The 72,089-nt window shown below is 38.3% G+C and overlaps 2 protein-coding genes across 4 annotated transcripts in view; both read left to right on the forward strand.

Moving 5' to 3' along the window:
• Nucleotides 1–668: 668 nt before the first annotated feature.
• LOC141518863 (phospholipase A and acyltransferase 3-like) lies at nt 669–33,010 on the forward strand. 2 transcript variants are annotated; one of them, XM_074231231.1, is made up of 5 exons: nt 669–855; nt 21,005–21,070; nt 26,992–27,094; nt 27,388–27,650; nt 29,019–33,010. In XM_074231231.1, exons 2-5 carry the CDS (start codon nt 21,065–21,067, stop codon nt 29,097–29,099), a joined length of 453 nt encoding a protein of 150 aa, XP_074087332.1. In that variant the 5' UTR covers nt 669–855; nt 21,005–21,064; the 3' UTR covers nt 29,100–33,010. The 2 variants fall into 2 exon arrangements, with proteins under 2 accessions (XP_074087332.1, XP_074087331.1); XM_074231230.1 differs by lacking the exon at nt 669–855 and having other exon boundaries at nt 20,871–21,070.
• Nucleotides 33,011–52,333: 19,323 nt separating this feature from the next.
• The window catches only part of LOC141516637 (lecithin retinol acyltransferase-like), a 23,686-nt gene continuing 3,930 nt past the window's right edge, over nt 52,334–72,089 (forward strand). The window contains exons 1-6 of one of the 2 annotated variants that reach the window (XM_074227643.1): nt 52,334–52,443; nt 56,749–57,007; nt 65,873–65,975; nt 67,104–67,357; nt 70,911–71,013; nt 71,985–72,089. The exon at nt 71,985–72,089 is cut by the window's right edge and continues 125 nt beyond it. In XM_074227643.1, coding sequence (XP_074083744.1) covers nt 56,783–57,007; nt 65,873–65,975; nt 67,104–67,357; nt 70,911–71,013; nt 71,985–72,089 — 790 coding nt within the window. In that variant the 5' untranslated portion in view covers nt 52,334–52,443; nt 56,749–56,782. Of the gene's footprint in view, nt 52,444–56,748; nt 57,008–61,514; nt 61,934–65,872; nt 65,976–67,103; nt 67,358–70,910; nt 71,014–71,984 lie in introns of those variants that run through there. The other variant, XM_074227644.1, reaches the window with a different exon arrangement.

The raw sequence follows: 72,089 nt of genomic DNA on the forward strand, positions 1-72,089 counted from the left end.
ATCCACTGCACCACCTAGCCGCCCCCAATTCTGATTTTTAAAGAATTTTTCTCCTCAAAAACTTTTGAACTGTTTTATCCATTTGACCTAAGCTGGTTTTTAACATGTTATTTTCTTCAGCATTTTTTTGGTTCTTCTTGACTAAGCTGCTGACTCCTTTTTCATGTTTTTCCTGCGTCTCTCTCTTTCTTTTCCCAATTTTTCTTCTATCTCCCTCACTTGATTTTCAAATCTTTTTTGAGCACTGTCATAGCCTGAGCCCAATTTCTGTTTTTCTTGGAGTCTTTAGATGCAGGAGCTTGTACTTCCCCACCTTCTGACTGAGTATTTTGATCCTTCTTGGGATCATAGACAATGTATTTCTCAATGGTGTTCCTATTTTTTCTCTGTTTATTCATTTCCCCAGCCTGTGCCTGGTTTGGGGTGCTTCCTGAGCTTTTGAGTATTACTAGGACCCCCCCCCCCCCACAAGGATCTCAGTGTATGTGAGGCTCTGTCCTCCCTCCTGGTCTGTGAATGACCACAAGCACACCCCTCTGCCACAGGGCTGAGGTGGGGGGGGGGCTGCTGTTTTATGAGGGACTTAGACTGTGATCAGGATCTGAATGTGGTCAGAGCCCCAGCATCCTGTTCCAGGGACAGATCTCAGAAGTCTCTCTCCACTCCCCTATCTAGGCTGAGCACTCAAGCCTGGGGGTTCCTGCTTACTGGCTCTGCCTGCTTCTGATTCCTGGATCTGGGCTGCCGTGGCCAGGCTGCTCGCTGAGTGCCCTGAGGGCTGGGCTTCATGCACTAGCTCTGGCAGTGGTTCCCACACTGATCCCCCAAGTTCTGCCTGGTGCTCCCTGAGTGTAGGTAAGGAAACTCTTCTCCCCCCCCCCCCCCCACACACACTGTGAGCCATGACTCTCAGTACCCTGGGGCTGCCTCCCAGAGGTTGAAGTTCCTTGGCTCTGGCAGGCCACTCCTCTAACCCCATGGAGCGGAGCCTTTCTGCTATTTTCTAGGTTATCTTGGGCTGGAGAATTGCCTCACTGGATGCCTCTGTGGATTCTGTCTCTCTAAAATTTAGTTATAGTCATTATTTTATAAGTTTTGAGAGAGAACACCTAAGAGAGGCTCTTCTCCTGTCACCATCTTGGCTCCACCCTGTTTTTTTTTTTTTGTATTGTATTGTAACTTGTATTGATGTGTTTTATTTTTGCTTTACAAATATTTATAGAATACATTTGTTGTATGTGTAATTTAACAAAGTGAAACAACAGAGTAGTGATTACATCTGAAAGTACATGTGACATTTCATCTCTATAAAACCCTTCAACCTCTTAATTTAAAAAAAATGAACAGAAATCTATTTTCTCTCTTTCCCACCCTCCACCTCATTAAAAGAAAAGAAAAAATTATTTTTTAACAAATATTAATAGTCAAGCAAAACAGATTTCCTCAATGGCTGTAGACAAAGAGAGATGAATATGGATACGGAAAGTTAGAGATACATACAAAGATATATAATCTGCATATATATATATAGGATATGTTGTGCATATTTTCTTCTGAACCCTAACTCTGTCATGTTTTTGAAGTGTAGAGCATGTTTCACATTTAGTCCTCTGGAATCATGAACAGCCACAGTCTCATAATTGTTACAGGTTTCAGAGCTGTCTGTTTCTACAGTATTATCACTATTGCATAAATTGCTATCCTATTTCTGCTCATTTCATTCTTTATCAGTTTATCAAAATCCTCAAATCTGCAGGATAGACCATGGCCACGCCATATCAGTATGGCCAAGACAGAACTCATTTTCATCAACCCCAAACCACACTCGTTATGAATTTCCTCATTTCTGTTGAAACTATCCCTATCCTCTTTTCTTCCCCAGTTTCCCCAGTCATGCAAACCAGGCTAAAAGCCAAATAACAGCTAGGTGGTACAGTGGATAGAACACCAGCCCTGGAGTCAGGATACCTTAGTTCAAATCTGGCCTCAGACATTTAATAATTGCCTAGTTGTGTGACCTTAAGCAAGTCACTTAACCCCATTGCCTTAAATAAACATAAAAAAATAAAAAAAAGATACTCCTTTAAAAACCAAATAAACTAGTCTTCAGAATACTAGGCAGGCCTCTTAGATCTGTGGGGTGGGGAAAGCTAATAGAGAAAACTGCTTTTCTCTACATTTCTTTAAGTGTTCTATTGGAACACTTAGTTCTAGCAAGACTGCATTTGTCTCTTGGCTCCCACATCCATTGAAGGGACTCAACAGATCTGGGTAAATCTGGGGACATGGGGCAGCCACTCATGGAGAGAAGGAGTTAACTAACATTGAGGAAGCACCTACTAAGCCAGACCCTGTGCTTTGGACTGAGGAGATCAAGAAAGACAAACAATCCCTGCCCTCAAGGAGCTTATGGTCCAAATGGAGATGAAGGAGATGAAAGAAATCATAAGAACTCAGGCAAATTAAAATGGAAACCAGGGAAAGGAAGAAAAATGATGCTTGTGTAGGTATGTAATGCTTCCTCAGTAGGGGAAAGACATGGCTTGAGGTTACATAGACTGATGAGTTTTGGAAATACCCTTCATTTCAAAGTAAGGCAATATCACATGGGTTGGGGAGTAGGACAGGACTTTGAAAGAGCTCATGAAAAGAGGAAGGGGCAGGGGTCAACCAATCAGAAAACATTGGTAAAGCACCCAAAAAGGCTAAAAGCAGTTCCTGTCTTCAGGAAGTTTATAATCTAATGGAGGAAACAACAAACAAATAAACACCTGTAAGCTATATGATGGATAATTAGGAAATGAATTTTTTTTTTTTAAGAAACCAATGTTTATTTTCCATCTGCATTTTTCCAACACTATTAGAGCATCTGGGTAAAACTTAGGACCACTCTGTGGTAGTTCCTCCCATTCAGTGGCCTGAGCAGTAGGAGCTGCAGACCAGTCCTCAGTAGTCGGCTAAGCACTCCAATCTTCAGTAGGGAACTGCTGAATGGGCACAGATGGCACCTGGACGCCCTCAGACCAATCAGCCACCTCTGGCTGAGCAGCAGTGAATTCTGGGGCAGGTGAGGTCCATTGACCCTGAAATTTCTCCTTTGTCACTGCCTTCTCAGCTGCAGCCTGCTCTTCCTTTTCAATCTCCTCTGGATCTCTGTAGAAGTAAAGATCAGGCATGACCTCCCATGGGTGCTCATGGGAGATTGTACCACGCATCCACAGGACTTCTCGGGCCAGCATCCACCACATCAGACCCACTGAGTGAGCTCCCTTGTTGTTACATGGAATGGCAATGTCCACATAGCGAAGTGGGGAGTCTTTGTTGCACAGTGCAATGGTTGGAAGGTTAACATATGATGCTTCAGTCAAAGGCTGATGATCTGCACGAGGGTCAGTGACCACCAAGAGGCGAGGCTCCCTGAAAGCTGCCTGGATCTGGTTAGTGAAGGTGCCCGGGGTGAAGGGTCCAGCAATAGGTATGGCGCCAGTGGCAGCAGCAAATTTCAGAACAGCTCTCTGGCCAGTGTTCCTAGATGAGATGACACTAACATCAGCTGGATTTTCAATGGCAACAATGGCACGAGCTGCCAGCAGAAGCTTTTCCCAAGTTCTCTTCAAATTAATGATATAGATGCCGTCACTCTTCCTTTTGTAGATATACTGTTCCATCTGGAAGTCCAAATTGGTGCCACCCAAATGGGTGCCCACAGCGAGGAATTTGAGGACATCCTCCTCCTTCATCTGCAAGACACCCAGGGCTCTGGACATTGTGAAAGTTTCCCTTGAAAGTTACAATGGAAACCTTGAACAACGCCATATGGACCCCTCTTCTGGGCAGCGCAGAAAGCTAGGAAATGAATTGAGTGGGATGAAGTCTGAGATTTCTTCAGTAGAATATTATAGTTTAGAAAATAGTTGAACTGCGTGCTCCTCCTCCCTTAACAAAGCAACTTCTGGGATACTGGTGAAGAGTCAACTGAGGCCATCTTATCTGTTGAAATCCAGATATCCATTCAATTCCTGGGACTGAAGAGATAATCCTGTTTCAGTTTGAATTATATGCTCTCTTCCTTAGATTAACTTCCACATCTAGATTGTGAAGACCACATTCTTCATTAATGAGGGTGGGGGTATCAAGTTACCATAAATGTGATTCTTGGGTCTTTTGCTTTTGCCTCAGTCTCTCTCTCTAATTGACTGGGGTCCATTCCTGAAGAAATGAATAAAACTTTCTCTTCATACCTTGAGAGATCTCTGAAATTTATTTAAGTGGCATTTGTCCCACACAGAATTAAGAGAGGGAAGACACTAGAATTAATAGACCTGGAAAAGCCTTCCTGTGGAGGATAGGATTTTAGCTGTGAGTTAATGTCAGATCCTGGCATGGGGGCCAGGTAGAGAAATGCCCAAAGCCAAGAGATGGAGTGCCTTGTTTATAGAAGACCCAAAAGGCCCTGTCACTGCCTCAAAGGTTGGAAGGCACAAAAAGACTAGAAAGAAAGGAGGAGAGCGCTTACAAAGGGCTTTGAATATAATCAGAATTTTGAATTTGATCCTGGAGACAACAGGAAGCTATTGGAGTTTATTTGGGGGAAGGGAAAGAGTCAGGAGGACATTGTAGGACCTGTGAATTTTCTTTTAGTAAAATCACTTTAGTGACTGTATGGAGCATGAACAAGAATGGGGAAAGATCTGAGTCAGGAAGACCACCCCCAACCCCAGCAGCTACTGCAGTAGTCTAGGCTCAAGGTAGTGAGGACCTGCACTGGTGGGGTGGCACCATCAGGGAAAAGGGGGGGGGTTGAGATATACTGTAGAAATAACACTGGCAAGCCATGGCAACAGTTCAGACATGGGGTGAGAGAGAGGGAAGAGTCCAGGATGACTCCTAGATTATGAGACTGGGAGACTGGAAGAAGGTAGGGCCATCTACAATAATAGAAAGACAGGAGGGATGAGGGATTGGGGAAAAGATACTGAATTCTGCTTGGAATATATTGAGTTTGAGATTTAATTCTATCAGACCTTCAGTTCAAGATGACTGAAATCAGTGGGAGATACAAGGTTAGAGGTCATAGAGAAATTGGGGCTGGATAAGTAGTTTTGGGAACCAACAGCATAGAGATGATCATTGTGAGGAATGTAGGGTGTGGAGGGGAGCACTTAGGGAATCCATTACAAAGGGGGGAATGGCCCAGCCAATCACAAGCCTGGAAGAGTTTTCCTAATCCCATTCCAGGCATAGCAAGCCCCAAACCAGTTCTCAACTGGTCAAGAGTGACCTAGAGATCTTGACCTAATGCAACTGAGTTTGTGCAGTTAGGTAATTGAATATTAACCCACACACCCCTGTGAAGATTGGGGTTCATTAGTATATCATGCGTCAATCATGGAATGGGTGGATCTCTTAGATTGTAACTCAAACTCTGAGAGCCTATGAACATCCAAGAGGGAGGGGAAAGAGTTTCTGAAGTCCATAAATTACCTGAGATTCCAAGACTAATTCGTGCCTCACACCTAGGTGTGAGGTACCCGTACCTTGTAAGGTGTATCTTGCAAGGTTCGTTAATAAAATGTATAATTTTCTCTCACTCTAGCAGGTTTTTCTTTTCATTCATTTATAACATCATTAAATTCATGGGAGTAGAGAAGGTCACCAAGTGAAGTAATATAGAGGGAAAGAAAAGAGGGGCATCACCTATAGTTGGAGAGCATGATCTAGATGAGGATCCAGCAAAGGAGACTGAGGAGGAGTGGCCAGAGGCATATTGGAAATAACTCAAGATTGGCCACCTGGGGGCAGACAAAGACAGAGGGGATTGACTGTAGCAGTAGAGCCCTCTCTCTGAGTCCACAGGAAAAGTAAGACCTAAAGAGGAAGATGTTCACTCAGGTGCCTGGAACCCCAGTAAAAAGTACAGGTTTTGTGGGGGATGTGGAAGGACTGACCTCCTTGATCCCCCTGTCCTATTTCATCTGGTTGTGACTGGAACCTGTGTCTGAGATTCATTCTGCTAAGTGATCAATGTTACTGCCTTAATCCTGCTTTTCATAAACTCCTGTAGGTCAACCTCAGACATTTTCTTGTGTCCATTGGTTCTTTGCACCAGGGGTCAAGAATATCTCTAGAAAAGACTCAGGAGGAGAAAGGAGAATGAGTTTGCATAGGGAAAAGAAAAACAAACTAAAGGAAAAGACTCAGGAGATAGTGACTTATCCTAGCATAGGGCTAGGATCCCAACTCCCAAACTCTTACTAGAGTATTGTGCTCATTGAGGCCACAATCACAAGATATTTCTATTCTTCATAACTAATAGCAGAATTAATATGATCCTGGGCCCTTCTTTCAATCTTCCTCATCAGACTAGAAGCCTAACTCTTGTGCATTGGGTGACTAGCTCACCAAGGAAGCAGAACAGGGGCACCATAGCAACATCTCAAATTACATATGAAAATCTGATAACCAATGAGAAACAGGGCTAGGAAAATTTAGATCAGTTGTCCAATATACTCTATGCTATCTATAATTCCACAATTCTATATTCTATATTATATATAAGTATGGTCCATAGAATTATCAACAGGAAGGGTGCTGATCGAAAACAATGACCTTTCAGATGCCTAAAAGCCTATTATGCCTTTGGGACTTGGGAATACTCCAGTTAATCAGCATTCTAACCATACTAATAAACAAATTAGGAATTAATTTAAGGAAATTATATATTGCCTAACAACCCTAAGAATGAATTAACACAAGGGTAAGACTCAAAATTTTAATTCAAACTAGAGCAGATATCGTTCATGGACACACATGGGTTGGCCCTACGAGGTGCTGGTGGGAGCCTTTATTGTCACTAAAGCATTCTTCTTCTTCTTCTTCTTCTTCTTCTTCTTCTTCTTCTTCTTCTTCTTCTTCTTCTTCTTCTTCTAATAGGTGGCTTGCCCAAAGCCACACAGCTAGGTAATTAATAAGTGTCTAATGCCACATTTGAACTCAGGTACTCCTGACTCCAGGGTCAGTGCTCTATCCACTGCGCCACCTAGCTGCCCCCTAAAGCATTATTCTTGACCAGTTAAGTACAGGGGCCTTCTTTGAACTTGAACAAGTCTTATTCCATCCCTCATTTCGGAAAACCAAGTCTAAAATGAAGGTGTCTGGGCCCAGGTTCTGGTGGAACAACTGGTTCTTAACTTATTTCTTAGGCAACAGCTCAGTTTGGTTCCAACCCTTGCAAGTATCCTTGGTTTTCATGCCAGCCCCACAAGCCTGCTAAAATCCATTCCTTTATGTCAGCTATCATTTATGCAGGAACCAACTAGTACTCTTATTTTCCAATTATATGTAACAATAGCTTCCAACATTTACTTTTTGAAAGATTTGAATCCCACCTTTTTCTTCCTCCTCTCCTCCCCCACTCTTTTACAGTGAGTAACCAGATAAGGTTATAGATGTACGACTAGGTTGGACATTTAATGTCCAATATACTCTTGACCCACCTGAACGCCACCAGGGATCCCATTTCTTGAGGAGTTCATGAAGTAGACTTCCATCAGCTTGGTTTTTCAGGTTTTTTTTTTCAGGTTTTTTTTTTTCAAGGTTTTTCAGGGTCTGCTGAACAGGGACTAGCTTCTACCTGTCATCATTTTTGTTAATGGTCTGGAGCTTGTTTACACCAATCACCCTGGATAGTCTCTAATCTGATATTCTTTAATTTAGAATTAAATATTTCTGATCAAAATTAAATTAAATTAATTAAATATTTATCAAAATAAACTTATTAAATTATTTATTAAATTAAATTAATTAAATTAAATATTAATTAAATATTTCTGATCAACCTCTAATTGAGGTCTGTAAGTTCGGAATGTTCACCTTTGCCCCTCCACAAGGTCTGTGTCTCTAGTTATAAATCTGAAGGGAGGCTCTTTCTGGGTGAAACAGCCTAATGCCCTTCTAATTGCATGTTCAAAAAGGACCCTCCTGAAAAGGCAGGAATCTGCTCTGGTTATCTAAATGAGAACCTGAATAAATTCTTGTACTTACGACATTTTGGAAAGGAAGAAACTCCAATGTTGTCTATATCATATCTAATAACAACATAAACTATCATGTCAGAAGAGGAGACAGTAGTCCTGGGCGAATTGGATCTAGTTCTGCCATAGAACACACCTCATGGATGGGTTAGAGAATTTTGTGAGATGAATCTACCCACTTAAATAAAATTCAGAGATTTCTCAAGGTATGAAGAGAAAAGTTTTATTCAATTCTCAAGAATCATAACCCCCCCCCACTCTATCTTAAACAAGGGGAGAGAGAGAGAGAGAGAGAGAGAGAGAGAGAGAGAGAGAGAGAGAGAGAGAGAGAGAGATACAGAGCAAGAAATCCAAAATCTATTTATCCTAACAGGATCCCCTGCCTCCCCCCAAAGACCCATCCTCATTAGTGAGGAATTCGGTCTTCACAATCTAGATACATAAATTACTCTAATGAAAAAGCATACAATTCAAACAGAGACAGGTTCTCCTCCCCCAGGACAAGGAATGTAGAAACATCTGGACTTCAGTCCAGATAAGACAGGGTCAGTTTACTCTTTATATTCTGGTCACGGTAACATTCAGTTGCTTGTTAGGGGAGGAGGAGCAGAAGAGACAAAACACAAAGCTCAACTATTTCTAATCTATAATGTTCTACTGAAGAAATATAAGACTTTATCCCATTCAGAATCATAAAGTAAACAATGATGTCTTTATGTACAAATGTATGATCTGATTGGTTGGCTGCCAGAATTTTGTGATCCTTTGTCAAAATTCTATAAATATTGATTATTCATTTCTTTCAGTTTTTGGCATTTGCAGGATGCCATCCTCCCATGGGCTTTGGTAAGATCTTAAAGGATGAAACTTCATTTATAAACTAACTTTGTCATTTCATTTTTAGCCTAAGGAAATTATGGCTAGCAACAGCAATTCCATCTTCACCAGAGCTTTGTCCTTTACAGCTGACATCTCGATAGATATTTATCAGAACCAGCATATATTATTGACCTTTTAGTACCAAAAAAATAGGACATTTAACACTGAGTTATTTCTTAACCTTCCCTGATTCAGACCCAACAGACCTGAGGATCAATCTCATATTTCATATAGTATTACAAATGGGTAAATTGTGGGAGAACCTGGCTGCCTCCCCCCCGCCCATTTAAATCTGTTGGGAGACTCTGATAGTTTCAATGATCCAATATGATTCTGTTATTCACAAACTTATCCAAAATCTTCTTGAAGATAAATGCAAAAATTCTGTGGTCTAGGGGACCTCAAGCAGCCCCAGGCAGAGCAATCCAAAGGCCAGGGAGGAGGGGGCTTGGTTTATAGCAGCAGGACTGATCTAACCAAGCAGTTAGACTACAGTAGTTCTTTCTCCCATTGCTGGTATGGACATAGGTGCAAACCATTGATTTTAATGATAAGAGGACATCCCATCAGCCCAAAGCAGTGATGCTCACCTACACACCCATCCCATACTTTTTTTTTAATTTAAAAAGGAGAGAGATGCTCAGAAATGTGTGGACAATAGCAGGTTTTGGGTTTTCATGGTTAGTCAGAGTATTGACCTTGCTTCCCATGGTGCATGAAAGTTCCAAGCTATTCTTTATTGTTCTGTAATACCTTAGATGTAAAATGACTGCCATTATCTGAATCTATATTTTCCACTAAACCATATCAAGGGATAATTTGTTCAAGGATTATTTTAGAAACCCCATTAGCTGTGACTGTAACCATGGGGTAAACTTCTACCCACCCTATTAAATGGTCCACTTTAACTAAACTATATCTTGGTTTATTATTTATTATTTGTTATTTGACATTTTGGTAAAATCAATCTGAATACTCTGAAAAGGATGGAGGCTGGGCTCTCTTCCTCCAGGAATTTGTTTTCTTAATACCTTCTTATTTATTTTCTGCACACTATATAGCCTTCACATACCTGCTTAACCACAGTAGAAATTCCTATAATCCATACTTTCTTAATACCAGATCACACATTGCTTGCACTCCCCCATGACTTCCTTGATGTAGGAGGGACAAGATTTCCCTCATGATTAGCTTATTTAACATTTCTCTGAAACTGGAAAGGACTACTGGTCTAACTTGGGGTGGGATTGCTTGGAAAAGACCACCTGGGGCTACAATCATTCTTTCTTTCTGTCCAAATCATGAAGAGGAAGTGAGTGGAACTGAGACATTTCCAGCCACAGTGAAGAAAGATCAGTTCCATGAGGTGGTAGGGAGTGAGAAATCCTGGGTAAATAACAAACATGACAAGAAGTGCAAGCTGAGGTTACCCAGAGAGATTGTCCAGTAGGCTTTGAAGGAGGTGGGGAAGGAGGTTGAGTCCAATCTGGTTAGTAACAACTGCGAGCACTTTGTGAATGAACTGAGATATGGAGTACATTGAAGTGATCAGGTATGTCCACCCCCAGCCCCCATGAATGTTTGCATGTGGGGAGGACCATCTGGGGCATTTAACATGGTATAATGGTAATAACCATTGATCTTCCTCAGTTTTAATTGCCCCAAATTTAATCAGATTCTTTTTCTCCTGTTCACTAAAAATTGAACTGGTTTTAGTTTGGAAGTCCTTGAGGGATATTAGGACATGCCTTGTTAAAGGCTCTGATGTTAGGAGAGCTTCTTCTTTTTTATTTATTTATTTATTTTTTTGCAAGGCAAATGGGGTTCAGTGGCTTGCCCAAGGCCACACAGCTAGGTAATTATGTGTCTGAGGCCGGATTTGAACTCAGGTCCTCCTGACTCCAGGGCTGGTGCTCTATCCACTGTGCCACCTAGCTGCCCCATAAGGGAGCTTCTTTAGACAAGTTATCAGCTAATCTGTTACCCCTAACATCAAATGAGTTTCCCTTCTGGTGTCCATTTATGTGTGCTATTGCAATCTCATGGAGTAACAAGATTTATTAAAACACTTCCTTTATAAGTTCTCTATGACTAATTCTTTCCCTTTGCTATTAAGTAATCCTTTCTTCCGCCAAATTTTCCCAAATGTATGTATCACTCCATAGGCATATTTGGAGTCCATATACATGGTTCCCTCTTTTTTTGTAAGCATTTTTAGAGTTTGATTCAAAGCATATAGTTCACAGGTTTGAGCAGACCAATTTTTTGGTAACCTACCAGTTGCCTAAAGAGAGTTCTTATCCCCATCTACTACAGCATATCCATTATATCTTTTTCCTTCTATTACCCTAGAGGATCCATCGATAAACAGATGATACCCTTCACGGAGTGGGATATCCCTCAAATCAGAATGCATCTTGGTCTGATATTCCATTATATCCAGACAATTATGTTCTGGTTCTTTAAGCCATTTCCCATAGAAAGGTAGTTGGATTTTTAACAAGAATCTGTGATAAGCACTAAATCATCTCTTTTTAGTAAGATACTCTCATAATTTGGAATTTGGGAATCAATTCACCATTTCTCAGTTCTTTGATTTAAAATTGTCTTGACCCAATGGGGAGTGTTTGCCACTAAAACTCCTCCAAATGTTAATTTTCTACTCTTCCTCAAGGGCTGCAGTAGCCCCTATACTTGTCTAAATTCTGGTCACTCCCTTGAAACTGGACCTAATAATTTTGACAAAAAGGGTTACCAGTTTCTGTTTCTCTCCTCAAACCTGAGTCAGGACCCCAAGAGCAGTTCCAGAATTCACAGTAATAAATAGATGAAATGTTTTGTCCAATGATGGTAGTGCTAACAATAGCGCATGTCTCAGAACTTGTTTTAACTCTGCCACTATATTTCTTTCTTCTGGAGTCCATTATAGGACATTGGGTTCTTTGTCTAACAATTTGAGTTATAATTCCTTACTTTTCTGTTCATAGGACTCAATCTATAACCTACAATATCCAATCAGACCCAGAAATTTCCCGAGCTCCCTTTTATTCTTTGGAAGGGGAAATTCAACAATATCCTCGATTCTTTCAGGATTAATTTTCTGTTGTCCTTCACTAATTAGGTGGTCTAAAGGTTGTATTTCCTTTTTTTATCATACTATAATTTACCCTTGGATACCCTCAATCCTTGTTCTCCTAAGAAATTCAGCAACTGATCCAATTGTTTGGCTAATCCTATTGGATCCCTATAAGGGATTTCATTTCCTTCTTAAAATTTCTTACCTTAGTACTAGTAAGAGGTGCATTTGTAAAACCAACTTCTCTTGGTCCCAAAGGGACTTCTCCGAGGAGACCTTGCATTGGGTGCAATATATTCCTTTCCAGGAGGTAAGGGAAATTTTGAACATTTTGTTTACATTGCTCTCACTGCTGTTAATTTAGAATGTGGGGGAGCACTTGGGATCACATTGGAAGCAAATGTATCCATCTATTTTCCACCTCTACCACCTTTGACTCTATGAGTCTTACTAACTCTCCTAATCTGTTAAATTTTGTCCCAGCAATTTACAGGGTACATAAGGAGGAGGTAAGGACAGTAATGGATCCCAGATTTAATTATTTCTGATCTTTTTCTTTAGTATCTTCTGTTATTGTCTTAAGCAGGTATCCATTTGTATCCATCTTAACATTTCAGCAGGAAGCATAAATCTGATCCTTCCTGGAAAAATGGCATCTTCTCTTAACATAAACATTAATGGCCTGACACAACCAATTCTCATATGCTCCATACTTAGGTCACAAAACAACTGATGGTATTATATTATATTTAGGTCAAACAAAACAGTAATATTTTAGTATCTTTTTCTTATCCTTCTGCTTGGTACATATTGTAGTTTTCCACTTATCTAACATCCTCCCTAATGGGCGATCTAGAGGAATCTCAATAAGGATTTCCTCAATTTCCCCCTACCTTCCCTGGGTCTCTATAAACTCCCCAACCTTCCCAGTTATCTTTGAATTCCTATTCCCCATCTTATTTGTCTGAGACTGTTTTTTGTTTTCTAATTAACTCTAGCTTCATCCCTCTCCAGTTGTGTGGGGTGGGGGGTTTGGGGGGGAGAGGATTTCTCAAACCTCGAATTGCAACTCCACACTAGCTTCACACAAAGGTAGTACATTCAGTCTCAGAACCCTACCAAGATTTCTAATTACCAAGGCAATATTTTAATAGCTCTAATATCTGCTGACAATCCATGAGACTGTTAAAAATTCAAGGGGATGCATCTTCCTGCATTTTGACAGCTACTGCCCCCTCACCCCTGATGCTTGATCCCACATAAGCCCCCAACTATTAGAAATAATCAATACAAGAAGTTACTTCTTTCCAAAATGACCATGTGCTTTCCAGTGAAATCAGGAAGGTTTTATTGTTGCAGTCTCTGCTTAAGTTTGTTTCCCAGAATTTTCTATCAATAGAACCTTCTTCCTGATTTCACTGATCCTGTCAAGGCCAAGGGTTACCTACATAACTTCCTGTTGGTTCCCTCCACAACCACTGCAAGGATGGGATAGAAGAACTCAGGTTAGGATCCTGCCCAAGTCTTTCATCTCACTCATGAATTCCAGGAAACACATTTAAGCAAGGACACCTGTTGAGGACAGTCTTTTGCAGAGCTTTCTTCTCACTCCCATAATTAAACAGAATTTCAACTGAGGTCATCTGTTGAGGATAATCTTTGTGGGGCTTTGCTTTCATTTCTAGAATTCCAGGAATTCTAGGAAACAGAATCCAAAGCCAGGACACCTGGTGAGGACAGTCTTTGTGGGACTTTCCTTTCATTCCCAGAATTCTGATTGGTAGGGCACTAAATAAGTAGTTTAATTTGGTAGAATTGTCATTTTTATTATATTAGCTTGGCCTATTCATGAGCAGTTGCTATTTGCCCAGTTACTTAAATCTGATTTTATGTGTATAAGAAGTGTTTTGAAATTGTTTTCATAAAATTTCTGAGTCTGCCTTGGCAGGTAGACTCCCAAATATTTTATATTGTCTGAGGTTACTTTGAATGGGATTTCTCTTTCTAGCTCTTTTTGCTGGATCTTGCTAGTCATATATAGAAATGTTGAGGATTTATGAGGGTTTATTTTATGCCCTGTGACTTTGCTAAAGCTGCTAATTGTTTCTAGTAGATTTTTAGATGATTCTTTGGGATTCTCTAGGTATACCATCATGTCATCTGCCAAGAGTGAGAGTTTTGTCTCTTCCTTTCCAGTTCTAATTCCATCAATTTCTCTTTCTTCTCTTATTGCTGAAGCTAACATTTCTAATATGATATTGAATAGTAGTGGTGATAATGGGCCCCCTTGTTTCACCCCTGATCTTATTGGGAATGCCTCTAGCCTCTCCCCATTGCATATAATGCTTGTTGACGGTTTCAGCTAGATACTGCTTATCATTTTAAGGAACAATCTATTTATTCCTACTTTCTCTAGTGTTTTTTAATATGAATGGGTGCTGTATTTTGTCCAAAGCTTTTTCAGCATCTATTGAGACAATCATTTGATTTCTTGTAGATTTGTGTTTGATATAGTCAATTATACTGATAGTTTTCCTATTATTGAACCAACCCTTCATTCCTGAAAGAAATTCTACTTGGTCATAGTTATTATCCTAGTGATAACCTGATGTTATCACTTTGATAAAATTTTATTTAAAATTTTTGCATTCATATTCATTAGGGAAATTGGTCTATAAATTTCTTTCTCTGATTTGACTCTTCCTGGTCTAGGTATCAGAACCATATTGATGTCATAGAAAAAATTAGGCAGAATTCCATCTTCACCTATTTTTCTAAATAGTTTATATAGATTTGGAATCAATTGTTCCTTGAATGTTTGCTAGAATTCACTTGTGATTCCATTTGGCCCTGGAGATTTTTGCTTAGGGAGTTCACCGATGGCTTGTTGAATTTTTTTCTGAGATAGGATTTTTTAGGTACTTAATTTCCTCTTCTTTTCACTTGGACAATTTATATTTTTGTAAATATTCACCTATTGCACTTAGATTATCAAATTTATTGGCATATATTTGGGCAAAATAGTTCCAAATTATTTCTTTAATTTCCCCCTCCTTGGTGGTGAATTCACCTTTTTTCATTTTTGATTCTAGTAATTTGGTTTTCTTATTTCTTTTTTTAAAATCAGATTAACCAAAGACTTATCTATTCTACTTTTTTTCATAACACCAATTCCTGGTTTTATTTATTAGTCCAATAATTTTCTTGCTTTCAATACTATTCATTTCCTCCTTTAATTTTCAGAATTTCTAATTTGGTATTTCATTGGAGATTTTTACCTTTCACACTCATTCATTGCATGCAGTTCATTGATTTCCTCTTTTTCTATTTTGTTCATATAAGCATTTAGAAGATATAAAATCCCCTAATAACTGCTTTGACTGCATCCCATAAGTTTTGATTTGTTGTGTCATTATTCTCATTGTAGGTAGCACATAGGTAGCAAGCAGATGAACTGGCATTTACCCCTGACCCTAATTCTAAATCCAGTATTTTCACTCTGAAAGGATCCCAAAACAACTAGAAAGCTGGACCAAATCTCATTAGATGAGAATAATTAGGGGTAAATTAACATTTTCCTCCTAAGTTAAAAAAATCAACTTCCCAAGAACAAGGAGGGGGAGTTGTGTTTAGTCACCAGTTTTCTTGAAAAAGATCCAGGGGTAAACAAGAAGGAAGTTGAGAAGGTAAATGAAATCTTAGAAAATTAAGACATGATAGACCTGTGGAGAAAACTGAATGGTGATAGAAAAGAATATACCTTTTTTCCTCTGCAGTACTTGGCATTTATACCAAAATTGAATATATACTGGGGTATAAAAACATTAAAATAAATGCAAAAAGGCAGACATAATAAATGCATATTTTTTTCAGATCATGATGCAATAAAATCAAGAGCTATGGAAAGATAAATCAAAAATTAATTAGAAACTAAATAACTTAATTTTAAAGAATTGAGTGGATCAAACAATACTAAATCATAGAAATCATCAATCATTTCATCCAAGAAAAGGAAACAATGTGACCTTATACCAAAATTTATGGGATGCAGCCAAAGCAATTATTAAGGAAATTTTATATTTCTAAATGCTTATATGAATAAAATAGAGAAAGAGAACAATTAATTGGGTTTACAACTAAAAATGCTTGAAAAAAACAAATTGAAGATCCCTAATTAAATAGAAATTAGAAATTCTAAAAAATCAAATAAGAGTTCAATAAAATTGAAAGCAAGAAAATCATTGATTTAGTAAATAAAATTTGATAACCTGAGTGAAATGGCTGAATAGTTACATAAATACAAGCTACTCAGATTAACAGAAAGAAAATAAAATTAATAAAGAACCCCATTTCAGAGAGAAAGTCTCCAGATCTAGATGGATTTAAAAGTTATTTCTCCCAAACATTTAAGAACCAATTAATTACAATTCTACATAAACTATTTTAAAAAAAAATAGGAGTTCTGCCAAATTCCTTTTATGACACCTATACTAAACCAAGAAGAGTCAAACAAACAAATTATAGACCATCCCCCTAATGAACATTGATGCAAAAGTCTTAAATGAAATTTTAGCAAAGAGATTATAGCAATTAATTACTAGCATAATATGCCATGATTAGATGGCATTTATGTCAGGTGGGTAGAGATGATTCAATATTTGGAAAACATTCAACATAATTTAACAGATCAGTAACAAACCCCACAGAAATCAAATGATTATCTCACTAGATGCTGAAAAAACCTTTGACAAAATGCAAAACCCATTCCTATTAAAAACAGTACAGAGTATAGGAATAAATGGAATTTTCCTTAACATAATAAGCAGCATTTATCTAAAACCATCAACAAATACTCTATGTAATGGGGATAAACTAGGAGCATTTCCATTAAGATCAGGGGTAAAACAAGGATGCCCATTATCCCCATTACTATTCAATATGGGATTAGAAATATTAGTTTTAGCAATAAGAGAAGAAAAAGAAATTGAAGGAATTTGAATTGGCAATGAGGAAGCAAAACTTTCACTCTTTACAAATAATGATTGTAAACTTAGAGAACTGGAGAAAATCATCTAAAAAACTATTTGAAACAAGGAACAAATTCAGCAAAGTAACTAGATAAAAAGTAAACCTACATATTTTATCAACATTTCTATAAATGAACAACAAAGCCCAAGGGCAAGAGATAAGAAGAGAAATTCCTCCACTAGAGGCAACATAAAATACTTGGGAATCTCTCTCCCAAGACCAACTCAAGAACTGTGTGAACACAATTACAAAACATTTTTTTCACACAAAATCATATCTAAATAGTTGGAAAAATATCAACTGTTCATGGTTAGGTCCAACTGATATCATAAATGAAAATTCTGTCCAAATTAAACTACTTATTCAGTGCCATAGTAATCAAACTACCAAATATTATTTTACCTAGAAAGACTAAAAACTGTGACAAAATTAATCTGGAGCAACAAAGGTCAAGAATATCAAGGAACTGATGGAAAAAAATGTAAAAGAAGGTGACCTTGCTCTACCAGATCTAAAACTGTACTATAAAACAGCAGTCATCAAAACTGCCTGATACTGATTAAGAAATGGAGTGATGAACCAGTGGATTATAATAGGTACAAAAAACCCAATAATAAATGACAATAGTAATCTATTGTTTGACAAACTCAAAGACATTAGCTTCTGGGATAAGAACTCAGTTTGACCAAAAAATGTTGGGAAATAGAAAAAACTAGGCATTAGACTCATATCTCACACCCTATACAAAAATAAGGACAAAATGGGTTTAGGATTTAGACATAAAGGGTGATACCATCGAACAATTAACAGACCAAGAAATGCACTATCTGTCAGATCTATGGAAAGGGGAGAAATTTATGACTAAACAAGAAAGAGAGTACATTATAAATTGCAAAATGGATGATTTTGATTTTATTAAATTAAAATGTTGCACAGATTAGAAGGAAAATAGAAAGCTGGGAAACATTTTTCACAGCTAGGGATTCTGATAAAGGTCTCATTTCTAAAATATTTATAAATCAAATTTATAAGGTTGAAGTCATTTCCCAATTGAAAAATGGCCAAAAGATATGAATAGATAGTTGATCAGTTGAAGGAATTAAAGCTATATATAATCCTATGAAAAAATGCTCAAAATCATTACTGATTAGAGAAATGTCAATCAAAACATCAACGAAGTCCCACCTTACACCTATCAGATTGGCTAAGATGACAAAAAGGGAAAATGATCAGTGTTGGAGAGATTGTCATTAATGCTTGGGAGGATTGGGTCATTAATGCATTGTTTGGTGGAATTGTGAACTAATCCAACCTTTCTGAAGAGCAATATGGAACTATGCCCAGAGTATAAAACTGATCATACCCTTTGATACAGCAATACCGATTCTAGGCCTATATACAGAAGAAATCTTTGAAAATGGGAAAAGTCCTGTGTGTCTAAAAAAAATGCAAAGCAGCTCTTTTTGTAGTGACAAAGAATTGGAGCCTGAGGGGATGCCCATCAATCAAGGAATAGCTGAACAAGTTTTGATATATGAATGTTATGGAGTACTATTGTTCTATAAGAAAGTATGAATGGTTGAACTCCAGAGAAGCATGGAATGAATTACAGGATCTGATGCTGAGTGAAGGGAGCAGAACCAAAAGAACAATGTCCACATTAAGAACAACATTGTGACTTGATCAATCCTGATGGATGCAGCTCCTCTCAGCAGTTCAGCACTTCCTAGGATAACCTTGGGAGACCAGTTTTGAACAGTGTTATTCACATCCAGACAATGAAAAACAAACAAAAAAATAAACTACAAAATCTGAAGGAGAACCATCTTCACCTTTTCAAAATTTATATTTTTCCTTCCTATCTCATGATTTTCTTTCTTTTCCTTTAGTCCTACTTCCTTATACAGAAAATCATTAATATGTAAACATGTTAAACACAAATGTACATGTATATTGTTTACTAGAATATTTGCCACTGAGGGGAGGGGGATAGATAGAAAGGGAGAGTAGAAGGAATTATGCAATTTATAAATATGCATGTGGATGAATGTTGAAAAACTTTTATAACATGCTATTGGAAAAATAAAAGAAAATATCAATTTGGAAAAAATAAAGGTCCAGAGGTCAAAGTAGAGTACAAATTCCATAAGAATCCATAATGTGGTAGATCAGATAGGACAGCCAAGGAAGCTCATGTAGTGTTAGGTTGCTTCAAGAGAAGCCTAGCCTGGGAGTTGGGAAGAAAGGGGAGGCTCGAATTCCACTGCAACTATTCTGATGGGGTATATGTAGAGAACTGTGTTCTAGGAAGATTGCCTAGTTGTAGATTGTCCAGTGATAGGCCTTGGGATCTTCCAACATGAAGACCAGTTGGGATTTATTACAAGATTTAGGGGTTAGATGTCTATCCTTGTAATCAGAAAGATATGAATTCAAATCTTTCCTCCACACATACTACCTGTGTGACTTTGGATGGAATATCTAACCATTCACCCTCAGTTTCCCCATCTATAAAATGGTGACAACAATGCCTATTACTTAAATCACAAAGTTGTAGTAATATGATAAGCTCCCATCAATGAATCACATTATTATACATTAGTCTGGACAAGCTATTTCCCCCCCTTTGGCCTCAGTTTCCTTATCTGTAAAATATGGAAGTTGCCAGGTCCCTTCTGGTTCTAGGACTATGTATGACCCCATGATCATCCTTCCTTTCCTTTGAAGGATCTGGTTACAGCCAGCCTGGAAAGGTGACAGCTCAGGGGGACTAGTAACAATCCTTTCAAGGTCTAAAATGGCTTGTCATGGAGCCTGGCATGTCAGACTTGCTTGGTTTGGCCCCAGAAGCAGAATTAACAACAATTTGGGGAGCCTAAGGTAGGTTCTATTTTGGGGGGGAAGGACTTCATCTCCATGAAAGCTGCCCAGGAACAGACATAGATGACGAGTTCCCCATCCCTAGAGGTCTTCAAGCCCCTACAGAAGGGCTGTTACTTAGGAAAGTTCTTTGAAATGTTAGAGATTAAGAGGTTTGGGGTTGGACTGGGGGATCTTAGAGTTCAACTCTGAGAGTCACTGAGAACCCAGGGGAAGTCTTGATGAGCAACAACTGGAAGATGAGCAGCCCCCAGGGTTGCAAGGATGAGGTTACAATGTTGTCTAGCCATCATATGGCAGTGAGCCCCTCCCACAAGCAGGCTCCAGAGGATGGCATCCCCTGTCCTGTGGTTACCTGGAAAATTTCCAGTCTAGTCAAGCTCCCCAAGTGGAAGAGCCATTTAGTGGACCTACCGGTACCTGATCCTCTGAGCTATTACTGAGTTAAATTTCAATCTAGGAGTTTAAATTGTGTTCTTTGGTCCCAGTGGAGGCAGGATGACTGCAGGTGTGGGCTGGGGCTTCCTCTCCCCTCTGAGGGATTTCTTTCTGTTGGGGAGATACTTGCTAGTCCCAGACCATCACTCAGAGCCCAGGAAGCATAGATAAGAAAGGTCAAGTGTGTGTGTGTGTGTGTGTGTGTGTGTGTGTGTGTGTGTGTGTGTGTGTGTGTGTGTGAGCACTCTGGGTACTACAGATGAGGGTTTTAGATGATTGATCTTTGAATTTGAATCATTGCTTGGGAGGTAACCTTGTCTAGAGAGTACTTTCTGGTGGAATGTGTGGACGTCAGCAGGTTCCCCTTGGCCAGACAGCTGGTAGCAGGGAGCCCCCTGCCCTTCAGCCAGCCAAGCTCCTCCCTTTTCAGTGATCCATCCAGGTCCAATCAAAGACTAAGGATCACTCTGCTCCCTGCCCAATGGGAGTAGAAAGGGGATGGATGAAGAACAGCTGCCCTTAAATAGGGTTCAAGCCTTGAGCCTCCCCCCACCTAGTGGAGAGCAGTAGAATTCATTCATCGGCTCCCCTGACCCCTTTTTTGTCACTACTTTCTAATATTTTGGATTCCTATTAGCGACTCTAGAGATTTTTGCCATTTCTATTTTAGAAATAACAGCCAAGGCAGTGCCATCCAGACCCTAAGGATTCTGACCTGCAAAGGGGAGAGATGAAAGTAAGTACTTGGTAAATATTTCTCAAAACAGTAAGGATTTGTATTTGGGACTTGAGGGGACAAGGGCTTAGGATTTAAGGACAGGATGCTATTCAAGGTCCTTTGGCACCATGTTGAGAGTGAGACTCAATGGTGGCTTTCTAAAAAGACAAAGAATCTGCCCCTTATTTGGAGGAATTGGGAGTTCATTTGTGGGGTGGTTTGGAATAAGAAGAAAGGGGGAATATAAACTGGCTAAAGAAAGTATTAGCAGAGAGACAGAACTTTCCTTTAGAAAGAATACAGAATGAGTGTTCATCAACCAGAACTAGGTTCTGACTGGTGAATTTTAAGAAGAAATTGGTCTGCGATATGGCTGCGTCTCAGAACAAGCGTCCCAGGGTTGATTTTGGACTGTTCTGATAATTCATTTGGTGACTAGAAGTTCAGATCCTTTCAGTTTTCCTGAGGACTAAAAGAGAGTTTTTGTAACTTCCCTTGGGAAAAATACTTTTATTTTCATGAATGCAAGTCAGGATATGAGATTTGGCAGGTGTGGGTGAAACTGTAAAGAATGGCAGTTAGGGCTGTCTTAGAACATGGGATGTCAGAGGTGAAGCAGGGTCCTTAAGTACAATATGTCAGATGCTGGAGGCTCTTTGGTTTTGTTCTGCTTGATCCCAGAGGAGATGATCAGAGGTGGGGGGTCTTGGAACAGGGAATGTCAGAATTTCCATCATGTCCATGGGTCTTTGTTGCTATAAGGAAGGATGGGTGGAGGATGGGAGGGGTGTTTTCCCATCTCTTCTACACTCTCTACTTGTGGAGTGGTCGGAGACATTTCCCAGAAAGTTGAAGTGGTAAGAATTGAGAATCGAGAGCAAGGCCTTTTGGGGCTTACAATCCGTCAATGAGACAGTGATTTTCTGGCAGCCTCGATCAGATGCATTTTCACCTTAATTCATCTTAACTGAAATCAGTTCAAGAAATGCAGTATCAGTCAGACAAGATGAATTTATTGAGCACTTGTTGTGTACACTATACAAAGAGAGGTGTGGGCTGGGGCTTCCTCTCCCCTCTGAGAGATTTCCTTCTGAGGGGAGACTCTTGCTAATCCCAGACCATCACTCAGAGTCGAGGAAGAATAGATGTGAAAGCTCAAGGTGGGATATAGACTCTGTGTGTGTGTGTGTGTGTGTGTGTGTATTGAAGTGGTAAGAATTGAGAATTGAGAGCAAGGCCTCAAGAAAGGCAGAACCAGGGTCCAACTTCAAATGGGGGTAGACAACATGCAGACAATTTTGTACAATCAAGAGAGATAGGATGAATGGGAGTCAATTAATGAGGGAAGGCACTCTGAATTGTTCTGACTAGCTCAATTTTCTGGACAACTGATTAGGCGAAACTCTTTCTGGGTTTCATCTCTAACTGTTGAAACAAACCTATTAGAGGTAGCCTGGGCACAGGACTGGGGTCAGACCTTCCTTCCTGACCCACCCAAGTCCTCTCCCTTCTCTGTCTCCTCCCAGAATAGCCTGGGTGGCCTGGGAGGCTCCTTCTGGATGGGGTCCTGGGACCCTGGGATCCTGGGACCTCAGGCCTTGGCCCAAGCAGAAGCTGGAAGAGAAAAGCCCTTTCTCTGTGAAGGCCATGGCAACAAGAAGTATATCTCACATTTACAGAGCATTTTATGGTTTGCAAAATCGTTCCTCCAGTTTAGTTTTGTACCTTGATAAAAACAATGAGAAGCCCCTGGAATGGGAAAAGGGTCTAGATATAAGAGATGGATGCTCAGGCAGGAGATACACGTAGGGGCCTGCGCCTGCTGCCTCTAGGTGTTTACACAGCTGCCACACAGAGAAAGATCCAGAGTCAGAGAGGAGACATTGAACCTGGTCCCTTCCATTACAGACAAGGTAAGTTTGGATTTTGCCAGGATCACACATATAGGAAAAATCTGAGGTAAGATTGGAAATTGGACAATTTGTCAAGGCTGGGGTCCCCAAAGGCCCTGGCTTTCAATAAACCTTCCCATGCTCCCCCTTAACATGTAAGTTCTCTAATAAAAGAAACTTTTTACAGGTCCACCCCCCCAACCCTTATTTTACAGTTGAGGAAACTGTGGCCCAGGGAGGTGCTTTGTTCAGGATCATGAAAAGGTAGGGAGTCACTGAGGCAGGATTTGAACCCAGATCTACTAATTCTAAAGTCTATGGATCTCACCATTTATTCATGGCAGCCTTTAAAATATTCAAAGCAAGCTGTCATTTCTATACCTTCCCCCTACTCTTTCTCTGTATTTTAACTTCAGAACCTATCAGATGGTGGGAACCCTGTTCTATCTTAATTCCTCTGTACTCTTAGTTTCATAATGCATTGATCAGAATTCTTAAGTCTTTTAAAGTTATTTTTCTCAAGTGATGTCATCATTGCACAAATTAATTTCCAGCTTCTATTCACTTTGCTCTACATCTGTACAGAGAAGTCTTCCCAATTTTCTCTGAAATTGTCCATTTTAATTTTATTTAAAAATGTTTATTTTTTATTTTAAAAACTTTTCTTTTTAAATTTTAAGTTTCAGATTCCCTTCTTTCCATTGCTTCCCCCACCCACTGAGAAGGCAAAAAATATGCTATCAATCATACTTGCAAAATAATATAAAACATATTTTCATATTGCAAAATAATACAAAACATATATTTCCATATATTAAAAAAAGCCCATTGATTTGCACTCAATTCATCAGTCCTCCTTCTGAAGGTAGGTAGCACTTTTTCATCATGAGTTCCTTGGAACTATCTTGGATCACTATATTGATCACAGTAGCTAAATCAGTTGATCACTATAACAATACTGTTGTTACTGTGCACAATGATTTCCTGCTTCTTCTCATTTCATTTTGTATCAGGCAATAGAAGTCTTGTCATGTTTTTTTTTCCTGAAAACACACCCCTCATCATTTCATTTCTTATACCACAATACTCCATCACAATAGTATTCCACAATATGTTCAGCCATTTCTCAATCAATGGGCATCCCCTCAATTTCCAATTCTTTGCTACTACAAAAAGAGCTATTATAAATATTTTTGTACATGTGGGTTCTTTTCCTTTTTCCTTGATATCTTTGGGGTACAGACCTAGTGGTGGTATTGCTGGGTCAAAGGGCATGCACAGTTTTCTAGCCCTTTATGGTTCCAGATTGGTTGGGTCATTTCATTATTCCACCAATAGTACCCATGTACCTCTTTCCATCATCTTCTCCAATATTTGTCACTTCTGATAGGTGTGAGGTGGTACCTCAGAGTTCTTTTTAATTTGCCTTTCTCTAATCAATAGTGATCGAGCATTTTCAAAAGAGAAAAGACAGATTTTATTTCTTCTTCTTAAAACTGCCTGTTCATATCCTTTGATTATTTATTAGTTGGGGAATGGCTCTTCTTATAAATTTGACTCAGTTCCCCATTTGTTTGAGAAAAGAGACTTTTATCAGAGAAACTTGCTGTGAAAACTTGATTTTACTTCATTGTCTAGGGTACCTTTTTATCCAAATGTAGTTTCCCCTTGAATATCTTTTTGCTTTTGCTTCTTCTGAGATCATGATTGCTACATGTGCCTTTTAAAAAATGCAGCTGAAACATAATAGATTCTCCTCCAGCACTTTATTTTGACTCTGGGTATGTTTTCTTCATCCCTTTTATGAGTTAGTTCATTCCATTCACATTTGTAGTTAGGAAGACTGTTTCCTTTCAACCTATTTTCTTGTTTATCCTTCTCTCTCTTTTTAATTCCACTCTCAAAAAGTCAGTTTTGTTTCTAATCACTGCTTCTCTTATTCTGTTCTTCCTTTGATCATTTCTCCCCTTCCTCTTTCTATTCTCATCTCCTCCTATTTCTCTATTTAGATTTCCATAACCAAATGAATGTATGTATTTGACCCCTTCAGATGAGGGAGAGGTTCAAACACTGCCCACTCTCCACACTATTTTTCCTTCCACTAGAAAAACTTGTCCTTTCACTCCTGTTTTATGTGAGATAATTCAGTCCTCTTTACCTCTCCCTTCCCTTTCTTCTAGAACATCTTTCTCTGTTTCATTTTTTTGAGACTCATGTCCTCTGTTGATGCAAACTCCTTCCTAACTGCACTAGCAATGATAAAATTCTTAGAGGAGTTATATGTGTCATCTTTCCAACTAGGAATATAAACAGCTTAACTTTACTGGATCCTTTATGAATTCTTTCATGTTTACCTTTTTATGCTTTTGTTGAGTATTCTTTTTGAATGCCAATTTTCTATTAATTTTTTATGAAGAATGCTTGAAATTCCTCTATTTAATTAAATATCCATTCCCCAAACTCACCTCACCCAAAGGATTATGCTCAGTTTTGTTGGATGGTAATTCTAGATTTCTTATCTTCTAGAATATCATATTCCAAGGCTTCCAAACATTTAAAGTAGAATTCATTAAATCTTGTGTGAAATAGGTTGTTACACAGTATTCCAATTGTTTCTTTTTAGCTGCTTGCAATATTTTTTCTATCTTCTAAGTGCTCTGATATTTAGCTATAATATTCCAGGGGAGTTTTCATTTTGAGGATCTCTTTAAGGAAGTTATTTTTGGATTCTTTCAATTTTTATTTTATCCTCTGGATTGAAGATATGAGGGCAATATTCCTTTTATAATTTCTGGAAATATGATGTGTAGGTTCTTTTTAAAAATTTAAATCATGGTTTTAAAATGGTCCAATAATTCTTAAAAAGAAAAATTCTCCTTGATCTATTTTTTCAGGTTAATTGTTTTTCTAATGAGCTATCCTACATTTTCTTTAATTTTTTAATTCTTTTGACTTTGTTTTGTTGTTTCTTGATGTCTAATGAAATCCTTAGCTTCCACGTGTTGGGTTCAATTAGCATTTTTCTTTGAAGCTTTGCTTGTAACTGTTATCATATTGCTGTCTTCCAAGTTTAAGTCTTGGTATTCCTTGTGACCATAGTAGCTCTTTGTTATTTGCTCATTTTTTTTCAATCTGTTTCTTGACTTTGAATTTTCTATTGCAGTTGAGCTCTGCTCACCTGGGAGAGAAAAAAATATTCTAGCAAGCTTTAGCCTTTCTCTTGCTGCTGTTTTCAGAGCTAGTTCTGGGATGGTCTGCAAGCTTTTGGTGCTTCCAAAGGAGTAAGATCTTGAGAGAAGTGTAGTCACTGCTCTCCTGGTCTGCTCTTACCTTTCCCTAGGAAGAACAACTGCTCCCATGCAGCTGCAAATACCAGTGCTCTTTTTGACCCTGGAGCTGTGACTGAAACCCATGCTCCCTCGGGACCATAAGCATGCTTCTCTTGGAGCTGCAACCAAGAACTGTTTATGACCTATAGAGTTGTCAGTCATTTCCAGCTTCACCCAGTGCCATCAAATCTCCTATGATCTCTTTCTGGCCAGTTGTCTCATCCCCCAACCCCCTTCCTGTCTTTGGACTGAGAATTCCTGAAACTGCTGCTGCTGCCATATCACCTCCAAGGTCCACTGCTGGTGCTTGTGTCCACTGTCACAGACCTCTCCTGTAGACTTCATAAATTGTCCTGAGCTGGAAAAAAAGCTGGCACCCTTGGTCTTTGGTTGGATCTGTTAATCCAAAATTTGATTTGAGACATCATTTTAAACATGTTTGAAGGGGCATGTTGGGAAAGTTCAGGTGTATCATGGAATGTTATATATATATATTCTCTTTCATCTTGAGTCCCAATCTGCCATAGCCCTTCTGGGCCTTTTTTTCTATAGGTTAAACACCCCCTAGTTCCTTCAATGAATCCTTTAGGTTAAACACCCCCTAGTTCCTTCAATGAATCCTTTTATGGCTTGTTCCAAGCACCTGGGAATATGCCCTTGCATCTTTCTTCATTTTCAAATGTAGCTTCTAACTTGGTCTTGGTCTCTCATTTTATAGCCAGAGCCAGAACCTGGAGACCTGATTGAGATTTTCCGACTATGTTACAATCATTGGGCTGTTTACGTGGGTGATGGTTATGTCGTCCACTTGTCATCTCTAAGTAAGGAACACCCCTACTTTGTGAGGTTTTATATATTGGGGAGGGAGCAGACCCTGAAAGGTTAGCTGATTAGCTATCTGATTGTTAAGAAGGGTCTCTGTTTACAGATGGTTGAAGTAGCTCCTTGGGTGGATCCCCAAGTTTGATTTTGAGGGACAGCTAGGTCATCCCACAACTGGCCACTTGGTGACACTATCAGAGCCTTGGGACTGGAGGGGACCATAGGATCTAGATTGGGGTGGGACTTCTTAAAAAGACCTCCCTAAGGGTTGCCTTTTTTCCTTTCTTTCCAGAAAGTAAGCATTTTCAAATTGGGAGTATGAGTATCGGTATGAATAAATGCATAGTGAATAAAGAGCTGCTCAGTGAGGTGGTCAGGAATGATGAGTACCGAGTGAATAACAAATGGGACAAGCAGTACAATCCAAGGTCACCCACCGACATTGTCCAGCGGGCTTTGAAGAAGGTGGGGAAGGAGATCAGCTACGAACCGACCAGCAAGAACTGTGAGCATTATGTGACTGATCTGAGATATGGAGTCGCTCTTAGTGACCAGGTGTGTCTACCTCTCCAATGAATGTCTATAGGCTCAAGGGAGGGGCATGAGCATGATGCCCAGGGGAGGAAGGTTTGTCTGCCTCTCCCTGCCCATGGATTTTCTTGCTTTAAGCTCAGTTTTCCTATCTGAGGACAGCCTCCTTGCTCCCTGAGTATGGAAAGTATCTGTAATGCTTAGCAGTGACTCTAATTACTATTATTCTCTGGGCATTAACACTGGCTGAATGCTAGATGTTGTGTAAACAGAAAGGCTTCATGAAGCTCACATTTTAATGGGGAGACAATACGTAAATAAATGGGATGGACAAGGCATGTTCACAGTAGATGAATGGCCCTTTGAGTGGGGAAGGTGCCAGCAGCTGGGACAGGGAAGGGACTCTGGGAGAAAGTAGGGCAGCAACAACCTCTAGGGTCACATTCCCCTCATTTTTGATAGGGAGACAGTTCCAGCTTCTATGAGAGCATGTTTCCAACATATGCTGGGGCTTCTATGCAGTTGGGTTCTTCACCCACCAGAACTTGACCCAAAGGATAACATGATTGACCTAATGTTATTTATTCCATTAATTACTCTGAATAATGTGCTGGTAATTGTGAGCTCCATTGTGTCTCCTGTATTGTACAGACCCTTGAGAATCTGCAAAGTCTGTTGATTTTCATTAGACCCTTCATTTATACTATTCTTCATGGCACTTTAAAGAAAAGTTGCACAAAAATGATTTTTTTATTTTGTTTCTCGCATTTCTCCCTTGAAACATGGGTAGTATGAAAATGATTTTGCCTAATTTCACATGAAGAACTGATATCATATTGTTTACCTTCTTGATTTATGGGGGAGGAACTGGAGGGAGGAAGAGAATTTAAAATTCCAAATTAAAAAAAGAGAATGCCAACAAATAATGAAAATTCAGAAAACATTAAAAAATAGCTTCCAAGACAGTGTGGAATGTCCATTGGCTGTCAAGATCATTTTATCTAGAGTGTCTAGGAAACCTCTCCTCACACTTGTGAGTTTAGTTGCCCCTCAGTTTCACATGCCCTGCTCCTTGTCTTTAGAGATTAGTTGAAAAGTCTGGGAGAGGGAAGGGAGGTCAACAGAAATGGGTGAATTTCAATGTGATAATAAGTAGCTCCCTGGGTAAAACTACTATGCCCTCACAATTCCTCTTTTGTTTGGTTTATCCCCATGCTGACCCTTCCTCTTCACCCTCTCTGTAGGACTGAAAGGTCCTGCAGGCATCATGTTCCAGGATTGATTCTTTACTTTCACCAAGAGCTAAATCTAAGCTTGCCAGAGCAAAACCTTTGGTTGGAATGGAGAGGAGCAGGCTTCTCTATTGACCACAGTCTTCTTCTTGGTTCACAGGTCAGCATTAACTTACCATCTGGATGGTTGATCAGAATTTTTTGGAATTTCGCCAAAATTTTTGGTAAAATATTTTCATGAGACCAATACAATCCTTTCTCTTGAAGAGGGGCAGTGGGGCAAGAAGAGGGAGAATTTGGAATTCAGAGTTTTGTTTAATTTAATTTTTTTCAGGTCTTTGATTTTATTTTCAGAATAAGTCTAATGTGGAAATGATGCAGGAAGTCATGGATATAAGATAGTGTGATTGGAAACAAATTTTATAACCTTTTACATTGTTAAATGCTATCTGAGAGGGGAATATGTGGAAGGAAAACTGTTTGTAGGAGAAATAGCTATCATTACAATTCTAGCCATCACATATTTTGTCAAAGATGATAAAAACTGTCAAGTGATGGTCCTCAGCTGAGCGGGCCTAGATTGGGATCATTTGAAAGGACTAAAGTAAATTATCTGAAGGCAAAACTAATTTTAAAAACTAACAAAGCATCTAAGAAGGAATGAGGATGTTTTTAATCATTGGTCCAGTGAGATTTCAGAATGGGAAAGAATGTCTGAGGTCTCATTTTGAGCTCATGGGACAATTTCTCCTTCAAAATCCCCTTCCCCTGATAAGGCAGCAGATGCAAAAAACCTCCTATCTGATTTGGCTTCTGATTCTCCTCCAGCCTTGGTCTCTATCCCTCTCCCTACTGAGGAAGCAACCTTTGCCTCTCTTACTGCTCCAAAAGTTCCAATTTCTCAGCTTCCTCATCTTTCTGTTCTGGCCCCAAATTCAATGTCTTTTCCCCTTCCTCAAGATTGCGTCCCACTGTACCCTGCCCTCCGAATCTTAAGGACCCTCCTCTCTCCTTATTCTATCTCCTCTTCCTAATCTCTGATGTATATCATTGTCCCCTCCTCATGTTCTATTCCAACTCTTTCCTATGTTAAAATCTGATAGAACAGTGAGAAAAAGTTCTCCAAGAAAAGAGAGAAATGTGTTCAAAGCAGCTCACGCAGCTGACAGCCCCCATCCAGGACCCTCCTGTAGCTGGGAAGCAGTCTGAAGATCCAGCCCCCAGGGTTTGTCATTATTGCAAAAAGCCAGGACACTGGAAAATGGTGTAGGTCCCTTCCCAGAGATCTAGAAAACAGCAAAAACCAGAAATTGGCAAGTTCTTCCCCACAGTCTTTCCAAGTTTTTAAAACTTCTTTTTCTGCAACTCTTGGAAAGAACCACAATCAGCCTTGTCCTGTTTCCCTTTCCTGTGTTGTCTGGCCCTCCTTCTGCTGCAGTAGTCATTGTGGTCGACCTAGGCAATGTCTATTTATCCACACCTGTTCTTTCCACCAGTTTTACTTTCAAATGGGAAGGTCAGGAATTTCCATGGCCAGACATTTTTAAAAATGACTTTGGAATGTAATGAGGCTACCACTTTTTTTTTTTTACAATTGTTTAGAAATGGAATGTTCTCCGGATTTTACCTCTGGTTTGTTGGGGATTTGTCCCCTTTGGGGGTGTTAAGGTTGCTTGTAAGAGTAATTTAGTTAGGTATAGAACCTAACTATGTCTTAAACCAACAGACCCTTCCATTTGTACACACCCTAGAGTTCAAGAAAGGTGGTACTGAGAAGTTCTACTGGGATTTATTGCCTGTTTATATGTTATATGTTCCAAACCTTTTGTTGTAAAATCAACTATGCAACATAGATAACATTTTATAATTTTTTCCTATAATAGTCATTGTTATCACTATGTGATTATAATCAATACATGGCATTTTTTCTAATCTTTTAAGTCTATAAAGTTCAGAGATAATTCTCTGTCTGATTACAGGAAATTACTATAAAAATTTCATGGGACTGAAATTTGACTTTTTTTTTATCTTAAGTCTGAAATCCAGGTATCAAAGGAAAAGACTAGTGGGCCATAGTCTATAGAAGTCAGAAAAAACAAAACGGAGATTTTGTTGAAATTTTGTGGGTGAAAAGCTTACTTTAGTTGAGAGGGCAGGACTCTTTCTGACTCAGTTTCCAAAGAATGTGACATGAATAAAATGTCTCTCACCTAGCAGACTGAGGGTCAGCCACCTATATGACCTCTACCTGGAATGAACATCTAAATATATAAGGGACCACTGTCCTTTCTTTTATGTCCCTGATTTTTATAGTAAATTGCTATGATCATGTCAGATAGTCAATATTAAAATCAGATATGGAAATTTAAATAACTTTAGCCTATATTTATCTAAATTCAAATAACCAGCTAGATTAGTATGTAGATTGGCATCACTTTTATGAAAGTTTATTTTGTTAAGTAGAAGAGTATCCTCCAAATGGGGGAATAACAAAAATAGTGACTATACCAATTAATCTCCATTTGTAACTGAATTTTCTGTGAATATTATAAATTGTAAATCATTAAGATCTAAGGGATTTCAGAATTTCATTTTCTAATAATGATAACAGTAATTGACTTGTTTAAAAAATGTTAAGAAGTTTTTTTTAACAGAAAGGAAAATCTCTATAATTAACCTGCATCAAAGAAAATCTCTGAAACAACATCCTAAGCTACAGAACTGTATAACATGACTCCAGAAGAAATGGACCTGAATCTTTCCTTGTTGCATTGTGCATTTATCTATATGACATGTATAATCACAATGGAATCACTACCCTTGAACCTCTGTAATTTACTTTTTGACATTGTAATTTGTATTTCTCATTTTATGTACTATTATGGATCTTATTTTTGCCTGCCCATATTTTCTTGGAAAACAAGTCCCAAAAGATATGTTAATTTTTATTTTTTCTCTCTCTTCTCCAATATATCTTATTTCCCCTAACTCTTTATTTGATTAATATATAAATGATATTAAAGTCTATCTAGATTCAAAATGGGGAAATGTCTAATCTGCTATTCTTTAATTTGAAATTAGTACTTCTGATCTATATATTTCTGATCAGAAATTAGTCTCTTAGCCTTTAACTAATAGTTTTAAAATGTCAGTCTGCTATGTATGGCCTGTCTCCTACAATGTTGACTTGGCCTGTGACAGTATTATTTGGTCATCTCAGTGGTAGCATCTATAAATTCCTTACCTGATCAACAAACCTCAAGTTGAGACATCCTGGATGAGCAGAGAAAAAATTCTATTGTTATTTGTAAACATTTACTCTTCAGCATAAGTGGGATTCTTGTCAAAGGGAATTTTAAACAAATATTATAAGATTTGTATTGTAAAACCATGTCATCCATGTGAAATCTCATTGTATAATTAACTCAGTTTTTATGATTCTTTGTCCTTCCTGTTTAAAATTCCCCCCAAATTTTTATCAGCATTGGCAGGATGCCATCCACCCATGGGTTTTGGTAAGATTCTAGAGAATAAAACTTCATTTATAAGACCAACTTTGTTATTTCAATTTTTAGCCTAAGAAAATTATGTTTAATAGCAAATTGCTTCTTTTTTGACTCTGCAGTATTTTTTCCTTTAGCTGAGAATTCTGAAATTTAACTACAATTTTTCTTGGGAGTTTTTATTTTGGGGTCTTTCTGAGGGTGATTGTTGGATTCTTACAAGGACTATTTTTATCTTCTTGTTCTAAGAGATTAGGTCAGTTTTCTATGATAATTTCCTGCATGATATTGCCAAGGCTCTTTTTCTGTTTGTGGCTTTCAGGCAGACCAATACTTCATAAATTATCTCTCCTGGATCTATGTTGGGAGCCAGGGTCTCTATGCTGTTTGTAAGGTAACAGACAGGTTAAGGTCATCATGGTCTGAGTAGGGATAAGAAATTAATTAACTATATGATTATTACTTAAACTTGTAATCACATGATTAAAACTTGTAACCATATGAACTATATGATTGTTGATGAAAATTGTACACTTTTGTAACCAAGGAAATGATCTCAGCTTGCTTGTTTGCTTGAAACATACATGATTCTGAAACTATAAAAATAAATCCAAGCAGCTGACAGTCAGTCAACCTGCTCCTGCCTTTACCCACTTGTTGACTCAACTCATTTCGCTGACTCTATCCCTCCTGTCAGGTTCCAAGGATCCCGTGGAGGCTGGACCCTCGCAGATCTATTTTTTTCTAAGAAGTGCTTTACATTTTTGTCTATTTTTTTTTTGCTCATGTAGCAAATCCAGGGTCTTTTTCACAATGCCCACCAGCTTCTTGGTGTGCTCAGGGATAGTGTAAATGGTAATATGACCTTTCTTGTCATGAAGACTCTTGGAATCCCAGGAAACAGAAACCTAAGCAAGGACACCTGATTAGGACTGTCTTTGCAGGACTTTTCCTCTCACTTGTAGAATTCTAGGAAAAAGAAACTTAAATAAATGCTTCTTGAATGTGGTTGCAGGGTTTGAATCCACCTGGTTGGACCACAGACCTTGGGCAAGGTCATCCACAGTCCTCTTCCACAAAATGAAGCCTCCTCTGGCATCTCTAGACATTTCTGGTTCCAATCTCATAGGGTTATTGTGGAGATCCAATGGAACAACATGAAGAAATCATACCACTTTAGAAGTAGGAGCTGTTAGGATTTGAGTGTTGGTATTTTTATCCAATCTCCACTCATTTATTAAACACTAATACAGGCCAGGTATGGCAGTAAATGCAGGGAGGGAGACCATTTAGATCAGGTCTACAGGGCACTGGAGGCTCTTTTCCAAAGACAAAGGTGAAAATGTCCTTGTCCTCCAGATCACTGGTTCTACCAATGGAGAGAATGCCTTCTGCAGGTCTGCAGCTCCCCTCAGGTGGGCAGTTTTGGGAACAAAAGACCATATGATGGGGGTCTTGGTGGGGAAAAGGAGCAGAAAACCTTTTTCTTTTTAAGGTTTTAAATTTTTAAAAAATGTCATTTATTTAGCAATGGGGTTAAGTGACTTGCCCAAGGTCACACAGCTAAGCAATTATTAAATGTCTGAGTTTAGATTTGAACTCAGGTCCTCCAGATTCCAGGGCTGGTGCTCTATCCACTGTGCCACCTGTCTGCCCATTAAGGTTCTATATTTTAAGAATTGAGGATTTTGAAAAATTGAGAAAGCACCCTACTGGAATTCTTTTATAAAACAGACATTCTAATACTGAAACCCAGGGAAGACAAAAGAGGGCAACAAAACAGGACAACAAAATTCTCATTAATGATTTTAAATGAAATACTATAAAATACTATAAAAAATTACAGTGATTGATACAAGAAATCATTCGTTGTCATGAAATGAGATTTATGCCAGGGATGCAAGGATGGTTCATCATTAAGAAAACAATCAACATCATTAATTACAATAAAACCTGAACCCTCTGAAACCCATGATCACCTGAATAGGTTCAGAAAAAACCCCACAAGAAAGTACAATTCTCTTTAATACTAAAGAAAAAGGGAAAAAAAAAACAAGCTCTACAGAAGATAGGCATAGAGGGACCTTTTTTAATATAACAAAAAAACTATCAAAAGCAAGTATAAATATAAGCAATGACGATACAATAGAACCTTTTCCAGCAAACATGGAAGTGAAGCAAAGATGTCCTCTCTCCCCATTAATATTTCTTACAGTATGGTTATAACATATTGTAATATACTATATACTATGTTCTATACTATATAGTAATACTTCATATAGAAAAGTTAGCAATAAAACTAAAGAAAAGAATTAAATAATTAAAGATAGGTAAAGGGGAGCTAAAAATACCCCTGCCTGCTTATGCTTAAGAAGATTTACTTGTGAAACTCTGGGAAATTAGCAAAAACACTGAGACAATAGTTTAGTAAAGTTGCAGGCAACAAAATCCTCAAAAATCAACAGTATTTTTATAAGAGAAAACACAAGATGCAATAACAGGAAAGGAAAATCCCATGCAAAATTTACTACAAAATGTATAAAAATATTTGTGATTGAATCTAACAAAGCTCTTAAAAAGTTTGTATGGGTTGAATTACAAAGTGTTCCTTAAAAAAATTAAAGAACACCCTAAACAGCAGGAGAGTTGTTCAATGTTCATGGTGAGGCTGTGCCAAAATAATAATAATGACAATTCTTTTTAGCTTTTTTTTTTGGCAATGAGGTTAAGTGGCTTGCCCAAGACCACAGCTAGGTAATTATTAAGTGTCTGAGGCCGGATTTGAACCCAGGTACTTCTGATTCCAGGGCCGGTGCTCTATCCATTGTGCCACCTAGACATCCCAATAATGACAATTCTAACAAAATTAATTTATACTTTCAAAGTTATACTAATCAAATTTTATGAAGGTAATAGACCTTCATAAAATAAGAAGAAAATTCATTTGGAAAACAAATTATCTATAATATAAAGTGAAATGATCGAAGATTTTAGTAGTAAGGGAGAATAGCACTTCTGAACCTCAAACTGTGTTATAAAGAAGCATTCCTCAAAACCATCTGGTATTAGTTAAAAAATAGAATGGACTAAACAAGGAAGATTTAGAAACCAAATTCAATAATCAAGTGTTATATAAAGTGAAAACTCCCTGTGAAAAACTTCCCAGAACACTGGAAAGCAATCTGTCTTTAGGCTTAGACTGTCTTCCACAATGAATTCAACACTTTCAGATCTCTAGGAAACAGAATCCTAATAGAATAGAGGGCACATAAGGATAATCTTTGCATGCTTTTCTCTCATCCTTGAAATTCCAAAAAATAGAAACTTAAAAGGAGGACATCTGATGAGGACAATCTTTGCAGGGTGGGTGTCTTTCCATTCCATTCCTTTCTCAGATGTCTCATGAGTTATCTTTAGTCTTCCCCTCAACCATTCCCCTCCCTTCAAGTATATCTGCCCCAGGTTCCCAAATTTCCCTAGTATCTATTGAATCCTTGTTCTCTGAAAGAGTCAAAAAGCCCAGTGCCACCACCAGATAAGATAGAAGTTGTCTTCTATGTCACTGGAAAATCGCATGATAGACATGTTTTCATCCCAAAGGTGGAAAAGGGAGATGTTCTGAAAGCATACATGACAAGTAGGTTGAAAATATGCTGTGGTTAGTCATCAGTTTTCTAGAAATAGATCCAGGGGAACACAAGAAGAAAGGTGAGAAGTTGAATAAAATCTTAGAAAACTTAGATATTATAGAGCTGCATACTTTTCAGATTATGAAACAATAAAAATTCCAAGTGATAAAGGACCATGGGAAAGATAAATAAAAAGTGAATTGGAAACTAAATAACTTAATTTTAAAAAATGAGTGGATCAGACTTCTGGCCAATATGGCGGAGAGAAGACAGGCACAGTTCTAAAGTCTCCTGATCTTTCCCCATCTATGATATGAAACAAACCTCTTAACAGAAATCTGAGCCACAAAACCCAGAAAGAAAAAGCCAGGATTTGCTTTCTGTGGTCCTGGATGAGTCCAGGCGCAGAGGCGGATCAGCCTCATTAGAGGTGGGGTAGGAGCCCCAGGAGCCTAAGGCCCGAGAGCCATATCTGCTTAATCAGCAGGGCTAGAGCCTGGTTGACCATGGGGGCTTGGGTCAACAAGAGAGCAGAGGCACAGGTGCTGGTGCTGACCCTCTGGAGCTTGCCGGCAGGGCTGTGGGGGAAGAGCTCTGGTGCAGGAGAGCTGCGGACATCATCCCTGGGCTTCTCTGGTCTGAGGAAATGTGAGTCCATGCCTTTATAGCGTTTGAGGCCTCTTCCCAGAACAAACACAATTACAGACTACTTCTGTCCCAGGCACAGGTGTGTGAGCAGAAGAACCAGCCCAGCTGACAATAGGAGAAGGATGACCTCACCCCAGGGTAAAGCCCACCATTGATTGAAGACAAAAATATTTAACAGCTACAATCACTCCCTCCAGGCTAAGGGAGTAGGCCTCAAAGTCACAAGACACTCCAGAGAAAGCAAACAGCACCTCCTACTGGCCAGTCAGAGAAATTGCACCCAGTGAGCAAATCCTCTAGCACCTTGTACTGGCCAGCTGGAGGTACTGCACTCAATGAGTAAAGCCTCTAGGGCTCCCAACACCAATCCCCTGCGAACCAGCCCCTCCCCAACTCAAGGTTTTAGCAAAATGAAGAAAGGTCAGTAGAAAAGTGGATCCATAGAAAGATTCTTGGAAGGAAAAGACCCTAATTTAGAGAGAGAAACTTTGAGGAGAATATGATCTGGTCTCCAGCACAGAAAGACTTCCTTGAAGAAATAAGGAGTTTAAAAATCAAATGGAAAATTTGGGAGAGTCAATTAACACCTTGCAACTAGAAAACAAATCACTGGAAAATACAATTGGACAAATACAAAATGAGAATAATTCTCTCAGATCCTCAATTGGGCAAATGCAAAAAGAAAATGATTCTCTCAAAACCTCAATTGGTCAAATGGAAAGCTCTTTCAAAAATAGAATTGACCAAATGGAAAAGGAGTTGCAAAAAGTAAATGAAGAAAATTCTTTAAAAAAAAGAATAGTCTGTGGAAACTAATGACTTCATGAGATAGCAAGAACCTGTTAAAAAAAATAAAAAAATAGAAAAAATAGAAGAAAATGTAAAATACTTCATCAGCAAAACCACTGATCTCAAGAATAGATTGAGAAGGGGCAATCTGAGAATTATTGGACTTCCTGAAAACATTGAAGAGGAAAAAAAAGCCCTGGATTTAATATTACAGGATCTAGTGATGGAACATTGCTCTGATATCATGGAACCAGAGGGCAAAGTAGTTATTGAAAGAATACATTGATCTCCTCTAGAAAGAGACCCTAAAATGAAAACACCAAGGAATGTTGTGGCCAAATTCCAGAATTAGCAGATAAAAGAGAAAATCCTGCAAACAGCCAGAAGAAAACAATTTAAATACCAAGAAACCACAGTAAGGATTACACAGGACCTGGCTGAATCAACATTAAGGGATCTAAGGGCCTGGAATGAGATATTCCAAAGAGCAAGGGAGCTTGGAATGAAGCCAAGAATCCACTGTTTTGCAAAGCTGAGCCTTCTTTTTTCCAAGGGAAAGATGGACATTTAACAAAACAGAAGAATTCCAAAAATTCCTGATAAAAAGACCAGAGCTAAATAGAAAATTTGGACATCAAACAAGAGGTTCAAGAGACAGATTAAAAGGTTAAAAAAAAGAAAAGAAAAGAAAAGAAGGGAGGGGTAAAGAAAAAAAAACTGCTTTACAATAAGTTGAAACTGGCTATAGCCCAGCATGGGAAAAAGATCCTCATAACTCTTGAGAATTGTAACTCTATCAAAGAGAATATACTTAGCCAGAAGTGATGGACACTCATGACTTTTCCATGAGACTGGTATCCAATGGGATGAAACTGGCTATAACCCTACTTGGGAGAAAGACTCTAATAACTCTCAACAATTGTAACTCTATTAGATAGAATATACTTAGCTAGAAGTGATGGATACTCAGAGTTTTCTATGACCCAGATAGAATGATTTAAAAACACTACCTTCTTAAAAAGGGGGACAAGAAGGAGATGGGAGGAAGGAGGGGATTGACTGGCATAAATCTCATTACACTAAGGGGTACAAAATACCTATGGTAATAGAGGGGAAGAAGGGAAGAGATGAGAAACACCTGAATCTTCTCATCAGACTTGGCTTAAAGTTAACTTACACACATACTCAGTTTAACTTAAAAAAAACATCTAACCTCTCAAGTATTAAATGGGGAAAAGGTAAGGGGGGGGGTTGGAGAAAGGGAGGGGGAGAAAAAAAGGGGAAGTAACAAAAGGGAAGGGAAAAGGGAAAAAGGGAAAGAGGAAAGAAAGGAGAGGGGGTAGATATAGGAGGGCAAACACACTGAAGGGGCTGGTATTCAGATACAAAATACTAGGGAATATGGAAAAAGGGGGGAAAGGGGGAAAATACAAACAGAGGGAAGACAGCATGGGGGGAAATAAAGAATTAGTAATTATAACTTTGAATGTGAATGGGATGAACTCTCCCTTAAAACATAAACATATAGCAGAGTGGATTAAAAACCAGAATCCTACAATATGCTGCTTACCAGAAACTCATTTCAAACAAAGAGATACATACAGAGTAAAGGTTGGAGCAAAATATATTTTGCTTCAGCTGAAGTTAAAAAAAGCAGGGGTAGCAATCCTTATCTCAGACAAAGCAGATGCAAAAGGAAGGAAACTATATCCTCCTAAAAGGTACCATAGACAACAGAGTGATTTCAATACTGAATATATATATCTATATCTATATCTATATCTATATCTATATCTATATCTATATCTATATCTATATATACCCAGTGGGATAGCATCCAACTTCTTAGAGGAGAAGCTGAAAGAACTACAGGAAGACATAGACAGCAAAACTCTACTAGTGGGAGACCTCAACCTGCCACTCTCAGATCTACATAAATTGAATCATAAAATAAACAAGAAAGAAGTTAAGGAGGTAAATAGATTGTTAGAAAAACCAGATATGGTAGATTTATGGAGGAAATTGAATGGGGAGAGAAAGGAATACACCTTTTTCTCTGCAGTACATGGAACTTATACAAAAACTGACCATGTACTAGGACATAAAAACCTAATGACCAGGTGCAGAAAGGCAGAAATAGTGAATACATCTTTCTCAGATCACAATGCAATAAAAGTCATATGCAATATTGGGCCAGGGAGATATAGACACAGAATCAATTGGAAATTGAATCACTTCATTTTAAAGAATGAGTGGATCAAAAAACAAATTATAGAAAGAATTAATTATTTTATCCTAGATAATGACAATAATGAAACAACATACCAAAACCTTTGGGATTCACTCAAAGCATCTATCAGGGGATATAATATTTCTTTAAATGCTTACATAAATAAATTAGAGAAAGAAGAAATCAATGAACAAAATATACAACCAAAAAAATTAGAGAAAGAACAAATTAAAAATTCCCAATTAACTACCAAATTATAAATTCTAAAAGTTAAAGGAGAAATGAATAAAATTGAAAGCAAAAAAACTATTGAATTAATAAATAAAACCAAAAGTTGGTTTTATGAAAAAAACCAATAAAATTGATAAATCTCTGGTCAATTTGATTAAAAAAAGAAAACCAAATTGTTAGTATCATAAATGAAAAAGGTGAATTCACCACCAATGAGGAGGAAATTAAAGTAATAATTCAAAATTATTTTGCTCAACTTTATGCCAATAAATTTGACAATCTAAGTGAAATTATGAATATTTACAAAAATATAAGTTGCACAGGTTAAATGAAGAGATTAAATATTTAAACAACCTGATCTCAGAAAAAGAAATTCAGCAAGCCATCACTAAACTCCCTAAGAAAAAATCTCCAGGGCCTGATGGATTCTACCAAACATTTAAGGAACAATTGGTTCCAATTCTATAAAAACTCTTTGGAAAAATAGGGGAAGATGGAACTCTGACTACTCTTTCTATGAAACCAATATGGTGCTGATACCTAAACCAGGAAGAGTTAAAACAGAGAAAGAAAATTATAGACCTATCTCCCTGATGAATATAGATGCAAAAATCTTAAATAAAATCTTAGCAAAATGATTACAAGAAGTTATCAATAGGATAATACATTTTGACCAAGTAGGATTCATCCTAGGAATGTAGGGTTGGTTCAATATTAGGAAAACTGTTAGTATACTCAATTATATCAACAACAAAGCTATCAGAAATTATATGGTCAATAGATGCTGAAAAAGCTTTTGACAAAATACAGCACCCATTCCTGCTCAAAACACTAGAGTATAGGAATAAATGGACTGTTTCTTAGAATAATTAGCAGTATCTATCTGAAACCATCAACAAGCATTATATTCAATGGGGAGCAGCTAGAGCCATTCCCAATAAGATCAGGTGAAACAAGGATGTCCATTATCACCACTACTATTCAATATTTTATTAGAAATATTAGTTTTATCAATTAGAGAAGAAAAAGAAATCAAAGGAATTAGAATTGGGAAGGAAGAGACAATAATCTCATTCTTTGCAGATGACGTGATTGCCTAGAGAATCCCAAGAAATCATCTGAAAAACTACTGGAAACAATTAACAATTTTAGCAAAGTTGCAGGATATAAAATAAACCCTCATAAATGCTCAACTTTTCTATATATGACTAGCAAGATACAGCATGAAGAGCTAGAAAGAGAAATCCCATTCAAAGTAACCTCAGACAATATAAAATACTTGGGAGTCTATTTGCCAAGGCAGACTCAGACACTTTTTGAAAACAATTACAAAATAGATTTAAATAACTGGGCAAATATCAACTGCTCCTGGATAGGCCAAGTAAATATAATTCTACCAAAACTAAACGACTTGTTTAGTGCCCTACCAATCAAAATTCCAAAAAAAATTACTTTAATGAGTCAGAAAAAGTTGTAAGTAAATTCATATGGAGAAATAAAAAGTCAAGAATTTCCAGGAATTTAATGAAAAAAAGTGCAAAAGAAGGTGCCTTAGTGTTACTAGATCTAAAATTATATTATAAAGCATCAGTCATCAAAACTGTCTGATATTGGCCAAGAAATAGAGTGGTGGACCAGTGAAATAGACTAGGTGCAATAGTAGGAAACGATTATAGTAATCTGCTGTTTGATAAACCCAAAGGGTCCAGCTATTGGGGTAAAAACTCTCTCTTTGATAAAAACCGCTGGGAAAATTGGAAGTTAGTATGGAAGAAACTTAGATTAGATCAACACCTCACACCCTTTACCAAGATAAGATCCAAATGGATACAGGATTTAGGCATAAAAAAGCAATACTATAAGCAAATTAGAAAATCAAGGACTAGTTTACCTGTCAGATCTATGGAAAGGGAAGCAGTTTATGACTAAGGAAGAGAAGGTGAACATCATTAAAAACAAACTAGATTGGGCGGCTAGGTGGCGTAGTGGATAAAGCACTGGCCCTGGAGTCCAGGAGTACCTGGGTTCAAATCCGGTCTCAGACACTTAATAATTACCTAGCTGTGTGGCCTTGGGCAAGCCACTTAACCCCACTTGCCTTGCAAAAACCTAAAAAAACCAAAACAAACTAGATGATTTCAGTTACATTAAATTAAAAAGCTTTTGCACAGATAAAACCACTGTAACCAAGATCAAAAGAAATTTAGTAAATGGGAAACAATCTTTGTAACTAATGTTTCTGACAAAGGACTCATTTCTAAAATATAAAGAGAACTGAGTCATGTTTTTAAAAAAAGCCAATCCCCAATTGACAAATGGTCAAAGGATATGTAAAGGCAATTTACAGATGAGGAGATCAAAGCAATCCATAGTCATATGAAAAAATGCTCTAAATCATCACTTATTAGAAAAATACAAATTAAAGCTTCTCTGAGGTACCACCTCACACCTCTCAGACTGGCCAATGTGACTAGAAAGGATAATAATTATTGTTGGAAGGATTGTGGGAAATCTGGGACACTATTACACTGTTGGTGGAGCTGTGAACTCATCCAACCTTTCTGGAGAGAAATCTGGAACTACACCCAAAGGGCAATAAAAATGTACATACCCTTTGATCCAGCAGTACCACTACTTGGTCTATACCCTGAAGAGATGCTGAAAAAGGGGAAAAACATCACTTGTACAAAAATATTCCTAGCAGCCCTGTTTGTGGTGGCAAAGAATTGGAAATCAAGTAAATATCCTTCAATTGGGGAATGGCTCAGCAAACTGCAGTATATGTATATCATGAGACATTATTGTTCTATTAGAAATCAGGAGGGAAGGGAATTCAGGGAAGCCTGGAGGGATTTGCATGAACTGAAGCTGAGTGAGATGAGCAGAACCAGAAAAACATTGTACATCCTAACAGCAACATGGGGGTGATGATTAACCTTCATGAACTTGCTCATTCCATCAGTGCAACAACTAGGGACAATTTGGGGTTCTCTGCCATGGAGAATACCATCTGTATCCAGATAAAAAACTGTGGAGTTTGAACAAAGTCCAAGTACTATTTCCTTTTATTTAGGGGAAAAACCCCAATATGTTATTGTCTGATGTTATCTCTTATACTTTATGTTTCTTCCTGAAGGATATGATTTCTCTCTCATGACACTCAATTTGGATCAATGTCCAACATGGAAACAATGTAAAGAATGACACATTGCTTTCTGTGGGGGTGGGGTGGAGGGAGGGAAGTAAGGTTAGAGGAAAAATTGTAAAACTCAAAATAAATAAAATCTTTAATAAAAAGGAATGAGTGGATCAAGCAACAAGTCAGAAATCATAAATCATTTTAATTCAAGGAAATGATAACAATGAGTTATCATACCAAAATTTATGGGATATAAACAAAGAAGTTATAAGGGTAAATTTTATATCTCTGAATGCTTATATGATTAAAATAAAGAGGAGATCAATGAATTGGATATGCAACTAAAAAAAGCTAGAAAAAGAATAAATTAAGGATTCTCAATTAAATGCCAAATTAGAAATTCTGAATCTCAAAGGAGAGATTAATACAATTGAAAGCAGGAAAACCATTTATGTAATAAAGAAAAGTAAGAGTTGGTTTTATGAAAAAAAATAGACAAACTTTGAGTAGTAAGGGAGAATAGCACTTCTGGACCACAAAAAAATATACCATATTACCAGTATCAAAAATGAAAAGAGTGACTTCACTATTTTGCCCAACTGTATACCAATAAATTTGATAACCTGAGTGAAATGGATTAATATTTACATAAATACAAACTACTCAGATTGACAGAAGAAGAAACTAAAATACTTAAGCCCATTTCAGAAAAAAAAATTAAAGAAATAATCAATAAACTCCCTAAGAGAAACTCTCTAGGTCCAGATGGATTTATAAGTGAATAGTTCCAAACATTTAAGGAACAACTGATTCCAATTCTACATAAACTATTTCAAAAAGTAGGAGAAGAAGGAGTTCTGTCAAATTCTTTCTATGACACCAATATGGTGCTGATATCTAAACCAGGATGAGTTAAAACAGATAATGAAAATTATAGACCAATCTCCCTATTAATATTGGTGCAAAAATCTTAAAACAAAATCTTACCAAAGAGATTACAGCAAGTAATTACTATGATAATACTCCATGATCAGGCAGAATTTATGCCAAATACATAGGGATAGTTCAATATTAGGAACACACAACCTAATTGAACAGATTTATAACAAAACCCACAGAAATTTTATGATTATCTCAGTAGAGGCAGTAAAAGTCTTTGACAAAACTCAACTTCCATTCCTATTAGAAGGAATAGGAATAGTTTTCCTTAAAATAATAAACAGTATCTATCTAAAACTATCAACGAATACTATATGTAACTGGAATAAACAAGGAACATTTCCATTAAGATCAAGGGTGAAACTTGGATGCCCATTATCCCCATTATTATTCATTGTATATTAGAAGTGTTAGCTTTAGCAATAAGGGAAGAAAAAGAAATGAAAGGAATTAGAATTGGAAGTGAGAAAGCAAAACTTTCACTCTTTTCAAATGATATGATATGATGATAGGATATTTAGAGAACTGGACAAAATCATCTACAAAACTACCTGAAACAATTAACAAATTTAGCAAAGTAGTTGGATATAAAATAAACCCACATAAATCAACAATGCTCAAGGGCAAGAGTAAGAGAAATTCCATTTAAAGTAACCACAGACAATATAAAATACCCGGGAATCTACCTCCCAATATCAACCCAGACACTGTATGAATGCAATTACAAAACACTTTTCAAATAAAATCAGATCTAAATAATAGATCTATCTTCTTTTTTCAATCTTAAAATAGGAATACATCTTTAAAATTGGAACTCATCAAATCTAAGTTAGTATAAAATTTAACTTTAATCTCAAATGTTTTTACCCTAAATAACAATTTCACTAGTCACAGCTTAGGGTTAGACATAGTTATTGTTCCCTCATGGGCCTGCAACAAAGAGTGTACTAATTCATTCATAAATAAAAGACTACACTTTTTCCACTATTCCAGTCCAAATTTGCTGTCCCAAACTGGAAAAGTGGTGATCTAATTCTATGTTTTTACCCCAGTGACTTTTAAGAAGACATCTCAATTTAGTATAAATCTGGGTTATATAAGTCCAGAAGACATCATTTAAACCAGAATCTGTGAGAAAAGAGGGGGTTTGGCTCCTGGGCAGGGTTGGGGGGGTCAGCCAGAGTGCACTGTTCCGCTGGTCGCAGGCCTCTGAAAGTCTGCTGCTAATACACACACCCAGGACAGGAGGGAGAACAAGTTTTGAACTAACTGTTAGTTCAGCCCTAGCCCCCAGTCATGGGTCCCAAATTTAGAAGTAGTAGCAGGGTTCTCCACCTATGGGGGCAGGGGGTGGAGATGGTGGGGTGAAGGTAATATGCATCAACCTGATTGAGTTAATGTGCATCAACCTGATTAAGCCCCTGAATTAAACAAGTTCAGCCTGACCAGAGGCTTCAACTCCAGGGTCCAAGCTCATTGTTGCTTCCCCAGCTCTGAACTTCTCTTCCAGTCAGGGTGGGTCCGACTGCAGTTCAGTCTCCAGACCTTCCGTTTCAGAAAAACAAGAAAGAAGCATTGTTCCAGTACATTTGGGAACAATGTGTACATAGAGGAACTATTTTTATTTTATAATTTCCTCCTTTTCTGCCAATAGGATGTTTTCATACTTTTAGTTAGCTACCTCCTGTTGATTTGAAACAGTTTTCATCTTATGTGCCCCTACTTGATCTTCCAAAAATTGATTTTCTACTTTCGTCTACTCACATGGCAGTAGCCACCTCTGCTTGTAACCTTTCTCTGACCAGCCTTCTGAGACTGGCTCTGGTCATTTTGATAAGAGCACCACTGGCCTTCACTGTCCTTCCCAGGTCTGAGGAAAGACTCTCAATACCACTTCCTTATCCACTGCTACAAATGGATGAAATAATTTATTCAGGGATTAGAGAACTAATACTGATGCCTGAGTCAATACCTGTTCGATTCTTTAATAGATTCCTTCTCCTCCAAGGTCCTTTGGAAAGAACTGGCTCTTCTTCCAATAATTTGAGATAAAATTTCATAGTCCTCTGGCCATAAGAATCAATCCACAACCTACAGTTTCCTATCAGGTCTTAAACTTGCTAATCTCTCTCTCTCTCATTCTTTGTTTTTAGAATGGGAAGGTCAACAATTTCTTTAATTCTTTCAAGATTAATTCTCCTCTGCCCTTCTCTAATTAGATAGTCTAAGTACTTTACTTCTTTTCCTCAATATATATATATATTGTAATTTTTAATCCTTGTTCCCCTAAAAAGTTCAATTGGACATTAGTGGTTGTGGCCACCCTCTTCCTTTATCCACCAGATTTCTTTCTTTCTTATCTTCCTCAATGAGGATAGCCATAGTAGCTATAATTTGTATGTCCTACATTTTTTAATCTCTGTTAGGCTCTCCTCAGATAGGACAGGCTTTCTGGTCTGTACGCAGACTCACAAAGAAAGCATAAAACTTAATTTTCCCTGTATAGGGTACGTGGGCACATCTTCTCCCATTCCTCAGAGAGGTGTCTCCACCAGCTCGCACACATCAATCTATTCAGCTTTTAGTCTAATTCTGATAAATTATCTACAAAACCTTTTCATATTACTTCCTGTCTTGTACAAGTTGTATCTTCCTCCCTGTCTGCCTCAGTGTCTGGTATCTTTTCTTGCCAGGTGATCTTGTGAGAAATAGGGATCAATCAACTCCCCTTATGAAACAAAACTCATGCCAAAGTGAGCGAAGGAAATGCTTACTACGGTTCTCCAGAGAAGTGGGTGGATTGCTACTCAGAGCATCCACATCTTTACTTATATACTGTTCAACCCCACTCCTCCCATCAGAGCCAGGATTGGTCTAGGCTCCTCCAGGTTCTATCTTCCCCTCATGTGTAGCCCCTTTATATGTTCCTCCATCCTGATCATGCCTTCACATACATCACATGTTATTAAAATGAACATTATGCTCCTCCTTGGGTGAAGAAGTCAATATGTATGAAACTGATTAAGCATATTTATTAATGAAAAGTCAGTGGCCATCCTTGAACCTGGCTGGTTTGGGCCTGGATTCCCTTCAAGAGGACCTTAAAGATTTCTATCAGCTATGATTGGGTAGGATCTCTCTTCCTCTCTTCCTCTCCATCCTGTTTCTCACATTCTTAGAGATATTGTGCATCATCTGGGTCTCCTCAATCACCCCGGGGTATCTGTTTTAGCAGTGTATATTGTTCTAATACAACCTGTGGAAATCTAACCATTAGCTTTTCCTTACAATCTTCAGAATCATAAAAGCTGTCCACAACCTTCTTCCCCACCTGCTCCAAAGCCCACTGGATAATCTTGATGGGTGACCTTGGCTTGTACTCTTGTAATGTTTGATATCCACTTGGTACTTATCACTCCTGACCACCACACAGAGATGCTCCTTCTTCACTCTGACAGGAGCTGACAAGGTTGACATGATATAGGAGGCCCTAGCCATGGCATCTTCATCTTATGGATAGAAAGAAAAAAAGGCACCTCTATGGAGATCTTTTTTTAAGCAGTGCCATCACAAGTTATACTCAGAGGTCCCCTCCACTCCCATGGCTCTGTCACAAAGTGGTCATTTGGGGAATGATCTAAATATCCCCCAAATCAGAATAAGTTTATGATAAGTAGGTTATAAACATGCAGAAATACTTCTGGAAAAAGAAGACATCATTTCATCAGACAATAAGGAAGGCTAAAAACAGGTGTCTCCATTGAAGCTGTCGGATGTCCATGAAAACACTACCCCCTCCAGCAGGAGTCCATGATTTGGCTCAGAACCAAGGTCCTTTTAGAGTGGCCGCTATGTGCAGGACCTCAACCAAGAATACATGGATCACAGTGTGGAGGAAAGACTGAGATATGGGGATTTGTCTATAGAGGCAGAAGAGTATATGATGGTAATTCATTGGAGATATTATCCCCAGAAAGGACAAAGGTTTTTCCCTGACAAAAGGAGCTCAAACTTATTAACCAATGCAAATTAATCAAGGAACCAGAGAATCTGAACCAGAACATCAGATTAGATAAAACATTCAGCACCCACTAAAAAGCTATCAAGATACAACATGGTGGTTAGAATTCTACATCAAGGGGCAGCTAGGTGGCACAGTGGATAGAGCACTGGCCCTGGAGTCAGGAGTACCTGAGTTCAGATCCGGCCTCAGACACTTAATAATTACCTAGCTGTGTGGCCTTGGGCGAGCTACTTAACCCCATTGCCTTACAAAAACCTTAAAAAAAAAGAATTCTACATCAGAAACTTGATATCCTTTATATACAAATGAATGACAAGTACATTATATTGAAAATACAGACCTGGAACCAAATAACCTCTCAACTTCAAACATTCACACAGAAACCATCTAAAATAAAGAAATTAGCAGGAGAAATCATGATGTGGGGGTGAGGTACCAATCATCCCTGTCATCCTGTCTTCTCTTGGAATTGTCTGATTAATGTTCTTGTGGAGTCTAAAAATGATATATTCCATTCCAAATTTTATTTAATTACAAAAATACTCACTTTATTCATGCAAAGCATAGAGAACATTAAATATAAAACAAATTAATAACAGAATAACTTGTCCCAGGATTCTTTCTACCTGAATTAGGTGGAAAAAGATATGAATAAGGTAGATTAATAATAATAAGTAGCAACATATCAACAGAAGTTGAGAAAATTAAACATCTTTGAAATACCAGGAAGACAAAATCAAGTGGTCAGAATAAGTGTGCTAGCCTCATAAACAAATGAATCCAAGACCCTCAAATATTCCTGAGAATTTGACCAAAAAATAGTTCTGGGGATTGGATATTTTCTTTGTTTTTTACTATTTTAATTAAGTTACATACTACCAAAATAGTTTTATGGTAAAAGTAAACATAATCTCCCTCCTCCCACCAAAGATAGAGAAACCATATGAAAAATAAAGTGAGAAAATGAAAAAAATTGTACTTCAGTCTATGTTCAGATAACATTAACTCTGTCTGGAATGAATCACATTCTTTAAGTCTGTCACAGATGTTGCTTCAATATTTTTTTCTCCACATTTGCTTTTGTTAACTATGTGGAAATACATCTATTCCTCCCAACCCCCATTGATTCTATTCTCTTTCTCATTTTGTCCCTCCTCAAAAGTGTGTTGTGGGGAAACCAAGAGGTGCAGTGGACAGAGCACTGGTCCTGGAGCAGGGGAACCAGGGTCCAAATCTGTCCTCAGATATGCAACATCACCTAGTCTTGAGACTAGGAGACACCTAAGTCATCCAGCCCCATTGCCCTGCAAACATCAATAATGACAACAGTAACAACAACAAAAGCCCAAACTCCACAAAAGTGTGTTGTATCTGACTACCCTCTCCCATGACCTTCTCTCTCCTCTGTCCCTCCCCTCCCTTCCGCCCCTGCCCCTGTCCCCTTTCTCCCTTCCCCTTCTCCTTTTTCCTCTAGGGTAAGATAGATTTCTATACCCTACTGAGTGTGTATATTGTTTCCTCTCTAAGTCACTCCATTGCAAAAGCTTTGTTCTTTACTCATTGACATGAAATATCTCAGCCCATTCTACTTCTCTTTTTCCTTTATGACTCCATATTTATAATACACTTTCATATTCAGCTCTCTTGTGCCTTATCTGTATATGCTCCTTCTGACTGTTATAATAAATGAGAATGTTCATATGAATTCATCTTCCCATGTAAAAATACAATCAGTTTAACATCATTAAATTTCCCATAATTTACCCTTCCTGTTCACCACCTCCATGCTTCTGTATTTGGAGTCCTGTATTTGGAGATCAGACTTTCTGTTCAACTCTGGTTGTTTCAACAGGAAAATTTGAAATTTCCCTATTTCATTGAATGTCCATCTTTTCCCCTGAAAGAGAATGTTTAGTTTTGCTGGGTAGTTGATTTTTGGCTACATTTCAAACTCTTTTGCCTTCCAGAATATTATATTCTAAGCCCTACAGGCCTTTAATGTAGACACTGCGAAATCCTGTGTAATCCTGACTGTAGTGCCATAATATTTGAATTATTTCTTTCTGGCTGCTTGTAATAATTCCTCCTTGCCCTGGGAGTTCTAGAATTTTGCTACCATATTCCTGGGAGTTTTTTGGGGGAATCTCTTTCAGGAGGTGAGTGGTGGATTCCTTCAATTTCTATTTTTATCTTCTACTTCTAGGGTATTGGGCAATTTTCCTGGTGAAATTCTTTAAGAAAGAAGTTAAGGCTCTTTTCCTGGTTACACTTACAAGAAACTCAATAATTTTAAAATGATCTCTCTTGGGTCTGTTTTCTAGGTCAGGTGTTTTTTCCAATGAGATGTTTCACAAGTTTTTCATCTTTTGGCTTTGTTTTATTGTTTCTTGATTTCTTACAAAGTCTTTTCCTTAGTTCTTCAGAGAGCTTTCTTATCTCCTTTTCCAACTGGTCAATTCTGCTCTTTAAGGCATTCTCCTCATTGGCCTTTTGGACCATTTTTCCATTTGACCTAAACTGGTTTTAACATGTTTTCTTCAACATTTTTTTTGTATCTCCTTCACTTGGCTGCTGACTTGGTTTACATGATTTTCCTGCATTGCTCTCATTTTTCTTTCCAATTTTTCCTCTACCTCCTTTACTTGATTTTCAACTTTTTTTTGAATTTTTTTCCATAACCTGAGACCAATTCCTATTTTTCTTAGAGATTTTTGAATATACAAGCTTTGACTCTGTCATCTTCCAAGTATGTTTTGATCCTCTATGGGACCAAAGTAATTATCCATGGTCAGATGTGTATGACCTGCTTCTCAAGCTTTTGAGTATTTTTGGGGATATTCCCCCAATGACCTCAATTCCTTCAATGTCTTATGAGAGATTCTGATTGCTCTTCTAGCCTGTGCTCTGGTCTATGGATGACCACAAGCACTCCCCTTTGCCCTGGAGCTCTGAGGTGGGGCTATGGCATGGGGGATCCAGACTGCAACCAGGGTCTGACTATGGATCAAGCTACAAGAGTTCCATCCCAGGGATAGTGGAGAAATCTTGACAGTTCCCCACCCCCCCCAAACCCTTACCATCTTAGGCTGAGTACTCTGAAAGTAGCTGCCAGATGGCTCCCTACTGGAAGGTTCCACAGGACAGCTTCCATTTTCTGGAACTGGCTCTGCATTGAGGTTTAAGCTGCACTGGGTTCTGTACTCACTCTGGCTGAGTTTTCCTGCTGATTTTCCACATTGTCCTCGGTGATTCCTGGGTTGGGAAGTCTGAAAACCTCTCCTGCTGCCATGAACCCTGGCACCCCTAGGGACCCAGGCACCCTGTGTGCTGTTCCTGGAAATCTTGGGCTCTCTCCCTCTCTCTGGTGAGGCATGACCCTGGCTGCACTGTGACCCCTTCCGACCCTGGTGGAACAGAGCCTTCCTTCAGATCTTCCAAGTTATTTTGGGAATTCCTGCCTCTATAACACCATCCTGACTCTGTCTGAGTTTGCCACACAGCTAGACAATGATTAAGTGTCTGAGACCAGATTTGAACCCAGGTACTCCTGACTCCAGGCCTGGTGCTTTATCCACTATGCCATCTAGCTGCCCCTTGAGTTTGTATATTTTAAAGACTGCTCTGGGATCATTTGTTCACAACAGCCCAGGCATAAGACTGATCCAAGAAAATTGAAGAGACCTGTTTTTATGTCTGTGTGTGGTGGTCAAACAGTGTAAAGAGGTTGGCAAAGGATTGAGATTTCATGAATCTTAGGGAACAGAAGCATTTCCAGGTCCTATGTGTCCTTTATCCTACAAAGGAGGTCAGAGATGGAAGGAATAGGAAATGTACCTTAACCCACTTAACTCTCTCCATTCCCCAACAGACTCCACACATTATTGAGCCCTAATGATGGGTGAGGACCTAGGCCCAGGAAACAGAATACCACTGAGCCAGGATTCTCTTCTCAAGCACAAAGGTGCCATGAGGGAATGCTTAGGGCAGTCACTCTCTGGGGCTGATCAGATGCCCTACTCTACAGAAACCAATGATCTGTACATAGTTACCCTCCACAGATGGGAACAGAGGTCCTTTGGGTTGCTCACCATAGCTGATCAGGGCACAAGTGTTAAAAGGTAAAACTCTGACTAATTAACCGTATCTCAAGGAGAGTTCCTCCATTCAGCTGTGAGAAAAATATGGATAAAGTCCTGTAGTGTTGTTGAAGCTGTCTGGGGGATCTCTATGTATGGACACATTTGATGTCAGGGAGGACAGCAGTCTCTCCCATAATGACTCCTTTGTGACATTGTCAGAAACACAGGACTGGAAAGATCAGCTGCTCCCCCTTGGCCTGATGATCCAGATGGCCTTGAGGGCCTCAAAGTAATTGGGCATGAAGTGTGTTCTATGCTGACCCAGGCCTACTTGGTGTCCTATCTGAGATACAGGATCACTGGAACGTAAGCAGGTTAGTTCTAATGGGCACTTCAGAAGTGGTAGCTGAATGAATGGAAAAAGGAAGGAATTTCAGCCCTTCTTAAAGCTGGATTATATGACTGTCATAATAACATGTAGGATGCTTCCAAGGCTTAGAACTGAAAGGAATGGGAGGTGCAGGTGGTGAGGACCCTGGCTATTTTCAACCCAACCCTGGGTAGGGTCCTCCTACTTGAGTCTGAGATCTTTCCCACCTGGGCATGACTACTTGACTTCCTGAGTTTCAGGAATGGAACAGGTGAAGGAAATCCTGATTCTGTGACCCTCAGCAGAGCTTCTACTAGCCCTAAGTGGAGGAGGCAAGGCTTCCTGGTCACCATTATGAGTTTGTTACCAGTAGCTGAATGTCTGCCATGGTTTCTGTTTAGCTTAGGAGCCTAAAACTCGCTAGACTTTATAAGGGTGGCCATAAGCGACTTCTAATGTTAATCCACCTCTGTGCCCCAAATACATTTTTGTGTTGAATGCTAATCATTTATACCACCTTCCTGGATCAGGGTATCCATTATATTCATAGTGTCCCACTCCAAATTTCTCCTTTGTTTTAAAAGTTGCACAATACTGTGTGAAACCCTCCAAGTCAAGGCTGGATATCTCTTATCTTGCTTCTCTTTGCAAGGTCTCTTCTCCCCTTCCTCTTCCTTCTACCTTCTTCACTAAGAATTTGACAATTTTCTGCAGATAGACTGTCATTATTCATGTTTCCTACTTTTGACTCCAATTTTGGTTTACCTGAGTTCTTACTCCTTCCCTCTCTTCATGGTGTTTTTACCCTGGGCACTTGGATCTCCCCTTTATTTGCTTTCTTTTCATTCCCAAGGAAGTGATTTTCCCTAGGATCAAGAACCCAAACCAGTCTTTTCAGAGCTCAGAGCTCAGACAGAATGGTAGATTACCAACTCCACACTTTACCTGCCTTCCTGTCTGTTCACATGCTGAGAGAGGCCTTTGGCTCTTGGTCTGGATTTTTTTTTCTTTTTTTTTTGAGAAACTAAGAATAGAATGAAGATGAAGAATTTTGGGAGGTTCTATAGGTGATCTATATTTCAATATCACAAATGATACTAATATTATCATAGAAACAACAAAACCCACAGGATTATTCCAATAAAGATGGAAAAGACTTTCAAAGAATACAGCACTCATTAAGTTTTGAATCCTTACCCAAAAGCATAGGCAAGGGTCCTTCTAAAGTTATCAAAATATATCTATGTCTATATGTTTAAAGTTCATTACTAGCATTATTTATTATAGAGAAAGACTGGAGGTTTCCATGTAAGTAAAAGGTCAGGCAAGAATCTGCCTCTTCCCATTATCATTTGACCTGGTACTAGAAAAGTTAACCATCACTAATCTGTGACATCTATAGAAAGATATCTAAATAGGAAGAGAATTGGTAGAAATTCTCAGAGTGTATGACTAGTATGTTTAAAACTTATAAAAATACTTTTCGGCGAAAAAAAGCTTTATTGTGCTGAAAATAGGTGTGTGTCATTTGTTGAATGTAACCAAAAGTGGTTTAGCTCTGGATGGAGCCAGTGAACTATTTAGGAACCGGCAGTGGAATCAAAAGACCCTTTGTGGGTAATGTCCACATCAACTCAGGCAATGGTATGCTTTAAAAGCAGTGTTGAACACATAACTGAAACATATGGATTTGTTTATAGAAACAAGAGATTTTTGATGACAATTCTGTATGGAATTATAGAAGTCTCTCATATGAAATATAGTTTTAATATGTCACTGAAAGATGAAAATATTCAGCACCTACTGAATACCATGCAAGACATCAGTTAGTGTCTAGAATTATACATCAAAAACCTTGTTTCTTTCATAAACTGATATACAACAAATTGTCATACTACAAACATAGTGCTAAAAATTTTTGTTTGAGAAAACTGTTGAGAATTCAACAAATATATTGTTGCCATGACTCCAAATTATGAAAACAATTCCAAATACAGAGACTTAGCAGACAAGTCAGAAGCTAAGTTCTATCCCAATACTTGTATTCAATTAGAAATGCATTTATTCCTTCCTACTTGTGCAATAGTTAAGAGCACATTAAACACAGAATAATAGCTTCATAGTCACAGATCTCATAATAGTTTCAGTTGAAATCCATAAAAAAATGAGAACAAGAGAACAGTCATTATTACCATAAGCAATATTATCAGTGCAGGCATAAGGGAAAATTCAAGAATCTATAGAATACCTAGAAAGCTAGAATGAGGGGGGGTCAGAATAACATCATAATATTACTATCCTTCATTAACAAAAAATGACAACTCTCCATATTATATATGTAGAAAACAAAATATTCATGAAAAATCAGACAGACAAACTCTCTCAGAAAAAAAGAGCCTGACCTCAGACTGAACTGTTGCCTACAACTGGTTGGATATAAGAGCAATTTTGTCTTATTTTAAAAATATTTTATTTTCTCCAACTACATGCAAACTATAGTTTTCAACAGGCATTGTTTTGCAAGGTTTTGAGTTTTGCATTTTTCTCTGTCCCTCCCCTTTCCCCTGACAGAAAGCAATCTAATATAGGCTATACATGTGCTAAGCATAGATCCATATTAATCATGTTGTGAAAGAAGAATCAAATTGAAATGGAGAAAAAACATAGGGGAAAAAAACCATAGTACCTAAGACAACTTTGAAAAATGGAAGATACTAAGTTTTGGTGTACATTTAAACTCCAGTTCCCTCTCTGGATGTGGATGGCATTTTCCATCACAAGTCTTTTAGAATCTTCTTTGATTATTGTGCTTCTAAAAATATCATGTCCAACATAGTTGATCATCACTCAATGTTGTTGTTAGGAGGATGTATAATGTTCTGATTCTGCTCACTTCACTCAGCAGTTCATGCAGCAGTCCAGGTTATTCTGAAGTCTTATTCCTCATGATTTTTTTATGCAACAATAGTGTTCCATCACATTCATATTTGTTCAACCATATTTGTCCACAATTTGTTCAACCATTCCCCAACTGACGAGCAGCCCCTTAATTTCCAATTCTTTGCCACTATGAAGACTTACTATGTTTTTGTACATGTGGATTTTTTTTTACCCTTTTTCATGATCTCTTTGGGAAATAATTTTTTTCTAGATGAAAGGGTAGGCACAGTTGTTTTGCCCTTTGGGTACAATTACAAATTGCTCCCCAGAAGGGTTGGATTGGTTTACAACTCCACCAACAATGTCCAGTTTTCCCACACCTCCTCCAACAGGGATCAATTTCCTTCTTAGTCATACTGACCAATCTGATAGGTATGAAGTGGTACCACCTCACTAAAAGTTGTTTTAATTTGAATTTATCTAATCAATGATTTTAGAGCAAGAGCAGTGGTTTTAATAGAAAAGTGGTATCTGATCTGACAGCAAATGGAGGTTGAAGGAGAAAAAGCAATGCTTCAGAGAGGTCTTGAGGTACAGGAACATCTATAGATCCTATGCCATTAGTTCCAGAAAAACCAAGGAGAGTATGTATAGAGGGAGAAAAGAGAATAAGCATTTATCAAGCCCCATTAGGTGTCAGTAAGAGCTAGGCAAATATCTCATTCAATCTTTATAACTCTATGAGAGTTTGCATTTTAAAAATCAAGGAAACTGAGGCAGACAGAGGTAAAGTGACTCTGCTAAATCCAGACCCAGCTATCTGTGCATTGTCTTGCCTCCTAGTTGCCATAGGGAAGCAAGGTCAATACTCTGACTAACCATGACAACCCTCAACCTGTTAATGTCCACACAGTCTTGAACATCTGTGCTTCCTTTTTAAATAAAAAAATGAAGTATGGAATGAGTATGTAGGTCAACATCACTGGCTTGGGCTGATGGGATGCCCTCCTAGCATTGTAACCAATGGTCTGCACCCATGCCCATGCCAGCAATGGGAGAAAGAACTACTGCATACTAGCTTCTTGGCTAGATCAGTCTTGCTACTTTAAGCCAAGTCCTCTCCTCCCCAGGCCTTTGGGTTGCTTTGCCTGGGGCTGTTTGAGGTCCACTAGGTCACCGAATTGTTGCATTTTTCTGCAAGAAGAGTTTGGATAGGTTTGTGAATAACAGATTCATATTGGGTCACTGAAACTGTGTCAGTGGCTCCCAAAGGATTTGAATTGGGGAGGGGGGAACCAGGTTCTTCCATAATTTACCTATTTGTGACACTATATGAAATGTAAGATTGACCCTAAGGACTGTTGGGTCCAAGTCAGGAAAGGTTAAGAAAGAACTCATTCTTAAATGTCTTCTTTTTTTGAATTCAAAGGTCAATATGCTGGTTCTGATGAACATCTATCAAGATGTCAGCTGTAAAGGACAAAGCTCTGGTAAAGATGGAATTGCTGTCCATGGTGACTGGCATAGACAAACTACAGTCCAATAATAAAAATGAGGACAGGTACCAGCTAGTCCCTGTTCAGCAGGCCCTGAAAACCTTGCAAGAAGCAGGCAATGATATTCTGTACAAGCTGATGGAAGACTACTTTATGAACTACTTGAGAAATGGGATCCCTGGTGGCATTCAGGTGGGTCAAGAGTACTTGTCATTAAATGTCTAACCTAGTTGTACATCTGTAACCTCATCAGATTGCTCACTATAAAAGGGAGGGGGAGGAGAAAAGGAAGAAAATGGTGTAATTCAAATCTTTCAAAAAATGAATGTTGGAAACTATCATTACATATAATTGGAAAATAAGAGTATTAGTTGGTTCCTGCATAAATGATAGTTGAAATAAAGAAATGGATTTTAGCAGACTTGTGGGAATGGCATAAAAGCCAAAAATACTTACAAGGGTTGGAACCAAACTGAATTTGTGCCTAAGAAATAAGATCTGAACCAGTTCATCAGTCAGAACTTGGGTCCAGACCTCTTTAGTAGACTTGGTTTTCCCCAAATGAGGGATGGCCACTTTAACTGGTCAAAAGTAATGCTTGGTGACACTAAAGGCTCCCATCAGTACCTACTAGGGTCAACCCATATGTGCCTATGAACAATATCTAACCTGGCTCCAGTTCAATTTTTGAGTTTTGTCCCTGTGATAATTCATTCACAGGGTGGTTTGGCAATAAAAGATTTTAAAAAACAAATCCTTAATTTATTACCATGGATAGAATGTGGTTTGGCTATATTATACCCAAAGGTATAATAAGATTTAGGCTTCAGAAAGGTCATTGCTTTCGATCAGCATCCTTTCTACTGATAATTCATATATATATATATATATATATATATGTATATATACTTATATATATGTATGATTGTGGAATTATAGGTAACAGAGTATATTGGACAACTGATCTAGATTTTTCTAGTCATGTTTCTCATTGGTTATCAGATTTCCATATGCAATCTGAGATTTTGCTGTGGTGCTCCAGGCTCTACTTCCCTAGGGAGCTAGCCACCCACCCAAATTACACAGCAACACACAAAAAGAATTAGGCTTCTAGTCTTATGAGGAAGATTGAAAGAATTACTTGAAAGAATTAATTCTGCTTTTAGTCTGAAACAGAAATATCTTGTGATTATGTGCCCCCCAATGAGCACACTACTCCTGTAAGGGGTTGGGAACAACACTAGGAAAAGTCGTGATCTTCTGAGTCTTTAGAGATACTCTTGACCCCTGGTACTGGGAAGTAATGGACACAAAGAAATGTCTGAGGTTGACTTATAGGAGTTTATGGAAAGTAGGATTAAGTCAGTAACATTGATCCTTTAACAGAATGAATGAACCATGCCAGATACAGGTTCCAGTCACATTCAGATGAAATAGGGCAGGGGAAGGCAGGAAGGTCAGTTCTTTCACAGCCCCCACAGACCTTGTCCTTTTTACTGTTGCTCCAGTGAGTGAGGTAGGTACCTCTTTAGTTCCTATTTTTTCCTGTGCATTCACAGAGAGGGCTCTCCTGTTATGGAGTAAATCCCACCTGCTTTTGTCTGCTCTCAGATGGCCAATCTTAAGTTATTTCCAGTATGTCTCTCTGGCCACTCCTCCTCAGTCTCCTTTGCTGGAACCTCATCTAGATCATGCTCTCTAACTGTAAGTGGTTACTCTCTTCTCTTTCTATCTATATTCTTCTATCTATCTATATTCTTCTCAACTCCCATGAATTTAATGTTCATCTCTATGCTGATGGTTCCCCAAACTGCCTATCCTGCCCCAATTTCTCTGTGACCTCCAACCTTGCATCTCCCACTATGTTTTGGGCAACTTGAACTGAAGGTCTATATTAAACAATATATTCCAGAAAGAACTCAGTGTCTCCCTCTGGTCCCTCCTTCCTCCTGCCTTCCTAGGAATTGTGGAGGACCCCACTTTTCTCCCAGTCCTCCAGACTCACAATTTAGGAGTCATCTTGGACTCTTCCCTCTCTCTGCCAGTGTCACTTTTTTTTTTAGATGTTGCAAAGCAATGGGGTTAAAGTGGCTTGCCCAAGGCCACATGGCTAGGTAATTATTAAGTATCTGAGGCTGGATTTGAACTCAGGAACTCCTGACTCCAAGGCCGGTGCTCTATCCACTGTGCAACCTAGCTGTCCTCTGCCAGTGTCACTTCTGCACTATCTCTCAAACACACCCCTCCCCATCTCTCTGATGGTGCCACTGCACTGGTACAGGTCCTCATCACCTTGTACCTGGCCCGCTACAGTAGCTGCTGGGGTGGGGTGAAGTCTTCCTGCCTCAAATCTTTTCCAACTCTTGTCCATCCTCCATCCAGTCACTAAAGTGACTTTACTGAGGAAAAATTCACAGGTCCAGCAATGTCCCTTTGACTCTTCCCCTTCCCCCAATTAATTCCAGTGTCTTCCTGTCTCCAGGATCCAATTCAAAATTCTGGTTGACATTCAGAGCCCTTTGTAACCCACATCCTTCTTCCTTTCCAGCTTTTTTTATACCTTCTGTCCCTTTGATCCGATGACATGGATGCTTGGCTTTCTATGAACAAGGACACTCCATCTCTTGGATTGGACATTTTCTTTGTCTGCCTCCCATTCCTGTCCTATCTTCTACAGGAAACTTTTCCAGGGCTTCTTAATTCTAGTGTCTTCTCCCTCTGAATTCATTTCCCATTTATCCAGCATATAGTTGGCAGATATATTTGTTTATTTTCCTCCATTAAATAGTGAACTTCCTGAAGGCAGGAATTCATTTTAGTCTTTTTGGGGTGCTTTATCAGTGTTTTCCTATTGCTTGACTCCTCCCTTCTCCTCTTTTCATGCTCTTTTCAAGTCCTGTCCTGTTCCCCAACTCAGGTGATATTGCCTTGCTTTGGAATGAAGTAACTCCAAATTCTATCAGTCTATGTGGGCTCAGGCCACATAGAGGAGATACTACATGCCTACATAAGCAGCATTATTCTTCCTTTCCCTGGTTTCCATTTTGATTGAGTTCTTATGACTTCTTTCATCTCCTTCATCTCCCAGTAGAATGTAAGCTCCTTGAAGGCAGGGATTGTTTGTCTTTCTTGATGTTCTCAGCCCATAGCACAAGGCCTAGCTTAGAAGGTGCTTCCTCAATGTCCTTTTAACTCTTTCTCTCCTTAGATCTACTCAGTTCTGCTGAGTCCCTTCAATGGAGTCTTGCCAGAGCTATGTTCAAAAGGGTGAAGCAGTTTTCTATACTTAGAAGCTTTCCCTATCCCAAAGATCAGAGAGGCCTGCCTAGTATTCTGGGCACTAGTTTATTTGACTTTTTACCTGGTTTTCATGAATTGAGAAACTGAGTAACTAGAAGAAGAGGGATATTTTCATCAGAAATGAGGAAATTCACAAGAAGTGTGGTTTGGGGTTGAAGAAAATGAGTTCTGTCTTGGTCATACTGATTTAGGGCATCTGTGTTCTATCCTGCAGCTTTGAGGATTCTGATAAACTGATGAAGTATAAAGTGAGCAGAAAGAGGATGGTAACTTATGCAATGGTGGTAATACTGTAAAAACAGACAGCTCTGAAAGCTGTAACAACTATGAGACTGTGACTGTTCATGATTTCATAGGGCTAGGTGTGAAATATGATTTCCACTACAAAGACATCACAGAAATAGTGTTCAGAAGGAAACAGGCAGAACATATAGTATACATGCAGACTATATATATATATATATATATACATATATATATGTATATGTATATATATATATACACACACATATATGTTTGTATCTCTATCTTTCCATATCCATATTCATCTCTCTCTCTCTCTCTCTCTCTCTCTCTCTCTCTCTCTCTCTCTCTCTCTCTCTCCCTCCCTCCCTCCGTCTATAACCATTGAAGGAATTTGTGTTTCTTGAAAATTCACATTTGTTAAATTTCTTTTTCTTTTGATGAGGGTGGAGGGTATGAAGAAGAGAAATAGATTTTGTTTTTTTTAAACAGAGGAGTCATATAGAGGTAAAATGTCACAGGTACTTTCAGATGTTATCACTGCTCTGCTGTTTCATTTTATATTACATAAGACATTCACAAAATGAAAACATTCAATAAATATTTGCAAAGTAAAAATAGAATACATTAAGAAAAGTTTTTTTAAAAGGCTATATTCAGTATATTGTAGCTATTCTAGACATGACTTGCAGAGAGGTGAGAAGAGACATTTCTAGTCCTCTGATTTTGTCCAGAAAGAGAAGTAGGAAGTGGATATCCGAGGCCCAGGTACTCCACTCTCCTGAGAGTGGTTAGTCCAAATGAAGTAACTTTAAGGGTCAAGTTAAATTCTTGATCATTTTTGGAGAATGAGGGCCCCCAAGCTCTGTATACAAGGCTTGACTCCCTTTCCACCAAATCCTTTTAGTGTCACAATAAACATACATGGCAAAGAAATCCATTTATCCAAGTAAACAGCAAAACAGACAGAATCAGAGAAACAGATTAATTGGTATCTATCGGACAATAGAGGCTAAAGGAGTTCTCCCATTGGGAGTGAGATCATCTCAACCAAGAGCACAAGTCCCAGATCTCACCCAAGGGGAAAATTCCCTTAAGTCTGAGAATGAGGCATGCGAATAGACTACCAGCTCTTCTCATGTTTGCTTCTTTCCAGAGTCTTTCTCTCCTTTAAACAATGTGAAAGGAAGTCAGTATCAAGCATTTTCTCTCTCAGACTCGGAAGCCAGAAGAATCCAGCTTCTCCCCCTCACTCTTCTCTCTCCAACTGGGTCTGCCCTTCAAGCAGATGCTTAACTAATCAATTTCAATAACAGAAAGAAAGTTCATCCAATTGGCTCTTTGAGTCAAGGATTATATTAATTTGTAATAAGCAATCTATCATGTGCGACTGTTAGCTCAGCAACATGCAGAACTTGGAGTCATTTCAAAACTTATGATAATGAAGCCCCTAGTAGCTGATGAAGTAACCAAGACAGAAAGAGTGAAGAGGAAGGTCTAAAAACAAAGGAGTTCTAACTTCCACAGTTAGGAAGTTCAGTTATGGATGATGAATCAGCAGAAGAGACTGAAAAGGTATGATCAGAGACGTAGAAGATCCAAATAAAATAAATGTCACAAAATCCAAGAAAGGAGTCTGGGAAGACAGTATTAAAAACTTAATTGAACAAAACTGCATAAACTTGGTGTGTATATAGCTCATGGGAGAAAACAAGACACCACAAATAAACATTTGAGCTGTCTTCACAGATACTTTCTCCTCTCTGGGATTTTGTGACACATTTTTTTCCTCTACCCATTAAGAAAAAAAACCAAAACTTTTTATAATAAGCATGTATTATAAAGGAAAAAGCAAATTCTGACACTGACCATGTCTAAAATATGTATACACACACACACACACACACACACACACCATAACCTGATGCATCCCCTCTCTGACAAGAAGTGGGTAGTAGAAGCTTGCTTCAGCACTGGTCCTCTGGAATCATGGTTGATCCCTGTCAATATGAAATATAAAAGAATAAGAACAGAGAGTGAGTTGTTTCTGGACCATTTTCATTTGAACTACATAAAAAAGGAGAACAATAAAATAATGTTATTATTACTACTACTAGAAATGCTACTGTGGCAATGAGAAAAGAGAAAGGAGAGGCATGAATGTGGGCCAAGGAAAATAATCCCTATAAAACCATCCCTTATAAAAGTCATAGTATCACAAAAAAATTGAAGCAATTAATAGCTTCAGTAAAGTAGCAGGATACAAAATAAATTTATAAAAATAATCATCACTTTATATACAGTACTAACAAAAATCAACACAAAATCCTAGAAAAATAAATTCTGTGCTGCCAAAGGACAATAAAACTGCATATCCTTTGATCTACCAATACCCCTACTGGATCTGTATCCTGAAGAGACCATGAAAAAAAGGTAAAAATCCCCCATGTACATTAATATTCATAGCAGCATTTTTTTTGGAGTGGCAAAGAATTGGAAATTGAGGGGATGTGCATGAATTAGGGAATGACTGAACAAATTGTAGTATATGAATGTGATGGAACATGTTCTATAAGAAATCATGAGGGACAAGACTTCAGAAAATCCTGGAAAGACTTGTGTGAATTGAGTGGAATGAAATGAGCAGAACCAGAAGAACACTATACACACTAACAATAACATGGGATGATGATCACCTATGATGGACTTATTCATTTTGGCAGTACAATAACCAAAGGCAATTTTAAAAGACATGATGGAAAATATCATCCATATCCAGAGGAGGAACTGTGGAGTTTAAATGAAAACCAGAAGTTATCTTCAATGTTTTAGAAGTTGTCTTATGTATTTTGTCATTTTTTTTCTGTTTTTTCTTGTGTTTGGATTTGATTCTTCTCTCACAATTTGCTCAGGAGGGGTCTACTGTTTAGTATGATTAAAAATGAGGAAGGGGGGAGGTAAAGGGAGGGAGAGAGAAAAATATAGAACTGGAAATCTTGCAAAAAACAATTGGTGTAAAATGACTGTTGCATAGTTGAAAAACAAAATATTAAAATACTTTTAAAAAGAAAAATAAATTGTTTAATCTTGTTACTGTTTAATTCTTAAGATATTAGGTGATAACTGTGTGCTGGTAAGTGTTTAGTAAGCAACTCTCTGAAAATGCATGACATGTTTCCTTGGATGTTTCATTTGCATCTTTGACATTTTCCCCATCACTTTCTCACATCTAGGCACCCAACAAAACAACAAATCTAGCCCAGTGTGCAACCTTTGTCTATTTCTGAAAAGTCAGTGTTCACATTGAAAATGGAACCACTGGTTCTTTGGGAGCTGGGAGGAGCTGGCTCCAGCACACTTCTTTGGTAGTAACCTACCAGGACACCACAGGGACTTAAATAAAACTATAAAACATTCTTTTTTTTAAAGGTTTTTGCAAGGCACATGGGGTTAAATGGCTTGCCCAAGGCCACACAGATAGGTAATTATTAAGTGTCTGAGACCGGATTTGAACCCAGGTACTCCTGACTCCAGGGCCGGTGCTTTATCCACTGCACCACCTAGCTGCCCCATAAAACATTCTTTATATAAATGAATTCTTAAATGATTGTAGAGATTTTCATTGTTCATGGGGCCATATTTTCTATAACATAAATTAATAACTTCCCCCCATCATTTATGTTTCTCAATGTACTCCTCCCCCGCCAGACCTAAGCTCCAGAGAGTTAGCCCTTCTATAATAAAAATTGAACAACTCTTGAAAATTGAACAAGTGGGTCTCTCCAACCCCACAGGGGCAAGATCCCTGCATTTCCACATATATGGAAGGGTAGAGGGCAGCTTTCTATTTTTTCCTGGGGATCATCTTGGTTGTTACAATCTCACAACATTCAGCTTTGACTGTTTTCTCAGTTTTTCCCCCACTTATATTGTGATACTGTGCAGGCTGAGTAAAACATTTTTTAAGTGTTAACATTTGAATTAATTTAGAGAGTTTGGTCGCTTTATAGTAGGAAACAGACACTTAACTGCTTTGACTTTGTCCTGCAGGCACAGGTACATAGCAGTCACTTACGCAAAGGATTGAATTAACTCAGTGTCTGATAAAATCTAGAACCCAAACTGAAGTGGGAGGTAGGAGGGATCTTTAGTGCACAAGGAAGAATCTGAAAATCATTTTGGAAGAAATGAATTTGTTTTTGTTCATCCTTAATTCTTGAAGAGGGACTAATGGCTTCACAATGGTAAAGTCTTGATTTGTCTCTGAATTGAACTTAAGTGAAGCAGAGCTGCACAAAATTAATAACACTGTACTACATATATCTGGACTGTTACTCCAGTGAAATATAAAAGTTCATACTTAAAAAAGAGGATAAAAGGAAGTTTCTTAGATCTTTGGACAGAAAATTTATAACTAAAAGGAATAGAGATCATTAAAAAGACAGCTTTAATGATTTAATAATTTTTTAATGGTAAGAAGAAAATCAACAGAACTAGAATAGGAAAAGAAATTGGGCGAAATCACTGGACTTCTTAGTCAAATTTTCTTATTAATTTTAAATCTTGGAGGCTTCACTGGATGCTTTTGCATTAGGACACCATTGCACTATTATCTTGATAGTGCTATGCTAAGGAAAGTAAATATTAAAATGGGTTACTGAAATTCAGTTACTATTATGGTTTTATTTTGTTTTTAGTTTTTACAAGGCAGTGGAGTTAAGTGACTTGCCTAAGGTCGCACAGCTAGGTCATTACTTATGTGTCTGAGACCAGATTTTGAACTCAGGTCCTCCTGACTCCAGGCCTGGTACTCTATTCACTGTGCCACCTAGCTGATCAGTTACTGTTATTATTAATAAAATAAGCATCCCACTGGTTTCTGCAAAACAGCAATAAATAAAAACAAAGAAAATTTAAAATTTATTAGAATAACTGGGAAGAATGGTGTTGCTTTTGAGAGAAATCATGAGGACATAAATAAGTGACTAACTTATGTGTGTCATTTTTTAAATGTCTGATGGAAGTCTTAAACTGAAGCTCTTAGAATTAAAAAATCTCAGATCAGAAGGGACTTCAGAGGTAATCAAGTTCAATTTACAACTGAGCAGGAACCATGTCTACAAATACTATTAACAGTAAATGGTTCTCCATTATTGGCTTGAAGATTTCTATTGGTGACAACTCCACAAGACAGCCCTTTCTACTTTGAGTAGAGTCTCATTGTTAGGAAGTTTTTCTTTCCATCAATATTCAATCTACCCCTGTAACTTCTATCTCTTGCTCCCAGTTCTGGTCTCTGGGGCTGAGAAGAACAAAATTCCTCCTCCTCACAGAAGCCCTTCTCATATTGCTCCTAGGAGTTCTCTGCCCTAGTCAAAACATCTCAAGTTCTTTCATTCAGTTCTTTATGGTCTCACCTCCAGTCCCCTCATCACCTTGGCTACTTTCCTTTGCATGGTGACTAGTTCTCCCACCAATAAACTTCTAACCTTGGTTCCATTTTTGGTTTTACAGCTAGAGCCCAAGCCTGGAGACCTGCTTGAGATTTTCCGAACCAACTACTCTTATTGGGCTATTTATGTGGGTCATGGTTGTGTTGTCCACCTGGAACCTCCACGTATGTTTTTCTCCTTTACTTCTTAGACATGGCTTGTTTGTGTTACAGGCAAGGGGCTGGGTGTCAAAGTGGAGTGGTGCATGATACCTATTAGAAAAGACCAATGTCAGCAAGGTTTTCTGATTAAAATTCCTTAAATGAGCAGGATATGGACAGCTAGGTGGTGCAGTGGATAGAGCACTGACCCTGGAGTCAGGAGAACCTGAGTTCAAATCGGGTCTTAGACACTTGATACTTACTAGCTGTGTGATCTAGGGCAAATTAATTCCAATGCCCATCAAAAAATAAATAAATCAATGAGTCAAAATGACTAGAGACATGACAGGCCACTTTCAACAGTATGGGAAAAAATACAGCTTATCAATTGTTCTAATCAATATCCACTGTCTATTGGTCTTTGCATTAGAGAGAGAGAATTGCATGGAGGTTGGGGCTTGGGGAAAGGTAGTTAGACTATTGCAGCCCAACACCATTTCTAGGCCCTAGTGTCATTAGTTCTGGGTGGGCCAGGAACGGTCCCTTTATTAAAGGCCATATTCCCTTAATCCAACCAACCATCAGAATTTCTGAGCACACCTCTCCCTCTTTGCACTGATAGAGCACGAGGCCCATTGTAGGAGGGGAATGGAAATGGGGAAGCATCCTTTACCAAGGCAGAAAGGCTGTGGAGGGTGCTTAAAATTTTATCCCTGACATGGCTGACCAGATGCCTTTAACAATTTGGAGAAAGAACTGGAACCATTGTGTGTCAATCTATGGGATATAGTAGAAGCCATCTTATGGCTTGATCAGCTTTCCCTTTAAAGAGTTGGTCGATTGTGTCATTTGTTATGTCACTGTTTGTATGCTCTTTGGAAAAAATCAGTTAAGGTACTCTCAAGATCTCCTGAGTTGTCTGAAGCAAGAATTTGAGTAATTTCATAGTTGACTTGGTTACTGAAGTTGTTGGGGAACATTTCCATGTTTTGGGGTTTGAAGTTCCTTAGGATAGCCAAGCTGTCCCTCACTGCTCTCTTTGTGACTCTGTCAGGAACATGGGACTGAATGAAGGGATCGCTGGGCTTCTCCCATAAACGGACTGCTTATGGATTCACTGCAGTTGTCCTTTTTTTCCCTTAAATCTAAAAGACCAACACCTTGGTGTAGGCACCAAGAAGTCAGCCTGGAAGAAGTCAGCCCTGGTGAAGATGGAACGGCTCTCTGTGGTAGCTGGAAATGACAAATACCAGGTCAATAATAAACATGATGACATATACCAGCCACTACCACCCTATACGATTGTCCAAAGGGCTTTCAAAGAGGTGGGCAATGAAGTGTTTTACAAACTGATCCAAGAGTACTTCCTGACCTACCTGAGATATGGGATACCTGGCAGCAATCAGGTGGGTGGTCATAAAAAATAAGCACATAAGAAATGGTGCTTAAATGAATGAATGAATGAATGAATGATGATAAGAGCTGAAATTTAGATGTTACTTAAGATTTCGACAAGCACTGTATTATCTCATTTGATCCTTGCAGTAATCCTTTACTTAGGTACGATTGTTGTTCCAGTTTAACAGAGAGTGACTAGCCCAGGGGTTACACACATCGAGAAAGATGGTTTTCCTGACTCCAGCTCTGGTGCTCTATCCACCTCACCACCCAGCTACTAGAAAGAATGAATGAATTTCAGGAAATGACACTGGAAGATTGGGTGTCTGGCATGACCTAGGGGATATTTCTGTTGTTTGAATGGAGCAGTTGCATAATAGATTAGCTTTGGTCCATTTTCTCAGTCTGACCCAGGTTCTTGCTTTAAATATTTTTCTATCTGGAAACTCTTCTTGCCTTCTTGAGTTGAACAAACGAGGCATGAAAACTCCAATAAATCTTCCGAATGAAACAATGTAGTGTAATTTTGAGTGACCTCCAATGGTTGAGCTTTCACCAAACTCCTAAGGGGAGATCATCCTATAATCACTATGTATGGCTGGTTAAAGAAGCAACATGAATAACATCTGGTCTGACTGATTCAATCTATGAGTTTGGTGCTTCTTATAATTCATATACAGACTCTCCAAATGTCAATCACCATGGATTTGATGCTGATTGGTTAGGGCATCTTCATGTGTCCTAAGATATAATATGATTTTGAAACTCTGAAAAGTCATTGCTTCATTAGCATATTTATTCTATTCACAAAATTATATATATATATATATATATGTATATATATATATATATATGTCTCAAAAATTTCCTTCCTTTCAAGAGCTACACAGAAACCACAGGCAAAGTCTCCTAGCTCCAAGTTGAACACCTTAGATCTGGATTTTCCTCATCATGTTTCTCCTATATTGTCCTCTTATATTAGTCATTCACTTGCCATACCCACAAAGCTTCGATCATATCCCCTATTTCCAGATTCCATTTTGGTTAACTGAATTCTTATGTTTCACTCTATTCTCTTCCCCCTCTTAGTTTGCTGGGGTTGCCCCCGTTCTAGTATCTGTTTTCTGTGTTTGTTGGCTCAGGAATCCAAGAGCCAAATGCAAACTGAGCTGAAGGCTTCGAGTGGAAATTGGTAGGCGGCAGGATGCTGGTAAAGATTTATCAACCAGGTCTCTGAAAACACACTACACATTTTTTAAGTTTAATCTGCAGTTACTATCTCCTGCATAACTAAATCTCAGACAATCAGCCATACAACAAATCAAGCTCTGATGGGTAGGCTTTGCTGATTTCTGAGGAGTAAATTATCCCACTAACAACTGAACAATGGGTAAGCTGGAGCTTCTTACCACACATTGAGTTTCCACAATGACTAGCCATCCTTTACATTCACAGGTTAGAGAGGCCTTCCTAGGATTCTGGGTAGTATCTATTGGCTTATTAGCAGGTGCTTATGAGAAATTAACATCAAAATGAATAAAAGTTTCTTGGAAATTTTATAAGAACAGTGATCCATATAATACTTCCACATATCAGCTCTTCCTCTGAAGGTGGAGAGCATTTTTCCTTGGTAAGTCCTTCAGAGGTGATATGAATGATTATATTACTCAGAGAAGCTTTTCTTTCTTTTTTTAGTCATTCACAATTAACTCTTTGAATAATATTGCTGTTATTGCCTACAACATTCTCTTGGCTTTACTTGTTTTACCCTACATTATTTAATGAAAGTCTTTCCAAGTTCTTCTAAAACTTGTTTGTCATTTCTTACAGCATAAAAGTATTCTGTCACAATCACATACCACAACTTATTCAGCTGTTCCCCCACTGATGGACATCCCCTTCATTCCAATTCTTTGCCACCACAAAGAGCCTACTATAAATGTTTCAGAATATTTTTTTCGATTTTTCCCTGAATACCCGGGAAATAGACCTAACATGATAATGCTAGGTCAAAGGGTTAACCCCATTTCTGTTAAAAACCCTAATAAGCAACACAGGAATGGAAAGGTCCTCTTAAAAATAGAATAAAACTCTGTATTTCAAACCAAGAGCTAGCATTATTTGCAGTGGAGAAAGTCTTTCTTTGTAAGGAGTAAAGCAATGATACTCCTTCTCCATACTAGTATTTGACATAGTAACAGAAATAACAGTAATGATAATAATCAAATGTCATTATAGAAAAATAATGGAGAAACAATGATATGAGTATTAGCTAAGAAGAAACTAATTTAACTAAATTATCATTATTTGCAAATAATATGTTTTAGTTAGGAAAACAGAGAATCAGTTAAGAAACTGAGAAAATTACTTCATTACAGTAGCAGGGAAAAAAAAAACTCCACAAAAATTATCTTTCTAAAGTATTAACAAAAACTATGAAGAAATGAGAGAAAGAGAAATACTATTCTATCCAATTTCTCTACTGCCTAAAATATCGGAGAGTTACTTATCAAGTCATGCTCTGGACTTAAATATTTAAGTACTTAAGGCAGGGTCACCCCCAGTTCAATGAATTGATAAAGAGACTGAGTTTTAAATGTGTAAAGATGGTTTATAATACACATGGTGATCTGTGGTTTTTTTTTTTAAACTGGATAAGAAAGAAAGCAGTATAATCAACCATATCCATTAAGACCATGTACAGCAGTCAGTCTATGAGTGAATTTAGATCAGAGGGGTCCAGCATTATAATGCAAAATTTCATTTCACCTAAGGGTTAGATAGCTTCAAGGCAATGACTCCCTGAACTAGAAAAGAAAGCTGGTAATGGACTCTAGAAAGGCCCTGCAGTAACCAGAGCTGATACTTTTCTCATTTGCATATGAAGGGGTTGGAGCATATAAGCTCAGTTCTAAATCTTTATGCTTATGGTTCTGTCAGTCATCATGCTTCTCTTCATCACTGTATTGCAAGTTTACCATTCTCTAGGAATTCTCTAGCTACTCTAATGAAGCAATTTTCTCAGTTTCTTAACTGATTCTCTGTTTTCCTAACAAAAATATACTGTTGGCAAATAAGGATAATTTTGTTTCTGCTTTGCTAATATGGGAGAGCTCCCCCAGGCTCTGGGGGAAAACGTTGTTATCCACCAATTGTTTTTATTATATCTACTTTAGTAAATAATCTCTCGAAAATCTAGTTCATTTTAGCTAAGAGAATCAAGTCCTCCCAGAGATCTCACTATGTTTTCATGACAGACTTCTGTTTTGGAGAAGTTTTCATTGTTAGCAAGTCTCTCTTTACATCCAGTTTCAATCTGCCTTTGTCTTCTACCCTGTTCTATGTTTCTCCTGGCAGTCCTTTCAGATACAAGAAGTAAGTGATTATATCTCAACAAGACATCTCTTTCCTAGAGCTATTTGTTGAATTCTTTACATTCTCAAATCCAGTCCTCTCATCATCTTGGCCTCTTTCCTATGGATATGCACTAATTTTTCAAGTCTATTCTTCTTTTTTTCCAAAAGTTGTTTGTCTAACTTGGCCCTGTTTTTGGTTTTATAGCAAGAGCCTAAGCCTGGAGACCTGATTGAAATATTCCGAAGAGGCTACTCTCATTGGGCTGTTTATGTGGGTTATGGTTGTGTTGTCCATCTGGCACCTCCACGTAAGAAGTTTCTCTCCTTTACTTTTTAGATGTGACTTGGCTATGTGGAGGCAAGGGGTTGGGTATCAGGGTGGGGTGATGCATGTTATCTACTGGCAATGGTCAATCCTGGTTATGTTGGCTTATAATAGACCCTTAACTGAATGAGTCTGAGTGATTAGGGATTAATCCAAGGGCACAGACTTTAGAGGGCACTGGACATACTTGCAGGCCTTGAATAGAGCATAAACTACACAACATAGCATTCTTCTTCCATCTCCTCTTCTCTCTCTCCTCTCCTCCTCCTCCCCTCTACATCAACACATGTCATGTCCCATGGTCTCTGCTATGGGGAGAGACACGATGTTGAACCCAGTGGTTACTGCAGTACTGCTGACCTAATGTGATCACATGATATTTTCTGTTGACAAGATATGTTTATTTAAGTACATATTCTCATTCCTCACTGCCACCTTCTCCTTGATGCTATTTCCTTGTAAAATAAGACCCACACTACTTTTTTTGGTAAAAGGATAACATTTGCTAAGCTTATTCCTTACCTGGTTTGTGCTACTCCAAGCACATATATCGTCAGTTCTCACATTGATTTATGCATAAGAATTTCAATAGATTAATAGATAAGAGAATCAAAGTTGGGTTATTGAAACTGATTCATAACATCCAGTCATTTTTGAGTTTGTTTAAAACTCATGGAGTTGCCAGGAAAGATAGTCAAATTCTCCCACAAATGATATCTTTGTGTCAATGTTAGAAACTGGAGACTGGAGGGACCACTGGGCCTGACCTAAGGTAGGACCTATTTCACTAATTTCCCACTGGAATTCTTGATTTTAAGATGGAATCTGCTATAGGCATCTTCTTTTTGGAATGAAAGGCAAATATGTTACTAGTCTGCAAATAAGGGGGTTGGAGTATATAACCTCTAAAGTCTTAATATGAGTTCTAAATCTTTGATCCTATTTTTCTCTCAGTCATTGCCGAAATTGCACCACTTAAGAGAGAAGTACTCTATGTGATGGTTGGAAGCAACAGGTTCCAAGTCAACAACAAATATGATGATAGTGACCCACCGCTGC

Source organism: Macrotis lagotis, chromosome 3, assembly GCF_037893015.1.
Source record: "Macrotis lagotis isolate mMagLag1 chromosome 3, bilby.v1.9.chrom.fasta, whole genome shotgun sequence".
In the NCBI taxonomy this organism is placed as follows: domain Eukaryota; kingdom Metazoa; phylum Chordata; class Mammalia; order Peramelemorphia; family Peramelidae; genus Macrotis; species Macrotis lagotis.

Bases quoted from the DNA above. Each gene is read 5' to 3' on its own strand.
- LOC141518863 (XM_074231231.1), top strand. The intron at 27,095-27,387 runs GTAAGGAACACC...CTTTCTTTCCAG, and splicing joins CGTCCACTTGTCATCTCTAA to AAAGTAAGCATTTTCAAATT. The intron at 27,651-29,018 runs GTGTGTCTACCT...CTTGGTTCACAG, and splicing joins GAGTCGCTCTTAGTGACCAG to GTCAGCATTAACTTACCATC.